Here is a 70302-nt window from a genome sequence, read left to right as displayed (position 1 = left end):
CACGTTTCAATATCATAGACCACATTCATGAACACGCAGGGGCGGATCCAGGAATTTTGTTAAGGGGGGGGGGGGGCGTGACTAATATTTCTGGTTGCCACTTCCGGGGTTTCATTTCATTGTTTTTCTTTTTATTTCTTTTGTTTTTACGAAAAATAAAGGGGGGGGGGGGGGGCTTGCGCCGGTTGCGCCCCCCTCTGGATCCGCCACTGACACGTGAGCAAACGACGCACTTAGATACTATAGTAAGAGAACATGGTGGCCGCCTGTGCCATCATAGATACCATAGCTGTTTAGAACTGACTGCTCATCTTTCCACGAAAATACCGCAATACCGCATTCGGAGGCTCTTCACAAAAATAATCGCTAACTCCATGGATATGCAGCAATTTGCATTCAGCACAATAGACCAGTTCGTCTCCATTTAGCGTATGAGCAGAAAAATGTCATTTGTACCAACATACATTGGGTTGTTAATTCACTGAAATAAGCATTAGTAATATATGAATATTCATGTGATTGTTATCTAGCATATGCTAGCTAGCACATCTACCCGACATCAAGCTTTAACTGGTATGGCAACATCAAAAGAAAATTGTTGATATTGCATTCAATACAAAACAATGAAATAGACGCCCGCTAAAATGTCAACTGACGGATTAATTCGGGTCATGTGGTCTCACACGCAAATTCATTCTTTGTTTGAGCAGGAATTCCATAAATTGTTACGTCGGGTAAACTGATATGCATTTTTTATGCCACCTTGAAAACGAGTGAAGTGCCTAACCAACTAAGAAAAAAAAAAGATCATTTAAAGTGCCAATGTGTACGCATGAACATCGCGGTTGGTACATTGCAAAGGTGCGCGATGTAAACAATGTCTTTACAGCAATTTTGTCCATCACAAACGATTAATTCTTGTCATAAGAATGTGATGTGATTGTACAGTATGAAGTCGTACAAGGGACGTGTTATGTAAAAGGAATATAAATTCTTCACATGCTCCATCAAACACAGCGGGCTCCATTTCAGCCGCTCTGATCTTGCAAAATAAAGTACTTCGTAAAAGCGTATTCCAGCGTGTTTTTTTCTTTTTTACTCTTTACTGTGAAAAGCGCAGTTTTACCCTGCATTCTGATTCGCTGCTCCTATTTAGGATAAAGCACACACATTCATAGATTGTTGCCAGCACGCTGAAATAGAAAGCGAACGGCAACAGGGGACGTCTTTTCCGATGCTCTAAGAGCGCTCATTTAGTTCTGATTACTGATGCTCTCGTTTGTCAGAGCACCTGGACAGCACTTGACTTACATAACTTCTCGGCGGTGTCAAGCAGAGCTTCAGATCAGAGCAATACGTCATTTTCCATTTAAAACACCTCTCTGATTTTGCGGTTTGCACTTTAGGAGTAAGGTCCTACACTGCTGTTAGGTTTATCCCCCCCCCCCCCCCCCCCCCCCCCCCCACACACACACACACGATATGAAAAAGACATAACTTTTTAATGTATACGATCGAGCAGACATATTATGCAGTGTATGATGGCAACCATTATTGTCAATATCCCAGATTAAAATAATCCATGAGTGACAGAGTATATTGTATCGTTTATAAAAAAATAACTAATGTGAAGCTGCATGGTAATATAGTGTAATATTATTATCGCTCAAGCAATTTCATAGGCGAACGCGCGTCCTTTCCGAGAGAAATCAGATATCAGCATAATAGCTGAATCCTGAATGTGATCTGTAATCTATTTTTTTTCTCATTTTCGCACATTGTTTCAGAGTAAACAAGGACAGTAACGGCAGACGACATGTGTCTTACATGTACAAAGCAAAATCACATGCGTTTCCAAAATGATTGTGTCCAGTAATTACTAATCTTGTGACACAAAATTTGCCTTGTTTTGAGGTTTGCAGCTGCCCCCCCCCCCCCCCCCCATCACTGGTGTTTATTCAAACATATCAGTTGAGTCTGAAAAGGATCATCAGCCAAATAAGACCGACGTGAAGACCGGAAACGGTTCTTTTGTCACTGCGATGCACGATTACACAATCCGTCTTTGATCGTCCAAACATCTCAATGTACTCATTTAAGATGTACATAATTGGGTATCAAGTGGCGCGGTGATGATGAATCAAAGAAAGACAGTTTCATGTGAAAAGATGATGCCGTCTTCAATTAAGACGCTGTGTTCTATGCCCATTCGATGTGCACCTATCACACCGAGCTGTATGGCAGTGGAAAGTAAAATACATCACTCTTTCCTTCAACGACGAGAACAATGCAGCTGTGTTGGTCTTTCGCTTTTCTTTCAAACCCTTCAATGAAAGGCCTAAACTTAAGAAAGACTGTAATGAAAGAATGAAATGAGAGATTAAAATGACTAGAATAGACGAAAATTAATAGCAAATATTTCACACTCGGTACATGTTCAATGGCAGTGGATTTGATGTTTGCCAATACAGTGCATTACATTTCATTTATTCATTTCATTTTTCTTTCTTATTCATGCATACATTGTGGTCAGCAGAGTGAAAATATGTACTTGCAAGAGACCACTGCTACATTATACGATTATGATCAGTCGCTTTTGTAGTATTCATGATTCCTTTCATGTTTTTTTTTTTCAGATTGGTACATGGAGTAACAACGCACATCAGTCATTATTTTATACCAAACCAAAGACGCCAGTTATAATGATAGAGAGGGCCTGAAAATAGTGCACGTAACGAGACCGCCACCCACGAGTCATACAGCCCACGAGTAATACAGCTCACAAGTCATACAGCCCATGAGTTATACAGCTCATGAGTAATACAGCCCACTTATAGTTCGACACTAAGCTAACATGGCCCACGAGACCGACACATTCAGCCCCGTGGTGTAGTATATCTGTCGAACTCGTGGGCTGTTTTTTACCTAGTGTCGAACTCATGGGCTGTATGACTCGTGGGTGTCGGTCTAGGGGATCAATGACCCCCTGAAATACGACTATACATGAAGCTACTTTGAGCATGAAAGGGCCTAACTTTGATACTATCACGGCCTGAATTCAGGCTTTTGTCTGAAGACTGGCATTTCTGCATAACATGTCTCTTTCTGGTGTCATAATAATCGTCTTCAGCATCATTCTCATCTTGTTTAACTCTCTCTTTCCTCTCGAAGTGTTGATAAGCCAGTTCGCAGTTCCATTTTGCACATAAGCAGAAAAAAGGCCTTTCATACCAACAGCCATGTTGGATTTTAAATTCACTGGGATAAGCATCTGTGATGTAATGATTATTCATGTAATCCTTATAAATGCTGCTTGCCAGCACATCAACCCTACAGCAAAAGCAGTATTTGGCAATATCAATAAAAAGAGACTGTTAATACATTCAATGCAAAATAATGAAATGGATACTTTCCTGAGTGTTAATTGACATATCACTCTGGTCATAGTCTACGCAAGCTCATTCTTTGTTCGAATAGGATTGATGAATCCCATAAATTCTTTAAAGCCTATGCATTATGCTGCTCTAAAAACGAGTGAAGTGCCCCTAACTGACTGGCTTAAAAAGAAAGGTCATTTGTGCCCAATGTGCCCATGAGCTAACTCCGAACTGGCTTAATTAAACTCAAGAACTCACTCCAACAGTACAGAAGTACAGTTTTGTACTAGAAAAACACTTGCAAGAAAGCTTGACACCGTAGTACGTTTTGAGTCTGTATACATTCTTGCCTTTTATTTATACATTTTACATGAGTTAACCATAAATTTTGTCATCAATATCATGTACAACCGAACAAATATTATATCCAGTAGCAATACATCGTCTTCAATGGCTCATCAAACATGCTTTAAGTGACCCATTCCAGTTGGCAAGGAGAGGGGAAAAAAGTGAAAAAAAAAACACCCTAGACATGTCAGCCCTGCATTCCTATCCAGAACTGTGTTTCATATTCACAAAGGGCTACATAAAAATGTAGTATGCTGCCTCAAAGTGGGTCATACGGTGTGTTATTCTTTTATATCATATTATTCCCAGAATTCCATTTAGACGAGAAGTATACAAAAATCGCAGGCATTACACATGTAAGTACAAAATATTAGATGATATGTATTGTATGAAGCATACAAGCCAATACATTGAAAGTCTACATAAAAGTATAATGCATACAAGCAAATAAAAAGCACTATTTCGAGTGCACTCCACCTTGGATAGGAACCCCTCCAACAAAATCTTCATCAGACAACGATGATGTCACAATCTGTTTCCATGGTGATTCCTCACAAGAAGAAAGCATACTGAACTCTTAAGAAAAAGTGCTAATTCACAGAGCATTCACTTGTCTGTGTATTACATATCATCATTGACCATAGCTGATATTTGTCTATGTAATTAATATTAATTACATAGATGAGATATATTTATATTAATTACATTCTAATCAATTAATATTAATAAATTGCTTGAGTTTTCAAATAACATTATTCGAAACTTTAAGATAATATTGAATGGAAGAGACGGATGGTACAATGGAAGGAACATGGAAAAAAAATGACTGACAAATGAACAAATCATAAGTATACTTTTCACTCAATACTTGAATATGACAACGACAAATGAAGCTAAAATTTCCCACAGATAAAACAAAGCATTTCAGAACAGAAGAAAGAGTATACAGAAACACAGCGAAAACAATACAAATGCTACGAACTTCCATTTCAGTGGGGGACTGTATATGGTTTTGATATTGACCATGAAGAAAGAAATTTGAATTGGCAAAAACCGATTATTAGCAAGCATCAAATTTGTTGTGCAACCATGTCCTCTGTAATGCAGTACAGACTGCATGCCAGCTCCATGACAGGACTCAATATTTTCATGTAACTGCCTATTAGAAGAGAACTACAAATAATTGAGTTTTCATCTTCAGTTTCATGGAGTAATTCCACTTATCTCATCAATGGACAATTTTCAATTGATAAAAACAAGCATTGTTCCTGTCATTTGCATCTCTTGTTTTTTTATTTTGATGCACTATTGAAACTAGAACATGTATTCTGTCCATGCATGTGCAAGATATCAATGATTATAATTGCAAAGATAATACAGTTTAAGGATTTTACCTCCAAAAGTCCAAAATTAAGAGTCACAGGTCACTATGCAGGAATCATATACCAAATACAAAGTAAAATCTGCTTATACAGCTACTACCAGAGTAAAAAGAAAAAAAAACTGTCATGGGACATACAGAGATTTTTCGCTTTCCATGTCTTTTCTGCTACATTATTCATGACACAAATTTAACAGAAATACAGAGACAGAAAGAGAGAGAGAGAGAGAATGATAGAGAAAAAGGAAGAGAGGGAAAGAGAATGAGATAGAAACAGAGGGAGAGGGTTGTAAGAGAGCTCCTTTTAATAAGTGGTATATTAGCGGCTATGTCACATTCATAATACACCAATACAGAACATTTTGGCACATCAGCTGAATGCATTGACTTGGGAGTATCGATGACATGACTATTGTTATTCTTCCCACATGACAAAGAGAAAAGCTTAAGTAATTGTCTGCATTGGACAAATATACGTTTTCCGATAAGACTGAAAGACGTAATATTGTTTTCACTATAAAAACAAACAAACAAAACAAAACACAATACATCTGTAAGAGTGGTGGAAGGCTGTCTAAAAAAAACCACATTGATTTATCACGTCTCTTTCAACGGTTCAATCATAGCTTTATGAACATAACAGTCATGATAACTCTGTCCATTGTAAAAAGGTAATATGCAAAATATCTTCACCTAAACCATTGGTTGAGAATCACTTTATTATACAAAAGGTGCCAGGAATAGGACATAGCAGTACTATTCCTCTTTACTGCCCATTGATAAAGCTACGTTTCACCATGTTCCTGGCAGCCACTATTTGCCCGAAACAGTGCGCCGTGGGTAGATGAGACATTCTCCTGTTTTCCCCCTTTCGCATTCTAATCTTGTTCTTTCCAGTCCTCGCGCCAGTGAACATACACCTATCAAATGCTGATCTCAAGACGTCTGGTCAGGCAAGACTATCAATGTTTTCAGTTGTGTCCGGCTACGGACAGCCTCCACGTTTGTTACAGCCTATTACATGCCGCCTCGTTTTGTTGCGTTCATCCCGTTTTGATCACTGCATACAAGATTCCTCATTAGCACCGGGACTGCCGTGGCAAATTTTTTGACAGTCTAAAGATCTGACACGGCATCCACAGCAGTCATGGCCTGTCACGTTTGCCTATCCCGTCTCACCGCGTTGTTCCAAGTCCATCCCGTTTTGTCAATGTTGGCCTGAAACGTGGCTGCTGTGGTTGCCGGGAATATGGTGTAAGCGCAGCTTAACTCTCTCCCGTTTAATGAGAATGTTACAGCACAGTTTGCATGCATTGCAAACACCCTCAAGAAAATTGCACAAAAATGAATTCAAGCTCTGTCACTTGCATATATACATCAAGAGCTTTTCAGGGACCTTATTGCTCTGGTCTTGAAATTAAGCAAAAGCATCACAAATAAAACATAAAAAGGAGGAAAAATAACAAATCTATGACATGGACATGTTAACATGATAAAGACTTGAGAAATCAACTGTTGAGTGGTTAATGGCTAGCACAGGTTGATATACAGTCAGCTCTGCGTAAGTCGATCTTGGCAGGCCTCACGAAAACACATTGACTTAGGCACTACAATGTATTTGACTTCTGTGTGTAGAGAGGAATAAAACATGTAAGGCTATAAATGTAAATTGGGACTTGTTTTCATCATCTTACACCGAATATTGGACACATGCGCCAGCGACTTATGCAGAGTTGCCTGTAAGTTGAAACTGTCTGCTACTTGGCACAAACACTGCTTCATAAAAATTAACCCACTACATCCCAGAACCTGGTTGGTCCTGTACAAACCCTATGAGGGTCAGAATCTTGTAGGTAAAGGGGTTAACACAGCAGCAGGTGTGCCGGTGCACAGAATTATGCTACTTTGTGCAGCTATACATCCTAAGCTTTTGCTGAATACACCTTCGTGTCTGTAGTTTCCAATACTGGCAAGTTTTCCTCTATTGAAAATACTAATGACTAAATACTATCCTAGCAGTAAAATTCATCTGCCTTGGATATATAACAATGATATTGTCCTGCTAAAGTGGGATTCCTGAACATCCGTGTCCTGATTAAATGGTGCCGACTGTAGTCTTGGAAAGTCTCGATGCAAATTGGCAACGACACTTTGATGAGAGCCATCTTCTCTCGACCAGATGAGCTAGAATTAACATCATAGTATGCATGACAGGGCAGTACATATACTTTTTTATACTTCTACCATTCTTCTCTTTATTTTGACCATGACATGTCAGACAAACTTTCATTTTTATAGTATCTATCATATCATAATTTTATCACTTACATAACCACAGGAATTTTTTTTTGGGGGGGGAGAAATCTTTATGCTAAGTATGAAACACAATAAACAAACACATCCACTGGCTACAGCACAAGCATACATCTACAGGGGAACCATGTTAAAGGACAAGTTCACCTTCATAAACATAAGGATTGAGAGAATGTAGCAATATTAGTAGAACACATCATTGAAAGTTTGAGGAAAATCAGACAATCCGTTCAAAAGTTATGAATTATTGAAGTTTCTTTGCAGTACCCGCTGGATGAGAAGACTACTGCAGTGTATGAATAACTTAAATGTCACATGCGTACAAAAATATAAGGAAAATATAAAGAGAATTTCACAAAATTCCATCTTTTGAAAAAAGTACACACTCCCCTGACTCGTTACCGATAAATGTTATGGGTAATATTATTCCCCCCTGCCTTTAGAAAGAGGCAAGTCAATTGCTCTTTTATTATGCGAAAAAAGTGAAAATATGTTGAATTTTCTTTTATATTTTCTTTATACTGTTGTACGCATGACTCACAAGCTGTAGTAGTCTCCTCATCCAGCGGTTCCAACACAAAAATTTAAAAAATTCATAACTTTTGCATCGATTGTCCAATTTTCCTCAAACTTTCACTGATGTGTTCTACTAATATTGTTCCATTTTCTCAATCCTTATGTTTATGAAGGTGAACTTGTCCTTTAAAAACAAGGTCCTAAAAACCATGGCAACTGCCTTGCTGTGCCATATTTCTCATTATATCAGGGTGCAAAAATGGTGAAATATGTAGAGTTGGGATCTGCACAATTTATATGTTATAATAAGATGGTTTTGTTATATCAGGGCCCCATTTTATCAAAAGATATAATCAATTGTATATTCCCTTACCACACAGGCTGCCATAGACTTATGATAGAAATCAGCTATATAATTAATTATAACTCTTCATAAAACAGGGCCCAGGGCCTTGTTTTATCAAAAGATATAATCGATTATAAATTTCCTTACCACACAGACTGCCATAGACTTACCATAGAAATCAACTAGACAATCAATTGTAACTCTACATAAAACAGGGCCCTGATCTCTCTATAAAACAATTATGAGGTTCTACTATATCAGGTTTTTCCCCTTACAGGATTCTTCAGTACATTGTTTCACTTTAGTCTCCTTCAGCAATGTGGCAGCTAACTCTGGTATATATGATGCCAACTGACCAGTCTTAGTTTTTCATGTCACATCATGTCTGGGATGTGCACGGCACACAAACTCTTTTGCAATTGCAAGTGAAATTTTTAGCAGACACAATGCAAATTTTTCATCAAACAACCACAGAAATTTAATTGCAAGGCAAAAATGCCCACTGAAGTCCATTGTAGACCTCTGATACACACAAAAGAATCTCCCAGTTACCATACAGTTGTTACACCTTAACTTGCATAATTTCATGCTTTCTCCTCCCCAAAATGTGACCATCAGATTACCATTTTATAAACTCCACTACACTAATGATAAGAGCAACCTTTCTGTACGTGCAGCAGTAAAACACTGCATATGTCGTTAATAGAATAATTCAATCATGCAGAACAAAATCCCTTTACCAGATCTTCCACCACTGGGCCATACTTATGCATTATGATGACATAAACACACATGGAAATTATCACCCCCGGCAGCAGGGGAAACAGCATTGGAAACCCTTTCACACTGCAACACAATCCATGTCATAACTGCACATGGTCACATGTTACTGTAGTATATGAAACTTGCTGTCAATGGCTCTCTTCGGTCTACTGGAGGTGGTACGGTACATAAATGGCACCAGTCTGAAATGGGGTGGGCCAGACACTGTGGACAGATGACTCTACTCGATAGCAAAAAGTCTACATCTTGTCTCCTGGGAAAGTGAGCCAAAATGTCCATGACAGACCAGTTTGCAGTTTAAAGGCATACGATCGTCATCCCTTATGGTACGTAAACTCCGAACGACTGAAGTTTGTGCATGCAATTGCGCAATGCCAGACTCGGTGCTATATCCATAAACGTGTGGGACAATGCTGCCACTGAGACACGTGTGTGTGTGCGTGTGTGTGTACGCATCATACACAAACATTGTCACCGCGAGCTGCGATGATTGGAGGAGAGAGGCCAGAAGACGCATGGCTCTTTTGGCCTCTCTTATGCGCATGCGCACTGAGAGTGTGCGTCCATTCGGAAGCTCTCGTGGCTCGCTTGGACAGCCATTTTGGGTTAGGAGATTTGTAGTACAGAGCTCTTGTAGTCTAGAGTGTCGTTCGCTGACCCATTGAGCCAGTGCTATTCTCATTCGGGGTCACTACATTTGATACAGAATGGGGGAGGCAGCGTGTTGCGTTCGTCTCCGTGCCGCACAAACCACTCGCCATGATTGTATGCCTTTAATAGCTATGGTTCATATGACCCCAAATTTAGCCATTGAAACAAGTTGCAAATCTAGATAATATCACCCACTTACGTAATTCATTCTTCTATGTCACCAAGCTCCCTTTTATGTTCTGAAATGTTCTTTCACTGAAACAAAAAGAAACTGTTCAGGCACTGTCCATGACATTCCTCATAAAAACTCCATGTCACATATTGTTGTTGGTTTTTTTAATCAACCTTTATCTGTTCATGTGCAGAATACAACTTTGAACTGGCTTATTTGTAAGCAAACAGTTTGTATCTGCTACTATCACAAAAACACTGATCAAGATCGATCTCCTGCAACCTCTACAATCTGGTTGAATAAATCAAGCCACATGTCCATCATGATCTGCAATGAGGCAAAAATACAACCCTCACTGATAAATGCATTGAAGTCCACATCATACGATTTGAACACGTTCTTCTAAATGCTCTCACCAAAAAATGAGGGAAACTGAATGCAAAACTCAAAGTAACGTCACAAGTAACACTTAAAACACAATTACGCTGGAAAGACAGATGCTGCATTCTTTAGGTGTAAGATTACATGATACACAGATAGTTGGGCAGATACTGACAAATTTTGGAAAGTTCCAGATTGGGATTACTTTTCTGACAGTGTGACAAAATATGATGCAATAAATTATCACTTCTTCTCACACAGTGAGCCTATCCCCTTTTCTTCTGTATGCAACAAGAACCAATTTGACTGGAATTGTGATGTTTCAATTTCACGTCTGTATCCAAAACAGCACACATCATCAGAGTTTCCACCACATCACAGAAATAAACACTGATGATGCCTTTTAATTGCATGGTAAAATTTTCATGGAGTTTCATTTGCCTAGCAATTTGGGATGCGCTAGGTTTAGCGTAACCAGAAAGTTCTGCAAACATTGGTCTTAGAATCAGATCTGATCAACAGCAAAAAATTTGGTGGTTGGTCTCAAATTGCTTTTATGCCATCAAGCAAAATGACCTTAATAACCCTCTGCCTCAAGTTATTCATCATTCGATTTACTTTGTTATAAGAAACATAACAATTACTATCAAAGCTAGATATGTATTGTCAGAGAATACTGTACGACATGCTCCCAAGCAAGAAAGAAGGAAACTACAGGCGGTTGCGTTACCAATCAATTTACAGACACATGATATTATATTATAGTCCTTCAAGATTCTGCTGACTACATCATAAGGCTTAGGGGTCCATCATCCGATGTCAACACGGACAGGACTTCTTGGGCTGCTGCTCTGTTAACCGTAACGTGTGTTCTGACTGATCTCCTGCACAGCATGTGGAAAACGGAAAGAAAAAATGATGGAAGAGGTAAAATCAGTAAATAATGTTAACATTTAAAGGGGATGGCTAGTAACTGATCAGTGGGAATCAGTGGGAATGCTGGAGGATGATTGTTCCAATCCTTGTGGGATTCATTTTAGAGTACACTATATATCTATTGTTGTGTGAAAATCATTTGCTCCAGAATGGTCTCATATTCAAGTAATGTGAAATTTAATGTTTCCAGGTTAGCCTGCCTGGTCAGTGACGGGGCATAACTCTGCACATTACTTGAATATGAGACCGTTCTAAAGCAAATAATTTTCACACAACAGTAGATATATAATGTACTCTTAAATGAATCCCACAAGGATTGGAACAATCATCCCTCAGCATTCCCACTGATTCCCACTGATCGGTTACTAGCCACCCCCTTTAACCCTAAATAGACTGGGCTATTTTGGTAGCTCGAAAGACTGGGGGGGCCTAAAGGGCCCCCCCTTAAGATCTCGGCCGTGGATCGCGCGATCGCCGCGGAAATTTGCACAATGGTAGTGTGCGATGTAATCTACAAGATCGTACATTTAAATTTTCCAAAATAGTCTTTTTTTCTTTCATTTTGATTAATTATGCTAATTTATGCAAGAAATCAGACTCTTTGACCTAAATCAGTAAATAAAGCTCCAAAAGTGCTCATTTTTGGTCTAATTATTCTTTGTGGCATTCTTAGCAAATGTACTTGAAAAAAAATTTGGTATCAAAATCAATTTCTTATCTATTTTATTGTTTTATGAATTTCTTATGTATTTCTTTGTTTTTCGACCTTTTATTTTTGTTGTTTATTTTAACAAAATTTGTGGCAGACACTTTTTGAAGCATAATACTCCTAAAACAAATTAATTTTAGCCATTGAGAGTAAAAATAAGCATATTTATATGAACCATGTGAAAAAACTCAATTTGCATTGACTTTGTACACAAAATCACATTTTTGAGCCATTTTCGGCCTCACGTGCATGTACAAAAAGTTATGTAACTTCAGAACCGTACCCCCGGGCGTCACAAATTAGGTGTCAAAATGTGCGGGAAACTCGAAAGAAAAAAGTCATAGAGCATCGCGGCGAGAGCATTGCGTGTTGCAGAGTAATCGCGCGAAATGTCGAGGGGGGGGCCGTTTAGGCCCCCCCCCAGTCTTTTTAGGGTTAACCCTAAAAAGAAGACTGGGGTATTTTGGTAGCTGGAAAGACTGGCCTAAAGGGCCCCCCCCCCCCCCCCTTGAGATCTCGGCTGTGGATCGCGCAATCACCGTGAAAATTTGCACAATGGTAGTGTGCAATGTAATCTACAAAATCACATAATTAGATTTTTCAAAATAGTCTTCTTTTATTTTCTATCAATTAATTATGCTAATTTATGCAAAAATCAGACTTTTTGCTATAAATCAGTAAATAAAGTTCCAAAAGTCCAATTTTTTGGTCCAAATACTCTTTATGGCATTCTTAGCAAATGTGCTTGAGAAAAAATTTGGTATCAAAATTAATTTCTTATGTATTCTATTGTTTTATGAACTTCTTATGTATTTCCTTGTTTTCTGACCTTTTGTTTTTGTCTTTTTTTAAGCAAAATTTTATGTCAGACATTTTTGAAGAACAATACTGCTAAAACAAATTGATTTCAGCCATTGAGAGTAAAAATAAGCATATTAATATGAACCATGTGAAAAATATCAATTTGCATTCACTTTGTACACAAAATCACATTTTGGAGCCATTTTCAGTCCGATGTGCACATACAAATAGTTAAATAACATCAGAACCATACCCCCGGGCGTCACAAATTAGGTGTCAAAATGTGCGGGAAACTCAAAAGAAAAAAGTCATAGAGTGTCGCGGTGAAAGCAATGCGCGTTGCCGAGTAATCACACAAAATGTCGAGGGGGGGCCTTTTAGCCCCCCCCCCCCCCCCCAGTCTTTTTAGGGTTAAATACACATTCAAGATACAGTGGACTCCCACTATAACGAATCCTCGGAACCGGCAGTTTTCTTTCATTATGTCGAAATTTCGTTATATCCAAACGAATAAGTAATAAAATTACAAAATGTGGATAATGTTGCGGCCTGAATTTTTACTTTGTTGTAATTGGAATTTTGTTATAACCGTGTTCATTATAACGGAAGTGCACTGTATCCTCTCACCTATGTATTCATCAGAGCTTTGTCAATTTTTCCCCTACAAATACAACTTTTCATCATTTCATATATGCATGTAGGAAATCGAGTGTTAATGATTGAACAAGTTGTGAAGGTAAGCAGTCTGCTCAACTATACTACATATAGTCCAGTCCTAGAATATTTTGAATGATTTATATTCACAGTCATTACAACACACACAAAAAAGAAATTCAAATTCATGCACTATGGATCGAAAGCGCAAGATACATTGGCCAGACTGGTACAGTCTTTGTCCATAGTTTAAACCATGGACAAAGACTGTAGTTTTGTATGGGGCGCCAAGTGTTGCATGGCCTATTTCGTTATGAAACCAGTCATTTCCTTGACAAAATGTTCGCTTTGTCGAAATGACTGATTTCGTAACGAAATAGGCCATTCGACACTTGGCACCCCATACAAAACTACAGTCTTTGCCCATAGTTTAAACCATGGTTTCAATTGTACCACCATCGTGAATTCGGGCCCTTAAAGGGGCATAGTCCCGGTAGTGTAGAGGGCGCTAGAGATAATACTGCCGATCACCGTTAGCATTGATACAAAGATTACCGAAGTTGAGCTGTCATCAAGAGTAAACTGCGTAGCTGTTGCTAAGTAACGTTGCCTTCGTTGTCTTCTCTGCGCATCGCGCAGTCTGTAGTAATGCCAGGGTGCGTGCATATGTGCTTCTTATTATGACATCACAAAAGAAGTTTGCTAAAGCTCTCATCCCCCTCAGCCGAATCATGAGCCGAACTGTGATCCGACCACTGACTACAATGAATCGGACTTATTTGGACTCGGGGAAGTGGGCCAAAGCGTAAGCGTTAAAGAGGAGTCAATAGCGTAGGTCTCTACAGGAAACTTGCGCCATGCGCCCGCGTACGCATTTGACTAAAACACCAGGACCATGCACCTTTAAGTCCAGACAGACAAGCAGCTCTCTGTGCTGCAGGTAGAGTATTGCTGGTTATAATGATTTGGGTCTAAATTCCTACGAGTTTACGAGGCAGCTAAATGACTTCAAGTCTTTCCAAGACTGCATCAAGTGCTGCATGACATCTATTAAATTACCTATTAGAGAGATACTTCAGAGAACATCTCAAAACTGCTCTACCACACAACCACTTGATTCTCACAGTTTCTCACACTTTCTCGAAACTACGCAGACACTCAAGGTTTTTGAAAATCAATTGAACATACCGCATGATCATGAATGTGCTTCATCGGGAGACTACAGACATGCTCCTCTTTAGCTTTGACGACCACGTCTAGTACTCTCACGTTTCAGAGATAAAGACTGCTGTAAAGAACTTATTCATTTATCTCAGGAGTTTTACATGACTTGATTGGTTGATTGATTGATACTCTCGCCCATCACATGTAGCAGCAAACTACTGACAACTACACTGCTGTATTCTCTGTATGGTTACGGGTCAGATACTATATATGATTGTCTTATTACTTACCATTTTCATTGTTCTTGGGGTCATCTACGAAGTCTTTTGCAATCTTGAAGAATAGCTCCTCTGCAAGTAATGAATAAATGATAAGGATAAAATATGAGAGCCCAAACAAAAATTCGAAAAACTTAAATCATCTGCTGATATTTGTTAACCTCATAAAAATGTGTTCAACTATCATCCTCTTTCTCATATTCATGATTACTGGTTTACCATATAAGCATCACACTTTGTCAAAAATCAAACAAACAAACAAACAAACAAACAAACTAGAAATGCCTCTGCCATATTGCATTGTTCTCCTAATGGTCTACAGTATATCTTGACAATGTATGTAAGATGATAGTTTCACATGATGGGCAAAAAAATATGTTGGAAAGTTTGGCTCAACCATAAATGTATTGAGTGTTTACATTTATTGAATCAGGTTTCATTCGGACGGCTAACTTGTTTCAGAAAGCAAGACTTTGGGACTTTGAGCATTTTCACTGGGCCTTCACCCCTTGCCCTTTGACCCCATGGTGCATAACTTTCTTCCAAAAATCAAAACTGGTAATATCCGATTTTCATGACTATTCTTTGAGCTTTTTTTCAAAATGTGGGGAAAAGCTGTGACATTTCAACATTCTCATTTGACCTTTAATCAAATGGCCAAAATCTTTCCCTACAGAATCATTGTGTATTAATGCATGCATACACCTACCTGGTAAGTATTTTGTTAGAATGTATTGTTGCTGCATTAATTTTACGTGATGATAATTCATAAACCACTTGAAGCTTGAATATACAGTTCAATGTCAAATGATTAAACATCACACTGAAGTCATGGCAGAAAAACAAAAAAAAATATGATTTACTCACTTATGTTGTATCCAGTTTTACTTGATGTTTCAAAGACTTTGGCATGAATCTCTGCAAAGAGAGAGAGAAAAAAAATGTGAATGGAATAACATGATATTTTCACACTCCATTTGCTTCCCACACTATTGAGAAATAAACATTTTCATTGTCTATCATTCATATACATACACACGTACACCTTAAGAGGATATTGGACTGAACATAGACTATGTTTTCAAACTCCATGATACCAACATCCACTTATGTTCTGTTGTAATCACAGCCTCAGACTGTATCATACACCATACATTTCAGTGAGTCCATGGATAACATCAAGTTTGGTGCTAGTGCTGGCATTGGTTTAAAGGACAAGTTCACCTTCATAGACATGTGGGTTGAGTGAATGCAGCAATATTAGTAGAACACAACAGTGAGGGGTTGAGCAAAATCGGACAATCCGTTAAAAAGTTATGAATTTTTTAAGTTTATGCTCAGTCACGGCTGGATGAAAAGACTACTATAGCTTGTGATGTCACATGAGTACAACCATACAAAGAAAGAATAAAGAAAATTCAACATATTTTCACTTTTCTCACATAACAAAAGAACACTAGACTTCTTTCTTTCAGAAGGCAGGGGGAATAATCATTACCCTTAACATATGTCAGTAACAAGTCAGAGAATGTGCACTTTATTCAAAAAGTAAAGTTTTGTGAAATTCTCTTTTTATTTTCTTTCTATGGTTGTATGCATATGACATCATACACTGTAGTAGTCTTCTCATCCAGCAGTGACTACGCAGATACTTAAAAAATGTGTAACTTTTGAACGGATTGTCTGATTTTCCCCAAACTTTCATGGATGTGTTCTACTAATATTGCTGCATTCACGAAATCCACATGTCTATGAAGGTGGACTTGTCCTTTAATTTCCAAAACACCTGCATTAGATTGAAATCCAAGACCACTGGTCAGGTTAACAGAGACAAGTAATACTGATCATAACTATTGATCCCTGACATTAGTGTTATCTTCACACCCACCACTTATAAAGCCTTCTGGATCACAGGGGCATTAATTTGCACAATGATGAAAGGTGATTGCACTTGATACAAATCAAAAAAAACTTGTAATCCCTAATTTTTGCATGAGGATTCAAAATAGGTGAAATGGGTGAACCTAGTTAATCTTCAGTTTTTTTATATCTTCTGAAAGAGAGATTCTTCTTTTGAAAGTTTGGGTTTACAAACTAAACAGCAAATTGTGTTTTAGCATCTTTTATTGACCAGTGTTTTGTTTTGTTTTGTTTTGTTTTGTTTTTAAAGGGGATGACTAGTAACTGATCAGTGGGAATGCTGGGGGATGATTGTTCCTATCTTTGTGGGATACATTTAAGAGTAAATAATATATCTATTGTTGTGTGAAAATTATTTGCTTCAGAATGGTCTCATATTCAAGTAATGTGCAGATCAATGCTAACGATCGCCCCGTCACTGTACAGGCATGCTATCCTGGAAGCATTAAACTTTACATTACTTGAATATGAGACCATTCTGAAGCACATAATTTTCACCCAACAATAGATATGTAATGTACTCTTAAATGAATCCCACAAGGATTGGAACAATCATCCTCCAGCATTCCCACTGATTCCCACTGATCAGTTACTAGCCATCCCCTTTTGAAAGGAAGAACAGTGTAATCAGGTGTTTAATAGAGGCCCCTTTTCATTTCATAAAGACCTGCTACATACTGTTCTTCACTTTCAACTCTGATAACTTCTGAAAGGATAGTGCTACTGCATTTCAAGATGGTATCAGTCACAAACAGAATGTGCTTAATGGGTGCTGAAATTTTCAGCTTAATCTCATAATCTCTTCATTGTGACTACTTACAGAGTAATACATCCTGCTTTTTGTCCCATTCATTGCACAGAGCACAGCTTGGTGAGATTAAGCACTTGAAAAAACTGTGAACTTCAAAGCTTTTTTTCTCAGTAAACACTTTTCCAGAGTGTGTACTTTCTTTCCATTACTTAGACAGGTTAGGTAGGTCCAGTTCTCTTGAGTTATTACATTATTTTAAAGCTAGGAGTCTGCTCTTTCAGAATCTAGTCTTAACTAAAAGTCTATGTCTGACGTCTCTTTGTTTGTTTTGTGACACAGGGTCACATATGAAAAGATGCAGCCATGACTGCTTAATTCTAGATGGGTGATGAGGAAGCCAGATTCAAATGTCACTAAATTTCATCACTTCTCCACACTGCAACAATCTCAAGTTTACTCCCAGGCTCAGATTTCTGCAAAGCTCTCAGAGACTCCAACTCTCCCGTTTTCGACGGGAGATCTCCCGATGAAAACCCATTTTTTGCAAAATCTCCCATTCTCCAGCCCTTGCTCTGTGTCTCCCGTTGGAAAGGATTTCTTACTTACTGCTATTGTATGTTAAAAAAATAAGCCTTAGATAGCACCAGAGAGCATCTAGAACCCTACGAACTTCGTGCTTCGCACACATCAACTTGGAGTCTCCCGTTTGCTAGGGGTTTCAGGCGGGAGAATCTCCAGATCAGAAGGTGCTTTGGGTTGGAGTCTCTGAGCTCTACATATCTAGAATGTCAGCATCAGCATAATTAAGCATGTACACTGTACTTGATGTGAGTGGAGATGACATCTAATATGTATAGTCGTCACTCACACTAACACTGAACTTTAAATGATGTAGATTTGATAATCCTTCGGGGCTGGTGTTCACCAATGGAGGTATACAGCATGTGAATTATCAACAAAAATGGTAGAGCTTGTTTCAGCACAGTATGATATTCTACACCAAACCCAATACAGTGTACTAGCTTGATGTCAACTTGCTATCACTGACTGATTTCAAGTTCTAGATTACTGCTGGTGCTGGTGCTGAGATAGCATGTACACCAGCAGTAGCACTGAACTTGATTCACCCTATGTACACGATGTACATATAACACATGCACATATCTTATTGCAGGTTCATGAAATAATTAGTCCCACCTCCTACTTTTTGGCACCCAAGCCACTCGCAGTGATAAATATGTACCACATTCATTGTTCAATAAATGCTAATTTGGGGGGTATCCCTTTCCACCTATGAAAAATGAAACACATGAATAGTATTGGGCACTTCTAAAGATCAGAATAATGGAGCCACATACAGAGTCACACACACACAAACACACACAGATCAGAACACATAAGAGCTGATGGATACTGCATTTGGCTTCCATCCAGCATCTTTGACCAGACCATTGTGATGTCACAAGCAGGAAATAGGGCCAACAGTCTACCAAGGATAAGCTACTTATATATTTTGTGTGTGTGTGTGTGTGTGCAATTTAAATACAATCCCATTATTATACCAGGAAAAGCGCACAATCAGAAAATTAATCATACATTGTAGTTATTGATATCATGGTTGTCAAACTCATAATTTCTTATTCCATCGGTAATATTTACTGTACAGCTAATTAATCACTCTGACGCCAAAATGACAACCTTTTGCATTTATTTTATCTCTACACAAAGTATCTTGTCATCATCTTCAGGTATCATTTTTAATTGTCATGCAGTACTTGCATACGTATAGGTCAATGGTAAACCACAGCAATGTTCTCAAAGTAGTGAAAAGGCACTTTCTTATCAAAGGGATGGTATAGTTTTGGGTGAAATAGGGGATTCAGATTTTTTTGTATCAGTGCAAGATAATGATAATGAAAATGATAATGAATAACATTTATATAGCGCTTAATACTGATGTTTCTAAGCGCATCAAATCGGGGAAAAAATAATATGTATACAGTGTAACGTAAAAACAAAATACAGCATTATGTACATATTATGATAACGACAGCAACAACAACAGCAGCAAAATTAAGCTAATTAACAAAACTAAGATAATTAGAAACTGCTCATGAAATATGAAAAAGCATAGTTCTAAGGGGCATTCAAAGTTTATTTGATGACAATGGGTTTTGACATGGCTGAGATATAAAAAAAAGTAAAACAAAGTGGTCCTAATAAAGGGGGGGGGGGGTACCCCACCTTCAATTAAGACCTCTTCGTTTCTGAAAATCTCAGCCATTACAAAACTAATCATCATCAAATAAACTTTGAATTCCTCTTAGAAATGTATGCTCTTTCATATTTCATTAGAGGTTTCTTATTTATCTCACAAAAGTGTTGGAAACCTGAAGCCCCATCTCAACCAAAACTATACCATCCCTTTAAAGGAAGCAGAAATGAGAAATGAAGTTCAGACAGCAAGAACAGAAAGAATAGAGAGAACTCTCTGTTTCATAAGGTCAATAAAGTCTGCTACTGACGTTCATTATCTGATCCAGACTAAGAACTGATATGTGCCAAAATTACATCCACACAAGCACAGAAGTATTAAGTGCTGCCTTCTGTCACTCCTGAAAGTCTTTGTCACATTTTCTATTGTACAGCACTGATTCAATTGATCGATACAAGAACTAAAGTATTCACAAATACCAATCCAGTACTTGAATACTATCACCACACAGACAAAATAATGGTTTTCACTTGATTTTAAAAGACTCAACAGCGACTAGAATGAAAATGCTGGCGGTGATGAAAACAATGGGGTAATTAGCTTGGCAGTCCACTGCTTGCAACTAACATGAAAACAGCCTGACAAGCCACCTGCACATTTTGCATACCGGTACATAGCCATGGAGGGCAATCTTAATGTCAAGTGGAATTCAAGACAAATATCAAGAGTTTTCAGCAGTGAAGTGTTCACACTGCATATCATGATAGATGATAAAAAATCTTGTACGCAACTGAAAATATCACACGCCAGTGAACAGTCAATCACAAGCCAGTGAACAGTCAATCTGACTATGTTTTGGAGTGGCTTATGGCACATTTGGCACATTTGGCGATAAACTTTACAGTTAAGGTCACCATTCGTCAGGGCCAGTGTGAATGGTCCTTGATGGTATTGATAGGCAACACACACGATCCCTTCCCTGTTGATTACTTTCAACGTTCACACTGACCCACAGACCCACAAATGTATTATGCGGCGCATGGTCATTCTTAACACAATCATTTTGACTCAATATGAGAAACAAATCAAGCAAGTTTTTCTGATGTGAAAGGATCCTGCCTACAGTTTTTCTGATGTGAAAGGATCCTGCCTACTCACCATCAGCATAATCTGTCGTGGCGTGGTAGTCAACTCTTCTTGATTTCCTGTCTTCCTCCACAAGATCAATTTTGGTCCCACATAAATAGATTTTGCAGTGCTGCACAAGACAAGAAACAAATATAGAATATTAAAAACAAAAGCAAACTGTATATATACACCATGCATTTAGCGAGTCCTATTTTTCGTGCATTGGGACTCCCAATAATTTTGCGAGTGGTTTAATTCGCGATCGTGGAGTCCAGCACCAAACAGAGAAATGTATAATGTATGCTTGCAGGTCATATTCAAGTTGAGATCAGAATTAATATTTTCGCACACTTTTATATTCCTGAATAGCACCCATGTATCAAAACTCGCGAAATTCATAAAAATAAAAACCTCTAGAATTTTTTGTCGCATACAATATACAGGGAATGATATTGAGAGCAATTTGACTATGTACAGCAGACACAGCTGGCTTGAAAGTCTCTGCCTTCTCATGCAAATCATTCAATTTTTCGGTAAATGTACAAACTGTACATGGCTCTTCATTTACATTTTGTGAGATTTTCTACCATTACCACTGACCAAAGGGACTGACCTTGAACAATCTTTGGACAAAGCAAATATTTCAAAAATTATTTATATCCAGTATAGTATACTAAAAACATTATCACCTTCCTCGTGGAATTTAGTTGGAAAGTCGCATTGTCAGCTTGACTCTGACATTCAACCCCCTGTCGCTTTTGGCAATTGATTATTGATTCATTTCTTTAAAACTGTGAGTGTTATTGCTAGCTAACTTAAATCTTTATTCTATTTGATCATAACCTGTGACCTTTCATACCCTGTTACTTCTGGCAATTAATCATTCGTTTCTTTAAAGCCGTGATAGACTGCAAGTCAGGAGATTGAATGTAACTTGGCTGTCAGCCAGTCAGATATGTGCAACTAGAATATTGATAATTGCTGTGCTCAATTGTGATTAACCTTCTACAATCCTTGACAATGGAAAGCAAAGCTACTGGAAAGACGCTATACCTGGGAAGAGGGTAAGGGTGTGATTTCACGGAGCACGCGAACGATTTGCGACGGACGCGAATGACAATGAAACCGAAAACTATTCTTGCGCAATTTGTGCGAAGTTCCCACGACGTATGTGCGAATGTCGTGTGTATCATTGCTTAAGTACAGCTTGTTACGTACACGAAGAACACGCGACGGAAATGCGAACAAACAAAAATTTCTATAATCAAGGGAGAAAATGTACCCAAGGAGAGGTGGAAGCTCTCTTGAGTTGAAGTTTTTTTCCTTTCCTGTATTTCTCCTTTCTCTTTCTCTCATTTCACTATTGTGTGTGTGCCACTAGTTTTCTCTAAGGACCTTTCTCCACTAGTAAAGTATTTGATTTTTTTTAGTTTCTTCAACACATAATCTCTAGTGTCAAATATAATTTTGGCATACTTCAGATTCTGCGATTTTTTTAAAATCAAACATTTCTTTATCTTTGCTACTCTTTAATTTCTTTTTTACTATATAGTTGTTAATGATTGTTTGATGTTAAGATGTATGCTACGATTTTGATTTGTAGAAAACGTAGGTCATACATCCCCCAAACATTCGCTAAACATTCGCAAGAATGTCTAAAAAGGTACGCTAACAGTTTGCGATTATGTCGTAAAATGATGGGAAAAACTTCCAAGATTTCGCGTAACATACGCGAGACATTCTCCAAAGTTTCGGAGTCTGTTTGGGGTTTCACGAACATTTTGCGAACATCGCACGTGTCTTGCGAAGGTCTTGCGCATATGACGAGGCTTTAAAGACACTTTCGAGAACAATTCATGAGCAAATCACGACCAAGTGTGCGGAAAAGGTTCGCAAAAAATTTCAAACTTTTTTGAAATTCTCGCCGAAGTAAAAACGACGTTCGCGAACAATTGACGATGCTTCCGAACCCTCACGTTTGTTTGGCGATCTTTTGCAGCCTAAAGTACGAATGCTGGATTTTGCCATTCGCGTCCTTCGCAAATCATTCGCGTGCTCCGTGAAATCCCACCCTAATAGAGGAGTTCTGAATACACTGCAGAACTTGTTTGGAAGGTCTGAGATGCACATCTTGTACATCACGTCACTTAACTAGATCTCTCATGACTTCCACATTTGTCAATCTCTCATCAGCAGAATACCATGCTACAAAAAAATATTGCTCCACAGAATACATGAATGCATTTTGAATACATACAGTATGAAACTCAGGTGTTAAAGTTACAGCTATTTCCTTGTGTCTATAAACTAGATTTGCATAAATGCAAGGCTCACTAGATAGCATCAACATATAAGGCCCTCTCATAAATAGTTCTAATCGAATGGCATGTTGAAGAGTGAAATTTAACAAGCTATGATTTTACGCAATGCCTGCTTTCTTGGCAAAACTGAACTTACAGAACCTGTAGCATGGGGATACCATACCTCATGTTGTCTCCATTCATTTCATTTTCATTTTAAAGTGTAACTTGTACAGTACAGTGTATTCCTTTGTAAAGTTCATTCTGGTTTTTGTTTCATGTTTGTAATGTTATGATATGTATCCAATATTCTTTACCTGGTCAAATAAATAAATAAATAAACAATGATAATAAAAATAATAATAAAAATAATAATAATAATAATAATAATAATAATAATAATAATAACAATGATAATAATAACAACAATAATAATAATAACAATGATAATAATAGTAATAATAATAACAAATGGAAGGCAGGCCCAATTCAAATATATTTGAAAATCCCCATAACGAATTGTGTACAACTTTATTGCTGATCTCTATGCATAAAGTACTCACACAGCCGAAGAATCTCGCTAGAGTCGAACACTACCAAAGAGCGTCAATACACATATTTGCTGATGATGGGCAATTCTATTCTATAGCAAGCCAGTGGTAATCATGGTTTTCAAATGTACCCCAGTGGGCGCTACCAGATCTTTAAAGGGATTTGTGTCTTTTCTAGTGTAGAAATTTCAACATCACACACATTATCAATTTATCTCTTCCACAGAAGGAAGGCAGATCAGCAGTGTGGTCCACAACATAAAAATTTGAGCATGTTGAAAGCTCTAAATGTGAGAATATTGCAGAAATTGTATGTGCATAGAGTGCAATCACGAGCGCGTAGCGCGCAATTATTCACGATTCATTTCCTGTTGTGCTGTTTACGTTCGATGTTCTGTGTCATGTTTTGCGCACAAACTTTCTACATGGTTTGATGTTTTTCAAATTTTGCACATGTTTTTCACATGTTTCATTACATGTTATTGTGAGCATGTCGCCAATTCTTGAGGATGTTGCATAGCATGTTGCTGGCTATTGGGGATGTTACACAAGAATTCCGAGCATGTTGCAGCAACATGCTCAAATCCTTTGTGGACCATCCTGATTAGCCTTGCACAAGTCTATCCCCAGACAACTAATCAATTCCTGTTACCATGTTTTTATTGACTATATATAACAAATTTGATCCAATTTTACAATCTTGATTATGTGTCATTCTCCCACTCTCAAATACATCAATGGGCCATAACATCTCAATCTTACCAGTCGACTTGGAAAAATAGCAATACGTGGCAAAAAGCCAAATTAATGTGGCAAAACAAAGCATTTGGGAAATCATAATCAACTCTAATCCCATCGCAGGATGGCAATAGTATTGTTGTTGGGATATCCTGTACAGACAAAGATAACAGTTTCATTGCTGTGATATCCTGTACAGACGCACACAATTTCACTGACATGTTGATTAGAGAATACGCACCCTGAGAGCGAAACCTAATTGAAGGAAGTGAAACAAAATGGATAGAAGCGCGCCAAGATTTGGAGTACATGAGACAATTGATTAATTGTTTTATCCCTATCTGAATGTTACTGTATCATATACCCCAGAAACTGAAATGCGGAATATTCAATAGCTTTTCGGGTTGCACTGCAGTAAAAACTGCATCAGAGCATTCCTAATTAGGTTTACACAAACAAACGGCCAATACATCCATTGTTCTCCAATTGTTAAGAAGGATCCTCAACTAACCAACTTCCTCACATCTTGGCTGATGATTGACACAACTATCTATGTGGTACTCTGAGCACAATCATAAAAAGTCTAAAAAATCTAAAGAAAACTGTGAAATTTCATGTCTACATTTGAGAGGTTATGACTTTGAAGGGTGGTATTACTGTCACATTGTCAAATTGATTTGTTTTCTTTTGCTACAAGATAACATATTTGACAGACAACTGACAAGAAAATCAACAAAACTTCCCTCCTAAAGTCACTTGGAGTTTGCCATGTTACTATCCAACAAAATTAACTAACATTCTATATTCTTCTCTAATTTGCTGTACATCTTTCCCACAAATTCCTGTAAAATTGCCCACCCCTTAAAAAAACAACAACAACAAAGGATTGCAAGAGGTCATATTGAGCCTTTGGCTCAGGTGAGCTAAAAAGTCAGATGGAAGTTCACAGACTGCACAAGAATGACAAACTGAATATTTTTCTTTGTTCAAATGTGGGGGTGGGGGTTGGGGAAGATGGAACATAAAAACACTGTACAAGATTAAACAGCCTCTTACCTCTTCATTTCTCAAGAGTTCCTCGACCCAGAATTTTGCTTTCCCAAAGCTCTGCTCGTCTGTCAAATCTGTGTTCCAGAAAAAGACATACAGTAATACAGTGTGACTGATTCTGTTAAAGGTATGGTGGATACATCACGGCTGTATTTTTTCTACATACTGGTTTGACCTGTCTCTGTCAGACTAGTAGATACCCAGATTTGTTTGTTTGTTTGTTTGTTTGTTTGTTTGTTTGTTTGTTTGTTTGTTTGTTTGTTTGTTTGTTTGTTTGTTTGTTTGTTTGTTTTTGCATTTTGCCACTAAATTTGTCAATTCCTAAGAAATTGCTGGCCAGCAGTCATTTTTACCAGTCTGGGACTGTTGGACCAGTGCCAGCGTTAAACATTGGTTACATGTAAAATCAATATTTATAGCTATAAACATTCTCTTTGAACCTATAATGTGAAATTAATGTTCAATATACACATGTGCTTAAGTATCAGTTTCTGTATCAACTTCATCTTAGAATTACTGCCAAAAAAGAAAAAAGAACCCCATAAAATAAGAGGTACATCATCATTACAAATCAATATCAACTAACATACCTAAGAATAGCAAGGTGCATATCACCCTGGTAAAATGTGTATCTACGGTTAAAAACCGCAATGGCTGTCAATACATGTTTTCTGAAACATGATTGGTCAATGGCAGAAAGCATTTGCTGATATGAAATCACATTAATATCTACTACACAACACTGCAAAAGGTGGCTGAATTAGTCCTTGAGGGGCAAATTTTGTGAAATGACTATGACATTTGACACTAATCTTACATTCTACCCAAACAGTAACTTTGAATTTCATTACATTAAATAGTTCATCTGTACAATGCAATGAACCAAGGTATAACTTTCCAAGTTTCAATGCCCCAAATTTTTGTGGATTCATACTCCCTTTAACTATCCATTGACCATATGGCTGTGATATAAAAATAGCAAAAACAGGATGGACGCAAATTCAAGTATGTACACCATACAGCATAATACACATATGATCCATTTTTTTTTTTTTTACTCTTCTGGAAAGAACAATAATCCAGTATTTTTGAATATATATAAAGCTCATGATAATGCATCTTTTTTCTTCTTCCTTTTTTCAGAGCACTGGATGCACAGGTAGTGGTATAACATCTCACACTATAATAAAAGGTTAAGGAAATAAATAAATAAATGAATAGATACAAAACCACAGGTCACATGTACATATAGAATATGAAAAAAGACACAAAACAAAACACACACCAAAAAAGGTCAGAGATATATTACTCACAATGGCAAACACGTATGGGATCACTGATTTTCCTATTATCACTCATTTAAGGATGAGTGCCCAAAATTACAGACTAGAAAAGTTCAGATATGAATTCAATAACATGGCAGTTAAACTGCAGAACCTGTTTATTTCAGAAATAGCAAAGCTACAAACTTTTCACTCAAGGGCAACACAGGATGCTTATCAGATGGACTTTGTATCTGCACTAAGAGCAAGAGCACTGCTAACTGCAATTCAGGCTTTGGAAAAACACTGCCAGATAATGATTGTATGTGAACAGTATGCGGTGATTACAGTTTGTGTTACAGATGACGTCAAGGTATTGGATTACTCAGTGATGTCATTTTCCGTTTAATTTCAAATTGCCTATTAAAAGAAGACACCCGGGGCTGCAGGCCAAGTTTCATTGTTGATGCTGAAGTTTTAGGGAAGTTAGAATGGCAAACTCAGCTTTCTGTCCCCGAGCTTTGCCTTACATTTTATGCTCACAAAGACTATCAAACGATCTTTCAAAAAAGAAGTCCTGCCACCTTAAAGGGGATGGCAAGTAACCGATCAGTGGGAATCAGTGGGAATGCTGAGGGATGATTGTTCCAATCCTTGTGGGATTCATTTAAGATTACATTGTATATCTATTGTTGTGTGAAAATTGTTTGCTTCAGAACGGTCTCATATTCAAGTAATGTGCAGATTAATGCCCCGTCACTGACCAGGGATGCTTACCTGGAAGCATTAAACTGCACATTACTTGAATATGAGACCGTTCTGAAGCAAATAATTTTCACACAAGAATAGATATATAATGTACTCTTAAATGAATCCCACAAGGATTGGAACAATCATCCCTCAGTATTCCCACTGATTCCCACTGATCAGTTACTAGCCATCCCCTTTAACTCAGTATGTATTTCAACATCATTCAGCGTAGACCTGTTCATCTGAGATTGTCAAGGCTCGTATGGATGGTGATGCAACATTTGCTCCTGCAACAACTGCTCCAGTCTGTTTCTCCAAGGAATTGTAGTTAGGGTTAGGGTTGTGATAGGGTTTTAGGTATAGTTTGATGTGAGGATTAGGGGTAGGGTTTGGGTTATGTATGTGGGTAAGTTTTATGCTTGGCTTTGATACCTTGCAGATACCTGAGCAATTGTCCCAGGAGCAAATGTCATGGAACCATATATGTATAGGGCCTTAACCCCTTCCTACATGTATGCTTTATTCCCCTCTCAGCATGAACACTGGAGTGCTTTCTACACCAGTTGGCACAGTTGTCTGGAAACAAATTGTCCATGAATAGAGATTATCTAATCCTCCTAATCTCTCCTGTATGAACACTGGAGTGCTTTCCACACCAATTTGCACAGTTGTCTGGAAACAATCGTCAATGAATAGAGATTATCTAATCCCCCTAATCCCTATTGTATCTAAGCATGGAATATCTGGTGCACTGAGCCACACTGCTACACCTGAGTGGGCTTGCTAACTTCATGACTGGTCAAGTTTGTATGGATCACTGAATAGTGATGAAAAAAGCTTGCCAAGTTTAGCCAAACGCTTGGGCACATGATAGGCATTAAGGGTCAATGTACATGGTCTTATTCCACCAATCATTTGGTATACATGTTTTTGGGAGGCGAACACATCTGATCTTTGAACCTCTGAAGCAGCCCTTTTGATGTGTATGTGTGGCACAAACGGAAGCTACCATTCACACTCTGGTTATTCTATCTGGTTAGCAGCTACAGTGGACATCACAGACGTGATTAGGAAAAAAATAAGGACAATGAATTGTAGTGTGTGTGTGTGTTTTTTTTTACACATACACACAACCAACCAGTTGCTGAAATGTTTTAGTGCCACAATGCATCTTGCACAAGCTGGCCAACAATATTTGACGATGAAAATGAAAAAGACACACACATAATTTGAAAAGAAACTCAAAGAGCTATTAGTGCTTTCCATGCTTTACATCAAAAGGAAAACTGACTTTCAAGGACAATAGTTTCACAAACCAGAATGAAAATGCAAACCCTGTATGTCAAAGAATGGGTGTTATTAAACACGAGTGATTCTTCCAAACAAAGAATCATCATCAATACTGAAGCTCTTTCAAATGGAAATATTTTAGCCAACCACCTCCCCCCCCCTTCTCACTATTAAAAATCTTATATTGTGTACCAATGAAGAATTTGTAAGTATTTGTACTACAGAGACATGCTTCCCCTTACCCTAAAAATATGTGTACATTACCATCCACACATAATAACAGTGAATTATATGGATATATATAAACTTAACATGGAATTATGTGATTATGTTTGCTTAGTTTTCTAATGACATTTACCCCTTATTCTATAAAAAGTTAAATTAAATGCATTCCTCTTGGTTTCAATCAATAACTCATATTTTCAGGCTTCTCTTTCACTATGCATTGTAATCATCCAAAATCAATTGGTAAACTCCTAAGTTCATGCTTCCTCACCGTAACAGACAATGGCAGCCTTGGCCCCTCTGTAGTATATTCGGCTCATGGCTTCATACCTTTCGGAGCCAGCAGTGTCCTGTAAGAAGAAACCCAGTTTGTTAGTGCCAACATCACAAAACATTGAACCAATACAGAGGCTCATTTTTATTAAAGGAAACTAGTAATGTTACTACACTTCAGAAAAATATGTAAGATTTGGTCACCGTAAAGAGCTCGCACAATTGGCTTAGCAATGTACTACTATATCGAACTGCAGATGTTACATTTTATTTAAGCAATAACTTTGGCAAGTTAGCTGGAATTGACACATTTTCTTCTTCTTTGAAGCAGTACTAAACTATGACTAATCCTTTGTGTCAATCATCACTGCTAAAGAACTATGGTGTATTATTTTAATCACTGTGAGGATGTGATTATTTGTTTCATTGGTGCTTTAAAAATACATCAAAAGAACACTTGTAACTAATTCTTCCACAATATGGTTAAAGGGTGTGTACAGTTCTGGTCGAGGTGAGGATTTAGCTTTTAACGTTTTGCGAGATATTCAGAAACCACTCTATGAGATGTCAAAGAGCATGCAATTCTAAGAGGTATCAAAAGTTAATTCGATGTAAATCGGTTTTGAAATGGCTAAGATATCCAAAAACAAGGTGAAACAAAGAGATCCTAATAAAGTTGTGGCATGTCGCCTTTTATTATTAGCACTTTTTTGGATATCTCAGCCTTTTGAAAACCAATTTTCATCAAATAAACATTGAATCCTTCTTAAAATTACATGCTCTTTCATATTTCATAAGAGGCTTTTCATTATCTCACTTAGGAATGTTCAAAACATGAATCTCCACCTCAACCAGTACTGTACAGTCCCTTTAACAATTGTAAAATTGTTGTAGAGCACTAGAATTCACATGATCATGGTACAGATCAGCATACACAGTGTACAGGGGTGAATGCTCAATGTTTGAAGAAAAAAATGTTCACACACATAGACACATTTATGCTGTCAGTATTTGCCGCTGGTCTATATTCACCTGTAGAAGGGAGATTTGAGGTAAACAATGCATTCATACAAGCTAGCAATGGACAAGTGGTTGCTAGGGTAACATTAGTTGTTCTGTCTCGCTTCAATAGCTCAGCATATAATAATTCCTTCCATATTAAGTACCAGTACTACGAATTCTACACGACAGTCTCAGGCCACCTTTGTCCTCAAAGTTCACACCTCAGTGTTCTCTGTAGTCATAATAGATCTCTGAATGATCTTACATGCTGCATTTTACACAAACTTTGAACAGTTTAACCATATACTTTGTACAAATATTACTGCCACTGCACGTAAGATGTAAAATTGTCCAGAATACTACATTTACATCGTCCTCCCTGTCTACTTAAACGACATCTTTACTTTACTTTTACTTTTCTGGAATGATGGTGTAGGTTAGAGTCTATTAATTAATCAGAATTGTATCCTCGGCTGCTCTTGATCATTAAGATATATAGCCTGGGCTAATCTCATTCAAATATGTATCTTCAGGTGATATTCTGAACGCACTAAATCATTTTTACCTCATTCGATCCAAGAAGGGACAGATACACTGAACAGTGTCTCAAATATGATGCCACATGGACATCAGTTTTCTTTCTTTGTAAAATTGCTCAATTAAAATCATACTTATTAAACTCGTTATCACATGTCAGCGCAATCATCTGCATCGATTGGACACTGGTTCTGAGACAAGCATGAAAGTCAACATCCACAGTCTGCTGGGGACTTCTTGTGTTACAGGTTCACTGAGACTTAAAACCAATAGGAAGGGCATGTCTAAAGGGATTGGTTTGTCATATACATATCACAACTGCATTTATTAGCATCAAGCATTATCAAAGCAAGCATCACACAAATGTGGTTGTGAATATACTGAATTAATGATACATTAAATGATACATTAAAACATAAAACAAATCTACTGATGTTGATTGAAAAAAATGATAATTTTTACCCATATTCCCATGGTGACTGTCCTGTCATACACTTCCACCTTCTTGGCTCCAAAGGCAGCACCAATGGTCTGAAAGAAAAAAAAAAAAGCAAAAAACAAAAAGCAAACATAATACATACTAATGAAACTCCTACTGCAATTAAATTTTGTTTGAGACACAAAGAACTGGCACAGTTCTGAAGAAATTTAGATAAAGAAAAATGGCAGGATGGAAAAATGCAGATCACAACAATGAGACAATAAATTATACGAGATAAAATGAGAATGCATAAAATATTGTCAAGCTGTTTAATTTACCATTTTCTCACATATCTTTTCCAGACAATCTATTATTTTGAATTAATATGAAAAATGCAGGGAAACAACCCTCTATCGATGGATTAAAAAAAAAATACTGATGCACACACACACACAAAATCACACACACTTCACTGTTAAAATGGAAATTGTGTCTACTTACGCGTAGCATGCTATCCTGCAAATTTGGGAGAATTTTTTTTTTCATTTGAAAACCTGATTTCCTTACTTTTGACTTTAAAAAAACGAAAGGTTCCAAGGGTTTCAGAGGTATACCTGATACTAACTGGCAGCTCTGTAAACAGATGTATAAATTTTAATACAGAACATACATTGTACGTTTCTAATTTCTGTTTTGTTTTGTTTCTTACAGTATACAGTAATTGAATGCAGATTTGGAAAATAGCTTGCCAGGCAGTATATTGATGTATATAATGTAGTTTTAGTTGCAAAACTACAGTGTACATCATATGTGGAATCTATCTGACTACAATAAATTACAATATTTCATGAAGACCAGTTAATTTCTCCTCTCAATAATGCATTATGCATAAGTGACCAAACTTTAGACTACTAAATCAAGACAGTTTGTTTAAGGCCAGTTAATTTTTCCTTTCAATAATGCATATCTTGTAAGAAAGCCAACACATTTCTCTTCAATGAAAATGTATACCTGGTACTATGAAGACATCATATTTACCTTTTTTTTTAGGCTTTTAGCTTAAATCTCTATTTCTTTTTTAATCATGGACTAAGCTTTTAACTTGCCTTTTTATATCAGGTTGACTAACATTAACTGTAATTTGAAAGTAATCCTTTTCAAGAATCCTCCCTAAAATTTGATAAAAAATGATAAGTTGCTTGCAATGAGCAAATAATATCCAATGGGCTATAACCCATCTGGATCATCATCTGTAATCATATCCAACATATCATGGAATATTGTTTCCTACAGTCACTGAAACAGTACATTTGCAAATACAATATGTAGTGTCCTACTCACATTGGTACCTTGCATCTTTATCAAATACCACACTGGTTTTTCACATGTAGGGCCTACAGTGTGTTTCAGGAAGGAAATGCTGTTCTGGCCATAAGACTTAATCACGAGAGCTTTATATTTCCTGCTGATTGCGGACAAGAGTTTATATTTTCTATCATACCACCTTCCCCTTTAACAGAATCATGATGTACCATAATCTATTCAGTAACAGATCAGCTCAGACAAGTCTGAATTTTCTTGTTAAAAACTCTCAGCTACTAGTCAGACATATAAATCACTGAAAAATAAGCTACTGTACTGAGATGTTGAATGTACCTGTACATACAATGGTGGTATAGTATTTCTGTCTCATAAATTGTATGACAATTCACCTCTTTGTCATAAAACATGTACAGGACCCCATTAAACCTTGGACTTTGTCTCCAGTTAATGTTCTTCTCTTCAATACAATATAATTCTATTACCATAACTTTCTGTCAAATGATATCACCAAATGTGACTGATAAGAAATAATTTGTGAATTCAGTTGAGTTTGCCCCTTTCTCACTTGACATGACCCTGTCATCACTGCTAGTAGTGTTAGATGGTCATTCACAGAACTAGGCATTACTTTGCCAGTGCAGTCATTTCACATCATGCCTGTACATGGTATGTAATATCATGGCAAATTCCTTGCTGTTCCATATTTGGCATATAGAAAAGTTATACACTTTATCTAAATATAAAAAAAGACAAAGAAAAAAGTAAAAAGGCAGTTAATCAATCAAAAGAGAAGAGTAAACTTGTGCAAGCAGAAAGAAATTTATGATGAATTGCATGTGTATACTATATCCAGTAGGTTGTATTTTTGAGCATATGACCCAAAAATGTGACTTTTCTTGAGTGTGCATCAAGGAACTGCCTCATATTTTGAAAAATCCAGTAGAAAACATCACACGCCATCTTCAGAAGCCATGCAGAAATGTTTAGCTTTCTAAAAGTGCAGAGCAAGCAAAAGAAATGATTGTGCTGCAAATGAAATCACTTTTCATGTGATACAATGTAATAGTAAATGTTGGATGATTTTTTTTTTTTTTTTTTTTTGCAGTTAGAAAGCAAGCATATTGCTCAGCAAAGCCTGACTTTAAAAGTAAACACCCACTTTTAGTACAACTAACTTTATTGTCAAGAAGAGCAATAAATAAACATGTTTGTAAAGGTCACCTGGCCATAAAGACCACCTTTTCTGTCTCCTCTGGATATTCATTATCAACAGGTTTTACCAATTGCACTCATATATTCCCATTGTAGCATTCATTTCACTGTTTCAGTACAGGTCAGACGACTTTTTGCTGAATACTGGTATGTATTTAAATATTTATTCATTTTTTATTACCATTATCATTTCTTCTTTTTTTTTTTTTTTGGGGGGGGGGGGGGCAATTCTTGACTCATTGTTGTTGAATACAAATCTGTGACCTAAACATTTACTATTAAGTGTTACAAAATGCCAGGCATTTTGAATGGCACCTGGGGTAATTGCTGGCCATCTGTTGTACGCCTGTAGTTCCACATCTTAGTTACTTTTTTTTTAATTATTCTTTTCTCCTCCAACGAATATGGAATGCATGCATTAGCTCACAAGAAACTGCCCATTGGCAAGCAAGTGTCCGTGCCTTTCACACCTCCGCAGTGCTATCCCCTTGCTACCAGCAGTGCACAAGCTTACTGCTTTCTTTGCAGAGCAGAGAGGGATGAAAAGAGATGTGTAACTCACACTCACGTTTTGGTACGGCACATCACCATGAAATCTATCGTGAAGGTAGCGCTCCACTAAGCTCGTCTTTCCTCCGTACTCTCTACCAAGGAGTACAACCTTCAGGTCCACTCGACTTCCGCTCATCTTGAGTTTGAACTGTGTTTAAGAGCGAGATGCTCACACAAGTGTGTATCAGATAAGCTGCCCACTGTCCAAATTCTCACCGCTAGTGCAGACATGCAAGCTGCTCCATGCAATGCTCTACAACAATTTAGTTCTTCACTTGGCAGTTCTATAATCACAGTTTATGCTCCCTTTCATCATTGCTTTCGTCTGCGTAATGTAACCTCCAAGTCTGAAAATGGGAAAGCTAGCTGTGCATATACCGATCACATGAATTCCTGAGCGATTTGACCCCTAAGTGCTCACACAGACGCCACCATCTATTGTAACATGACAGCGTACTCACTCAAGCACAGTGCAGAGTATATTAGTAACCCCACAGCGCTGTAACCAGCTGTACCAGTAACACAACAGCGAACGTGATGGGGTCACTGGTGCGATATGGTGCAGTTAAGTGTAGACTCCCAGAGGGTCACAGAGTCCAGAAAATTTTATCAAAGTCTGTATTATTGTCTGCATAGTCCATCAGGCGAGTACGTACCCAAACTCTACATTTGATAGCCCAATGGAATGCATAGCCACCACTTTGGATATGAATTCAGAATTGCTAACTGTTCGATGGAGCTAGTTTTCTATGCAGTAATGATCCAGAAAGTATAACCAAAGTCAACTTGTATGAGCAACACTGTTTGAGTTTTACTTGGCACTGCACTGTGTGAGAGCTGAATTTGGATCTAACATGAGAGGTATCTACATTCATTTACAAGTCAAATCAGATTAGAATAGAGATACTTTTTTGTCCAGTACAATTCCTAATTTTTTTATCATAAACAGGGAGGCAAGCGCAAACTGCTTTCATGGGAGATCGAAACACTAAACGCGTGAATAGCGTTGTAAAATAAGAACGAAGTAAATGGCTGTAGTACAAGTGCTGGCTAAACGTCGCATCGATGTAAGCAAGGTAACGACAACGACTCTCGTTTCATGCCATGCCAAAGGCCAAAGTTCCACTCGGGTCGGGATCAGGCGGAGCCGCATACGGAAAGCAGCGGGCACGTCATCCTCTCACTGCCTGTGTCGGTCCCCGCAGTGTCCGGCATACGAGAAGTGTATGTTCCGCTTCACAAACAAGTCACGGCGCAGCAACGTTTTTACTTCTTGGGTGTGGTTATGGTGTCTGTGCCTCGTCCATTTACAGCTGCATCATCATGTTTCCTCATCAGCAACCAACCATGTCATATTACTCCAAAATATGAGACAAACTGAATTAAGAATTTTCTCGGATTTTGTTGCTCCTTTTCATAACAGAACTTCCAGTGTGTCGTGGAACCACCCACCACTCACTCATCATTTTTCAGCACGCACGCGCAAAATTGCTGTATCATACTGTACAAGGCTACGTATGTCATGCGCGCGCGGCGAGTCCATAAGAGTCAAAGGTCAACAGATGCGCTTACAGGCGCAGCCTGTCGGGTTTGTCATCCCGAGCCGAGCCAAGTGGGCCTGTCTTATAAAGACTTGTGATAGAAATCAATCACAAGTTTCATGTGAGCTTCAATGCAAGTTGCGATTGATTTGGGGACTTGTGATTGATTTGAAGGCTTTATAAGACGGGGCCAAGTTCTCTCTTTTTATCCCCTTTCTTCTCGCTTTTCATTATTTTTGTTTTTAGACTAAGGGCTATAGGCCTATAGGTTAGGTTGTGAATGAATTGTATGTGTGTGTTTGCGTCCTGTGCAGGAAACGTGATAACCATGTAAGAGAAAATACAGCTACCTGTGTATAGCGGCCACACAATGTGTCAAGGGAGATGGAAAAAAGTGACCGCTATAGACAGGTTGCCGCTGAGGCAGGTGTGACTGTATTTCATTTACTTCCGCACATTGTAAAAGTTTTCTTCTTCGAATCTTGTTTTTTTCTGCTTGATCTTCATTTCCTTTTCTTTTCTCATCCCCTCTTCCTTCTCCTTTTCCTGCTCCTCCACTTTTATCTCTTTCTAATGGTAAATATGGTTTACGGAGTAATCATTGGGGTGAAGGATGTTGACCAATATGTGTGAATTGTTAAGTGATCTTTTTTTTCATTTCCATTTATAATCAAATTTCCACGAATTACATTTCAGAATTTTATAGAGTGGTGCATGGTGGATTAAATTAAGGGCTAAAACAGATTAATGTTACATATCTGCATCAAAGCATAAAACTTGTTTTTATATGGGCCGTTTGGTATGCTATTTTTACTTTTAATTAAGACATGTATACTTAGAATATTCACAGGCAGTTTGTCTATTGAGCTGAACATAAGTTCAGATTTTCACAATGAAATTGGGCCACAATTAAAAAAAAAAGAGATTTATCAGACGTGGGTCTCCTTATACCACATCAGTTTTGACAAACACAAAAAGCTTTTATCAGCAAAAGAAAATGTTTTCACCAGCATAAAAGGCAATATCATGACCTGCATCAACAGAGAATTTTCTTCTAAAATTTTGAAGGAAGAGGCAAATTTAACTTGTAGTAGATGTTGTTGTGAGTTTGTACAATTATGTTTTCTTTTTCTTTTTTTAAGAGCAAAAGGTGTGGGGTGCAGCCACCCCTCTTCAGCATTCAGAGTATACTTTTGCTGACTTTCTGGATAGATTAAGTTAAATAAGAAGTCAATATACATTTATGAAAAGGACAGTTGATAAAGCAGTGGTCGTTCTTTTACAAAGAGACCGGCAGTTTGATTTTTTTTATTTTTTTTTATTTATTTATTTATTTATTTTTTTTTTTTTTGGGGGGGGGGGGGAAGGGGGGGGGATAATTGCTTACTTTGCCAAACATGCATGCCCATCAAATTCAACACATCACTGATGCTTACGATAAATATTTTTGTGCATTATTTAGGTATTTATAGACATCAATCAAGAAATTATTCTTCTTTGGTATTCTTTGCCTACCTCACTCCATCTGTATATGCTCCCATGGATCTCTCTCTGTTTCTGCTTCCCTCCCTCGCTAAATCTCTATTGTCTGCTTCATCCACATAGATGCAATTATCCTAGCTGCTACTGTTTTGATAGTACAATGTTATGTAGTTTCTAGAAAGAGAATATTAGCAAGCCTCCGGAATTATTGAATGGCACTGGCGAGGAAAAATTCAATAGCCTCAAAAGCACATTCTCATCAATGCACTTGTTTCTCCTTTATTTTGTCTGTCTACCACGAGCTCTCCCTCCACCCCTCTCTCTCTCTCCCTCCCTCTCTCTCTCTATTCATGTATCCATCCTTCTTTCCATCTATGTCTATCTTTTAAATAAAATCCTTCTCAATGCATATATCCATCTCTTCGCCTCCTTCTCTCAAGTCATGCATCTATCCACCTCCGTTTCTCTATCTCTTTGTCTTCCTCTATCTCTCAATAACGTATTATTCATATATCCATCTCTCTCTCTCTCTCTCAATTCATAATACAAGTATCTATCTATCCCGCTCTCTCTTAATCTCTGTCTTCCTATGTCTCTCAATTCTTACATCCATCTCTCTTTCTCTCTCCCTCTTTCTCTCAATTCATAATATATGTATTTATCCCCCTGTCTCTTTATCTCTTTGTCTCCCTCTGCCTCTCAATCCATATATTCATCTCTCTCCGTCTCTCTCTTTCTCTCAAATCATATACATGTATCTATCCTCCTCGGTCTCTTTATTTCTTTGTCTCCCTCTGCCTCTCAATTCTATGTCCATCTCTATCCATCTCTCCCTCTCTTTGTCCCAATTCATAATACATGGATCTATCCCCCTCTCTGCCTCTCTATCTTTGTCTTCCTGTCTCTAAATTCATATATCAATCTCTCTCCGTCTCTCTCTCTCTCAATTTGATACATGTATCTATCCTCATCTCTATCTTTGTCTTCCTGTGTCTCTCAATTCATATATCCATCTCTCTCCCTCTCTTTCTCTCAAATCATTTACATGTATCTATCCCCATCTCTTTATCTCTTTGTCTTCCTGTCTCTCAATCCATAAAATATTCATCACTCTCCATCTGTCTGTCTTTCTCTCTCTCTCTTTCTCTCAAATCATATACATGTATCTATCGTCCCCCCTCTCTCTCTCTCTCTGTATCTATCCCCCTCTTGCTCTGCTTTCCTCTGTCTCCATATTGATGTATCCATCTGTCTCTGTCTGTTTCTCTCTCTCTCTCTCTCTCTCTTTCTCCCAATTTATATACAATACATGTACTTGTATCTATCCCCACTCTCTCTCTCTGTTGCTAAATTCCTATGTTCACCCTCTATTTCTCTCTTTCTCCTTTATTGGTTTATTACTGAAGAACTCAAATCCTCTGCCTTTAATTTCTACATTCCCCTATTCCACTCATTCTGACCCACATGATAAGCTCACTACACGTACAGTATCACTGATAAAGCAAGAACAGTGTGTCACAATACGTAGATGAGGCCTTTGATTTTTAAAAAGTTCCTGGATTCAAATATTATGGCACATGTACAGTATGTCCCCCCCCCCCCCAAAAAAAAAAAAATACAATCGAATTTGTGCATTAATAACTTCCAAAATGATTAAACAATCTGAATGATATTTCAGGGAATGAAACTATAACTTCTTCCCGACATTTTGCAGAAAACCCCATTCAATTTGGTTAAGTGGTCACAGAAATGGGTCTGTTTTTTCCAAGGATGCTCTTGGAACTGTGAACACAATGGACATAACTCGGAGGAAAGGGATTCCTGACATGCTCTACTAAGACCCTCATTTCTCTTTTACCACTGAAGCAAATCGGATGGGTTTTTTGTAAGATGTGGGTAATAAGTTACAGTTTCATACCTTGAAATTGTATTTGGATTGATTCACTATTTTTAAAGTTATTGTTGCGGAGGGTCCCGTTGTCATTTTTTTTTTTTTTTGGGGGGGGGGGGTAGGACTTACGGTATGTACTGTCACTCATGGAACACTAGCTCAACCAAAACTGCCCCTCTGACAACAGCTCTTGACACAGGTGGTATAAATTGGCACCTAGCGAAGGTGGGGTACTAACAAAGTAATAGCAGTGTTATAATAGAAAAATCACACTTTGTGATAGATTTTGTACATGTGAATATGTAGACTGAGGAGCTTCAAAACAAACATAAAAGGAAAACATACTTGCATATTGCAGAAACACTAATGCCACGCATATTAACAGGACAGAATTGTGGATGCATCTTTTGTTTTTTAATGCATAAAAGGTTAGTTGGTGACAAGTGAACATAAATATATCAAACAGACATGTACTTGGTACATTGCATATGAATAAACTGTCTCTTCAAATACCTCTGAAGAATAAAAAACTACAAGAAGAGTGAATATAAATTTTACATGCTAAATTCTAGGTTGTTTTTAGCCAAATTTTGTGTTATTTTAGAGTTTGGCTAGACTTGCTCTCCTCTTCTTTATCCATAATGACAACAACAACAATAATGATAATAATAACAACAACAACAACAATAATAATAATAATAATAATAATAATAATAATAATAATAATAATAATAATAATAATAATAAAAATAATAATGATAATAATAATTATTATTATTGTTGTTATCATTATTATTATCATTATTACCATTATCATCATCATCATCATTATTAAAATCTCAATAATTATAATTATATTTATTTCATATGCTGTTTACATGTGGTTCTACAAATATCATGGTGCCAAAATCACTATTAATCATCCTAGACACTGGATAAAGCCTGCCACTGCAGTGCTATAGGAGAGAAATGCACACAACATGTGGGGAATACTGTAATAGATATTTATCTTGTTCCCCAGTGCTTGTCCTATGACATGCATTAGTAACCCAATTTCTTTGAAGTTCAATGTTTTGACATGACAGTGATGTGGTGCACTTTACCTTAAACTTACCTGTGCATCAAACTGTTATGATACAGACTAAAGACTATACTTTGTGACTTTGGTCGTTTAAGTATGTTTGCATGCCTTTTTCTTTTAGACAAGAGGAGTACAGAAATATTCTTTCAAACCATTACAAAAAGTGATGATATACACTTTGCAAAGAAACAAAGAAAGAGGAAAATCTAATTAGAGCCTGAACAAAATCAAGCCAGCAATCAAAACCAACAAAGCTATGATTCAATGTTGGTATTTATACTTTGAAAAGTAAATTGATCAAAATCACAAAAATGTGGAGTCAAGCATAGCATTATTGAAATAGTGCAGCCTTTGTCAGATAATAATACTTGCAATATTAGTAGCTTAAGCCAATAAACTTCTAAGTACAGTGATACTCTTACACTTGACTAGTGCTAGTACTTGTGAGACATAATAAATAGAATGTGACTTCCATCATAGAAAAAGTTTCTACTCAAAAAGTAACACACACATTTTGATAGAATACATGCTATTAGTTAGAGTAGAAGCTCATCTGAAAATGGTGATAAACATTTGATCTCAATACAAAATATTTACCTCCAAAACTTTCAGCTGTCAACGCTATAGCCTTCGTCAGCGAAATGACCCGTCTTCACCTTGATCATGTGACAGTCATTCTGCTGATAAATGTTATTAACTTATAGCATTGACAGCTGAAAATTTGGAAGGTAATATCTTATACTGAGATCAAAAGTTTCCCACCAATTTCAAATACTATACACGAAAAGTATTTTCACGTCAAAAAACAAAGGCACATGTGAGATTAAAGCCATGAAAATGAAATAGCCTACTGGACATTCACCAGACACTCTAGCAAAATGTTTGAAAAAACACAAATCTCCTATCTAGAAATGAATCTTCCAGTCGAACTGTTTGTCACTTCTGCACTGTCTATCATCAAAATATAAAGGTGAAAGAAATTCTCCTGTTAGTACTGTTTTGTGCTTTTAAGAAACAAAACGCTTGTGTAGTACATATATTTGAATTACACATACAATGATGACATGAAAAAATAGAGTATTACAACAAAAGGTAGGGTTTCAAAAAAATACTCTGTGAAGAATACCTGAATGCACGTGATAGGTAGAAAGCACAATTTCGACTGGACATCTATGATCACAGAAGACTATTCAAAGTGTCGAAGTAATGCAGACTATGAGCTCTTTCAGACGATAGAAAAATCTCTCTAATAATTATCTTTGTGAAGAATGATTGTGATCTTCATTTGAGTTAAAAAACATTCAGAAGGGTGGTCTGTGGGCTGTTCAAAGTAGATGTAGGATTGCGTCAAGCTCTGCCTCCTCAATCATGTTGTAAAGGTCAGGCCTGTTAGACAGAAAGTGCGCTCCACAAACCGAGCAAATAAACATTTGAAACACCTCAGGACCTTGATGAGCAAATCTAGACTCTACAATAGTGATTACAGTGATATGCTTGAAGATGCAACCCGATTATCCTGATTACAATCATGATTAAAAGACAAATTTTTCTTACGTCTACAAAAAGTTTGGGTTGCTGCCGAACCTTTAACTGGAAGTGTAGCAGATACAATTTGTAGAATAATGCTTTGTCTCGACTAGTTCAACATACAACACAAATGATTTGTAATCAAAGCATTTTTAATCATCCCACCCTTCAAAAAAAAAAACATGGTAATGTGAGAGATGTCATCTCATGGTGTTGCACTGGTTCATTTTTATTTCTTTCTAAATACCACATATACTAACGCTACCAATAATGATGTTAGATATTTACATCTGTGGCTGCTAAACTAATCAATACAAACATTAATCATCCTTAGAGATCAAGAAAAATGGAACAAAAAACTATATAATTAATAGAACTTTCAATGACAACTAAATTAATTAAGAGAGGAGCAATAATTTAAATTATTGAGCAGCTGTGATTTTCTATTCAGCTCTAGTGCAAACCCTCTTTCCTTTGTGTGCCTGAAATTGTTGAGTACTCATTAAGAAATTTGATATGAAGTACATGTATTTTCAGTGACAGTGAGAGACAATAAAGATGCAAGGAAACCTTTGGACCTTGTGTGAAAATTTCAGTCATGTGTAAACACTGAGTGGAGTAAGGAACTTCATTGTTTGTTTGTTTGTTTTTTTTTTTTTCTTGTGGCTGCATTACAAACATTAACCTGTTGAGGACGAGTCCTGAGTATACTCAGGCAAGTGTCCATGGGAAATGTGTGTTGTAGCAAAATCAATCCGTCCTCAACAGGTTAAAGTCATTCATAGTCATACAGTCAACTAGTCATGCACGCTCATCAACTGGACAGTTGCTGTGCATAATGTAGGATCTCGTATTGATCTGCATTATGCACTAGATGTATTGCATGGCTTGGAATCATTAAGGTTCATACAACACATTGTACTACAATTAGAACTGTGGATTCATGGTATCAGAGACCCAAAATGCAACCGACATCATACATTAAGCATTTGAGCAAATCTCATGGCAGTCAATAACATGACTGTAAATGGATAATCTTGGCAAAGATTTGCGGGAGTGTTTGGCAAATAACATTTTGGGTTGCGAGAATAAATTACATTGTACACATGTACACAGCATAAGTTCCAGCAAGACTCTGGTGTACATGTGTACATGCTCTAAACGGGGTTAGAGCTAACATCTACCCTGTGCAGACTTAACCTACATACATATACCATAAAATCAAAACTTAATAAGAACGAAGACAAACATCTCAGAACATTGTTCTTTAAAGGCATAATTTATCGCTTGCAGATGAAACAAAAACCCATTACAATGTAGTTCTAAAATGTGAGTTAGGGATAGACACATCCACTGTAAAAATTTGAATCCATATCATCGATGTTACAATTGTTAAGTACACAAAATGTGAAAAATAGTTATAATAAAAAATGTTTCCAGACTAAACCATCTACAGTTATGGTTTATTAAGAAAAATACTGATATCTCCTTATATTTTAATTTTTATGCTTTATTGCAAAAATTTTATGTGGTGGGATGTTTTGTGATACAACAGATGTACACATATGCATCAAATGTGATACCTTGAAAATCTCTTAAATCACTGCTCCCAAAGGTAATCTGGGCCTTTAACTTGACAGACTCAAGAATCAGTGGTCTCAAATCTCATGCAAGTGTTGATGATAATTAAGCGATAATTGGTTTGTCTTTCATATCATATGACAGAGAACCTGAATGGTGATGGGATAAGGGTTTTTTTTTTCCAAGTAAAAGAAACATTTGAGTGCTTAATTCCAAACATTTTAAGGAATGAGAGGAAGATAAGTAACTCATACACAGTCAATACAACATAGCATCACTCACATGTATCTGATTAAGTTAAAAATTACATAGGCTTTATGCATCTGTGATGAAAAATAAGTGCACACGATACAGACTTGTAGCCTATATCGCCATACATATTCAAACCCTCAAGTTCGGCTGTGTAATAGATTAGCTACGGCAAGCACCATTTGAAACAGCACACACCATCGTGCAGTGACATGACTTACAAAGTGTCAAAGTACGTCTCCTCTTCCCAGGAGTCATTGCCAGCATTACTGGCCTTCTTCCCAAGCTCACACTCATGAGTTTTTGCTGCTACATAAAAGTCAATGAAGTCTTTCCCCAGAGCATCTGTTATCACAGCATCTGACTTCAGCACACTCAGGGCCTGTTCAAGACTTGTGGGCAACTCTGGAAACTCCATTGAGAAGTCCATTTGCTCGTACGCATCACCAGCAGAGCCTGCCTGCAGCGGTATGTTGCTGGTTAGCCCATCCAGCCCTGCAGCAACAGTCGCCGCCAGAACTATGTAGGGATTGCTACCACTCGATGGAATGCGATTTTCAATGAGGGAACCCTTGGGACCTTTTACCTTCACACGGATGGCACAGGTGCAATTTTCAATTCCCCATGAGACATTGATTGGTGCTAGGGAGCTGGGAATGAAGCGACTGTAGCAGTTGACTGTTGGAGCCATCAGTGCAGTGATGGCTTGGGCATGGGAAAGAATTCCAGCGATCCACTTCTCACACACCCCAGAGAGGTTGGATTCTGATGTAGAGTCGTAGATCACATTCCTGTGTTCTTTGAGACTCCAGAGGGAGTGACAGAAATACGAAGCACTCCCTCGCTGGTCAGGCCATGGCTTGCTCATGAAGGTTGCTACATAGCCGTTCCTCCTCGCAATTTCCTTCACCATTGTTTTGAATGTGTGGGCATTGTCGGCTGACCCAACTCCAAAGGCCGGCTTGTAGGTGACCTTGATTTGACCGGGAGCACGCTCGGAATCTATGCATTCCACATCTACCCCTGCCCTGGGCAGACAAGCTAGGAGTAGGTTCACAAAGGCCTCGAGTTTACATATCCTGGACGTGGCGGCATAGTTGTAGCTCTTGTCCACCACTTCCTTGGTCTTCTCCTCAACCAGATAGAACTCATATACATGGGATGAGAAGAGGGAATACCCAAATTCAGCCAGCCTCTCCAGCTGCTTGCGAGCAACATACCTCGGAAATTGCGGCATCAAGTTGCCGTCGATGGTGGGCTCCACCAGGATTCTGGCAGTGCTCTGGCACCACACAAGCACCTGAAAAGTCTCGAACACAGGGTACGTGATGCAATCATCATCTTCTAGGAAGCCACTGCCCTGGAACGTGTCACCCTTGGGATCGCAGACCAAGGCCCTCAGACAGAAACTGGCCCCGTCTACTGCTTTGTCGCGGAAGTGTCGGGACGCAACAAGTCTGCAATGGCTGATGCCATGGATGTCCACCACCTCAAAACGAATCGCTGCGATGCTGTTCTGCACGATCAAGGCCTGCACAGTCTCAAGGCTTGACATTTTCTGTGGAGTGCTGGTAAACCTTGCGCAATTCTAAGATCACAAGAGAAAAAGTAAAAAAAAATCATTAAAGAACATGGACGGTTTAAAAAATTTTGACTTGCTAGTAACATTCTAGCACCAGTAGTAGTACCATTTGTGGTGTGCTCATACACAAGGAATAACCTCTTGATAATGTCTGATACATAATAATGGAAAACAATGTTAATTTAATACATAGTTTACTGAATTATTGTTTTCCATATGTGGGCAATGCAACTCCCCCGGTCCTGTAAGCCATGCTTGCAAAATGAGTTAAATGGACGATAATGCAATACCATTTATAGTTTAAACCAAGCAAGAAGGCCTGAATGAAGGGACCCCACTCCACATGCATTTGATAGAATATATCCATAAGTCACAAGTTCACCATAACCACCACATACCCTTGCCTTGACCTTGTTCAACACCAGCACCACATTCTTTCTATTCCATGTACCCTAACTGCGACCAGCAGCCCCAACGTACAACGTACAGTGTTGGGGCTGCGCCGTTTTGGCATCGATATTTTAATGTTGTACCAAACGGGTGCCGTTCCGGCGCTGTATTTCCTTAATTTTTCAACAAAAACTACTGGGAATACTTACATGGGTCGACTAAACCTAAATGATTCACATCGGCGACTGTTTGATGCATTTCATTGCTTATGATGCAGAAAATGCTGTCTTATAAGGCAAATATCTTCAGCTCACCGATGCTCACTAAAACTCACAATCACTTGCACATGCGCACACAATGCATTCAGTGCAGTGCATTGACGTATGACAGCTGTATTACTCGCTACATGATGCATATTCACCGTGCGATGATGCATTATTCATATCCTAATTCTGCGTCCGTAACGTTGACGTCATTGTTTACGCATGCGTAGATGCGTACTGATGGCTATACACGTTCAAAATAGCAGCAAAGCTCTCCACTAGGGCAGACCGCCTACTCCTAAAAAATGTGGAAAATTATGCAGTTTCCAGATAAATTGGTGAGAAGGACCAAGGCAATGGGGTAGTGTATATTTCATTTTATATTGTCACTGTGTTTATGATGGACATTTAGCCATGGTTTATTTGTGAAGTTGCCGTATATGTGGCAATAGGGAGTTGTTCGTGATTCTCACTTGAACGAAACTGCGGGGTAGCCGCCAGGACCCCGCCGCAGAGCGGCGGGTCTCCGGGGCTGCATTTTTTTTTAAGACGGCACAGATTGGGGCATGGCGCGTGTTAAACCTATAAGATGGGAAAAACGTTGGGTTAGGGTTTTTGGTTATGGTTATGGTTAGGGTTAGGGTTAGGGTTGGGGTTAGGGTTAGGGTTAGGGTTAGGGTTAGGGTTAGGGTTGATGGTTAGGGTTAGGATTAGGATTAGGGTTAGGTTTAGGGATAGGGTCCCCGATAGATTTTTAGTTTCCCCAATCTGTGCCGTCTAAAAAAAACACGCCTCCGGGGCTACATGTACCCCTGCCGTTACATGTATTTGGGACAACATTGTTTTACTCCAGATTTGATAACCTCACGACCGAAAAGCACTCCATTTCATACTACCGGTATGCCCCAGCAATACCATTGAATTACGAGTTCAGTCAGATCATCAGCTACGTCAGCTCAATTCAACCTCATGGTTATTCCCCGACATCAAATGCAGCACGAGGGACTGAGTATCTACCAGCACTATCATCAATGCACGTATGCGTATCACTGCGGCCAATGCGGTTTCACAGGCAATTCTCTAATTTTACTGCCACATCAAGCCACACTTTATTCACACGTAGCCCAATTTGTGATTCATAGATTCCGGAATCAACGTAGAAAAATAAAATAAAATCTGAACATACCTTATTTCGGTACATTTTCTGATCAGAGCAAGCCGAAGTTTCCTGCTGCTGACGCTAGTCTCCGTGCGTTACGTTCGCGTGTGTGGCGACATCGACCATCCCTCATCATCGATCATCCAACAGGAAAACTTCTCCAAGCCCCCGTACATGTACAATGATGTAAAAGCGGTGCCTGGGCTTCCACCTCCCTGCCTGGCCAGACCAAGGAGGTGCTCGCCTGGTACATACATCCGATAAAGGCTCTGACATACAATGTACAAAAGTTAATGTACCTCCTTGGTCAGACCGCGCTGACGATCTCATGGCCCATTTTGATCTCCAGCCCTCTTAGTCTACCTGTACCTGAATGGGGCTCGGCGACCCCAAATGGGCGTGGTCGGTCTGAGAAAACTGAGTACATGTGTGTCAATTGCAACCCGTAAAGTACTTCCCCAGGAGTACTTCGCTTTGTAAATTTATCAGTTTTCCGATAATCCGATAATAGCCGATGAGTAAATTAATGTTCTACTTTTTCTTTCTCACTTCCTTTCTCTGCTAACTCCCTTTTTATGTTCTCTGATTGTGTTATGTCAATCACACAAATCATTTGTAAATAGTGTGATTCTTTATGATTGTTCCAATTAAAAAAAAAAAAAAAAAAAAACTCGTGTGTCTAACAGCAACGACAAAATTATTCCCCATAATTTTTGATTACATATGTGATAACATCAAATTCAAATTCAAATTCATTTAGGGCCTATTTCCACAGGGTAAATAAAAAGACATATAAGCATTACAATGAGCGCAACTTACATCATGCAAGATGCAATGTTACGTGGGGAATCAACCTTTATCATTCATTATTCATTGTTGCTATTCATTGCATTCATTATTGCCATGCATCCATACACGATCGAGTTTAATCTCATTGTAAGTGCAACTGTATGAGATTTGAATAAAGAAATATGAATCGGTGATGCGTATTTACATCATTCTCGTTTTAAATGTACTTGATATTTAATCAATCTCGAACACTTTCTCCTAACCCACAGCACGTACCCACACTGCCGATTGGCCGTGTCACACCATAACGCGGGCTTGTGGCGAGGTGGTAGTTTCCAGCACGTAGAAGATTTTCAGCGGGCGAACAAGAATGTTTGCAATTTTCATTCATGCCTTGTCATACCGTACGGGGGAACTTCTGCGGCTTGACTTGCAGGGAAACAAATTTACTCCCCGGAGCTCTCCGCAGTTGGTTCGCACCTGACAGTATCTAGCGCGTAGTTACCCGGAGGTGCTCACACAAGTCCGATTTAACCGCAGCCAAGTTTTGAGCATGACCAAAACTTTTTCCGGGTGAGTCGCGGGAATGCCCGTAGAGGTCCACGCAGAACGCCAGTAGGAGACCCTTAGCGGCAGTACTTCCCAGGCAATTCCCACGCAGGTACTTCGCAGTCCCGTATGCAGCCAAGATAATGAAATTCTGTGAGATTTCAGCCATTCCATTAGAGGAATTCCTTCACTAAGTTGTCAGCCCCCACGCGACTGGTATAGGTCACACAGTATACTCGCAAGTATAACGCGTCCAGCAAGTAAGACACATGCGCTGACTCGCACAAATCCTTTTCCGCCCTCAGGAATGTCCGGTATGCTAGAAAATCCCTACACGTAACAAGCCCGAGTAGCTTGCCCGGAAAGGTGTGACAGGGCCTAAACACGGTTGCGGGTAAAAAAATATGCGTTCCCACCTCCGGGCGACTACTTTTGAGATACATGCTAGGTACTGTCATGTGCGGATATCTACGGGGACCTCCGGGTAGTCAAAATTGTTCTTTGCAAGTCGCACGCAAGGCTGATGTGACACGGCCTTTTCCAAGATATTCTCTTGTTTCACCACTGTCAAGTCAAATAACATGATTCATACTCCAGAATCAACGTAGGAAAATAAAGTGGGATGTAGGCCTATATACTTGTACCGACAAACAAAACAAATAAAACAATACAGCATTTAGACTTAAACTGCAGGGTCAACCGAACAGTTGCAGATAGTGTTGTTGTGGTGGTGGTGGTGACATGTGGTGTTGCTGTTTGCAAATTATGGGGCAAATTATCATAAATAACCATTACACTGTGATAAAAGTCGCCTGGATCCAGTCGGTTATTGATATAAGTCGTAAATTCCACATAAAAGGCGTTAACAAGACGACAAGGCTTTAATGCAATTTCTCCGAATTTCATTACAGTGTTGAAAAAAAAAGGACCGGAGGGACATCTCAGTGTGCAGTGATGATTTGACAGATAATCTTTGTTTGTCATGACAAAAGCAAAGTAAGGGGTCAATCTGCTCCCACCCCTTCTAAGCAAATTAAAACAGACTTACTTAATCAATGTTAATTATATAAGTTTTATTTGAGTGCCCGTGAGTCTTTGGTATGGTACATTTAGGTCCCTATTATGTTAGCTCCCTCAATCTAACAAAATGAAAGGTAGCAAAAAACGGTAACATTGTTGGCAATTTTAAATCCTATCAGAACTTGTCATCTTTTCCAAAATATTTGAGTCATGCTTTTGCTGATTACAATGTAAAAAGAAAAAAAATCGCAAATACTGTGCAAGAGTCTGAAGGTCACAACCAAAGAGATGATAACAACTTTTGTGTTCGTTAAAGTTGTTTCAATAGTATTATACGAAAAAGTAAGCACCACTGGCATATTGATTGATACACTGTGAAATATTTCTATTATGTTGATTTCTGTTCCGGGTGTATATTATGCCATATGAACAAAAGCAATAAACCATGCCTAGTTCAATAGTTCAGTTCAGTTTGATTTTATTTCTGCATTTTCCATGAAAATCACAACGGTGCATGTATCCTATACATGCGCGAAAATAGCAATGTCATATAGTATAATGAACACACCCACAACGGTATATACTTTGAAGTATTTGAACAAATACGATGAAATCAAAGAAGCCAATCGCTTGTTTCCACTTTAAGAGAGAGAAAAAAAATGTAGGATTGTGCCGTCTGTGTGATCATGAAAGTGGTGTTTAGAGTTTACTTAATTGTAATGTGAAGTAAGCTAATGCTAGCAGGCACGAAACGCCTAATTTTCACAGCTGTTACAATCGTCAACGTCTCAAATTGACTAAGAACAATAATTTCATGACAATGGCTATTAGCGCACAGGTCCACCTTCGGTGCTCATGACGCTTAAAGAGATATACATGTACAAAGCATGAGACAGGGACGAAAATAATAAACAAACCAATAGGCAAACACATACCGAGTGTACCTGAAAAGGAACACATTTTTCCTGAACATTGTGAATTGCAGTTATGTAAACCTCAATATGAGCGGAACAAATATGTTTTCGGTTTTGATTTCAATGTTTCTGCTGATGACAGTTGACGTAATTGAATAGGTAGTTGATTCCACAGTTTTGGTCCTTTACTTAAAAAGCACTACCCCTCATCCCTCCCTCTCCATGTTTTTTTATGGGTGTTTCAAGTAACAGTGCATCTGGTGACGAACGTAGACTTCGTGACGGGTTGTATTTGGAAGTAGAGTCACGCAACTATGCGGGTGAAAGAGAGTGAACTGAATGATGAACCAATAACAAAATCTTTAAAATAGTCTTTTTTTTTTCAACGGCAGCCAATGAAAGAACGGATGATTGGTGATATGGAATCAGACTCTTTCAGGAAAGTTAGCTAACAGGCGGCAGAATTTCATAATTCATTAATCCGGTCATTCATTTCTTTATTCACTCATCCTACATAAATCATTCTATTCGTTTCATAGCCTCCAGAACCAGCTGGTCAGCTTGTACTCGGAGATGGCAACCTTCCTTCTATTTATTTCATCTATAACATCTACGATAATCGGGGCAAATCAGGGCGGCGTATTTTTACAAACATGCCTATACAGCACGTTTGATTCTGTGGAGTTGTATAATGCGATCTCTTCAATCTTGTGATCTATAATGTAAATAAAACTCCGCATATATATATATATATATATATATATATATATATATATAAATCTATTTTCACTGATAGCATAATGTAAGGACCTGAAGTTTTCTTTGCGAGCTTTAATCAGAGCAACATATTGAAATGCAAATTTCGGAATGACAGCGTCGGAAACGTTGATAATGATTACATTACTGTTGGCTGTTGAACTTGGCTCATAATTCATTTGTTGACATAAATCTTACATTTCTCTTTCCAGAAAAATGAATGTTTAAATATCTAAGTGAAATACTATGCATGCTATAGACAAGATCCACTAACTCATAAAAAGGCATACCACAATGTTCTACATATTGGCCAATGTGAACAAGACGAACAATCAGCCATTACAGACTTGCTCAACAAGCCTATGGCTTCTGTACGAATATGGAAACGAAGTCGCGTATGAAGGCGATACAGTTCTCATGTTCAATGCACTCTTGTGATGCAGCATCATTGTCCACCTTTTTTGGACTTTGAGGTGAAGGACATATACTCCGGAGAAAGGATAATACATCTTCCTGCAGCTGCGCAGGCGCTGTGTCCCGGAAGTGAATTGTGTGCGTGATGAAATCCAGGATTTTGTTGCCAGTATCCGAGGATGGGTCAAGGCAAGAAGACATGTCCGGTCGCCACTCGCGCGTGAAACAGGAGTAAGGGATATTCAACTTACTCAAAACTTCGATGACGTCACTGGACTTCCAATTATTGAGTTTAGGCCCATTGGCTTGTTCGCTTCCGATGAAAGGAAATCGTTTCCACAAACGACGGAGTGTGTGATCATCTGTCGCGGTAAAATATGTAAAAGTAAAAAAAAAAAGGAGGACAAGAAGACAAATATCAGTTAAGTGAAACTGTAAGTAAAATTTCGCTCAGAACCCTACAAAGTCTGACAGTGATCAAGGTGGAGGTAAAATTGGAAAAGGAAGACCCCCTCCCTGCTAAAAACAAAAACAAACAAAAACAAAAACAAAGACAAGAGAGACGAAGAGAGAGAGGAAGAGGGAGAGGTAACGCAACTGAACACTGAAATGAGGCGGAGAAAGCGTGTACGCGGCACTCATGGTAATGACTATTGTTTTGGTTTTGTCCAAAGCCGAATGGTTCATTGAAGTATTGTAATGATCCTCTTTTCTCCAACTCTGGAATATAAAACACACAGTCAGACACTCCGTATAACCAAAAGAGGGCTTCAAGAAATCCGCTACCCTTCCGTTATCTACGAAGATATTGATGAGCAGAGGTCTCTCTGATATGAATAAACTTAATAATGAGATCGATACTAGTGTATTCTTCTATTTTTTTTCGGGGGAGGGGGGGGGGGAGTGATGGCAACAATGAGACAACTTAATAACAACTCTGTACTTTTTCACAAATCACGCGATGTCAGAATTGTTTTGTGTTGTCCTAATTGCATTTCACAAAGTACACAATTTTTTTTGGACATCATTTTATAAACAGTGTATTAAAAAATGTCATGTTCTACGACACTGGTCTTAGTTCAGGACAGACAAAGATTTTCACACGAACAGACGACGTTGGTGTTTCTGTATATAAGGTATTACATCTTTGATTTAAAGGTACTGTTTTCCATTGGAAGCAGTGATTTAAAAATGTTCGAGTTCTCACATTTAATGCATAATATTATGTGTAGGCCAGTGGTATTACAAAACATCCTACCTTGTAAAAAGTTTGCAGGGTGTAAAGCCTAAAATATAAGGAGATGTGACTATTTTTCTCAATAAACCATAACCATGATAACTGGAGACGGTTTATTTAAGAAGCAATTTTATTCTAACAATTGTTCACGTGTTGTATATCTAACAATACTTAACATTGATTATACTGATTAACAGTTTTACAATTTGGTTGTTTCTATCCCTGACTCACAATTTACAACTATTTTGAAGTACTAAAGCTGGGGGTTTTCATCTGCAAATGGTAGATTAGGCTTTTAAAAACAAAATATCCTCTACTGGTTAAAAGAGCTTCAAGTGATTTATGTATTTTCAATCACACTTTTGGATAAAAATGTAATCGTCTTATGATTGGATGATAGAGTGTTACTTATGTATTGTCATCTATTTGAGAATGTTAGCCTGTTTGAGACTCCATCGTATACCATATATGGAAAATGACGCCACTGTTTGAGACGACATTTTCGGATCAATCCACTATTTGTAAAATGATATCACAAAGCAATTTTTGTAATATCTCAAAGCAATTCTGACATCGCGCACTGCGTGGTATGGTAACAGTCCAATTGTGACATCACACAGAAATTCTGACACTACGCACGCTGCTCAAGACAGTCGATCATTCTGTGAAATGTAACGAAGCAATTGTGACATCACAAAGCAATTCTGACTACATCGCGCGCTGATAAGTGTAACAGACCAATTGTGACATCACACAGAAAGTCTGACAACGCGCTACGGCGTACAGTCACTCTGTGAAATGTAACGAAGCAATTGTGACATCACAAAGCAATTTTGACATCGCGCGCTGCTAGTGTAACAGACCAATTGTGACATCACACAGAAATTTTGACAACGCGCGCTACTCCGTATATAACGTAGCCTACAATGCAATCCTTACATCTGCTTTGTACGGTCACTACTTAGTATGTGGGATGTCTTTTCACAACATCGCATCCATCCCACAAATTCGCGTCTCACGTTCCCTTCTTTTGTTCAAATCTTTCATCTCAAATATAAGAATAAAAAAAAATAGAATGAAAATTATGAAATTGATTAAACTTAATAGTTAAAATAATAGGTACAGGAGTATACGTGACTCCACGATATTACTTTTGGAGACACCGAGGGAAAATATACATGTATTTATATACTAACTGTAGCATTAGATTTCAAAGGGTCCTTATGACCGTGCAGTTAACCCCAATGGGATTTTGAACAGTGGTAGTCTTGAGCGTGTGAAAGGTATTGTTTACCATTGGAAGTAATGATTAAAAGAATGTTCGAGTGATCACATCTGATGAATATGTGTGGGTCAATTGTAACCCAAAACATCCTACCATGGATTACAAACTTTTTTCCATAAAGCATAAAATACAACTTCATAATGAGATAACCCTATTTTTCTCAACGAGCCATAACTTTAAATCGTTTAGTCTAGAAACAATTTTACAATAACTATTGTTCACATTTTGCATATTTAATGATACTCAACATTGAATTTACTGATTAACATTTTACATTGGTTGTTTCTATCCCTGACTCACATTTAAGAACTATTCTGAAGCACTAAAACAGGGTTTTTGGTTATCTGCAAATGGTAAATAATGGCTTTAATGTTCTCGTACCTGGCATAACGGATATAAGCATGATGCCTCCCTCTTCGAGGACCCAGTACAACTCTGAAATGGCGCGCTCTAAGTCGTCCATGTGGTAGAGGGAGTGGATGGCATGTATGAAATGGAACCGCGTCCTCGATTGCCCGCCAGTTTCCGACGCCCCCAGCTCCGCGAGGAAGTCCTGCACGAGAGCATTAACGAAGGAGCAGCGGACCCCGGAGAGAGAAGACCTTTTCTGCTCAACCAGGTCGTTATATCTGGACGTCATCTCAGACGAAGGGTCGACGACGGTGTTTAAAATGACAGGAAACGACAGGGCCAACCGCTGCAGTAGACAACAGTCCACCTCACCTGTAAAGATTGTCAATGACAACTGACACAGCATCATTATTGAAGTTATAATCTAATCATATTTTTTTTTCGTAATATAAAGAGAAGGGGGTGACGAGTGGCGTCGATATTTTTTTTTTCTATTAAGAATCCATCGCTTTTCGAGTTTTGCATTCTTATGCTGCGACCATCAGCAGAGTTGTCTTCATTTTAGCCAACGTTGCCCTGCAGTCATTTAATGCAAAATAATCAAGATCATAATCATAATATGCAATCTCGCAATGTAATGGCGCTTACAAAAATCATTATGGATCATGCCTGAATAATTGAATGAATATACGGCTTTTGTACTGCCATTGATGTATACCGGGCTCACAACATTTTGATATCAAATGGAATTATCAGATTATGATTTGGTTGCAGAAGTATGAGTTTGTGAAATTTGACATCGTGATGAACCTAGACCAGATCGTTTGGTCTCACCGGCTCCGCTGCCGACTCCAAGAATTTTCAGCTCCTCAACATCCGGGAAGGCCTGGTGCAGGAGATCAACCCCTTTCTTGGAGAAGACACCATCAGCCCAAGAGTTGTACATGTCCATCTTGGCACGCCAAGAGCCGCAGAAGGCTTCGTAGGCCACCGGGTAATATTCGTGGGTGACTCGAAGGGATTCCATTTCGGGCGTTCGGCTAGCTTCGGGACTTGTCGACATTGTTGCAGTATGTTACACTTGCCTCCAAAACCTAAGCTACAAACAATGATAAAAATCATTTAAATGCATGTTCATTCACTTGCACGTGTCTGTTGAATTAAAAAATGTTAAAAGACCGCTAAAAATGAGCAACGACCCTTGGTCTATTGGAAATTGTTTGATGGTCAGAAGTGTTCCAAGTAAAAGGAGATGCACTATACACGTACATTTTGTAAACCCCCCCCCCAAAAAAAAAACAACAACAACAACAACCAAAAAAAAAAAAAACGAAACAAAAAACCCACTTTTTTCAAGCCATGATCAATGCTTCTTCGGTAATCATATGGAATGAGACTTTAACCAAAGACAGTGTTATTTAAAAACGATGCGTTTTGGTTTGTGTGTGTGTGCGTGTTTTGCTCGTTTGTTATAACGTTTCTTTAAAATCCAGCAGAAGTTGAGAGCTAATAAACTCTTCTATGCGCTGGCATACAGCATTATGATGGATGAATGTTGTGCTTGTTCGTCATACATAACGGCAATATGAAGGGTTGTATTTCTATTCATCTGAAACCATGTTAAATCTGGACATATTTCATTGATATTCGGAGATCTAACCGTGCAACCACATATTTGGTTATCCGTGTTCGGACGAAAAGGCGATTTCTCGAAATCGGCGATGCATTCGGAAACGGCGACTTGAGATTCTCCATATAGGCGCCTGGAGATTTTCCATATTGTGTGTGGGTGCCTTGTTTACGACAAAAAGAGGCGACCTGGTACAACGAAGACGCCAATTAATGTGCCTTCTTGTGCAAAACAACGCTCATTTAGGAAGAGTTTCGAGAATTACACTGCAGGATTTCTCTTCTTCGACTGTAGGCGCCAACGTCGGACATAAAATGGAGGTCCCGTGTATGAGAGAGTCACAGCTCATGCACGTAAAAGATCCCGCTTCATTCATTCATCGCAAAGAGCAGGGTGTCTAACCCGGTGAAGTGGTCCCACCCCACATCCAACTGGACCCCATGGAAGACCAGCTTAGTGTAGCTGAATATGGGCTATCCAGCCATCTTCACAGATGGAAAATGAACAACAACAACAACAACAACAACAACGTGAGAATTAGCAGGTGTAATATAAAATTTCTTTTCAGACAACGCCCCTTTTCCTGATCGCGAAAGAGGTTGGCCCAGATTGCTTTCTTTACACCACTGGCGTTTGACCCACTTACATTGAGCCTGAGGTCAATATAAGCAACAATGTGCAATCTCGATATAACTTCTATCTGGCCTTTTCAGTTCCACAGTCAATATTCTCTGCTCCGAAGTTGGCTATTTTCCTCCACTTATGCGTGTGTGTCAGTTTCAAACACAATATGATCAATAAATTTGAGAATTTTCACCAAGAAAAGGCTGAGACATCGTCCACAGTTCAGATATGAATAATAAGCGTTGGGTTATTTGTCATAAAATCTTTTCTCCAGTAAATTGCAGTCTGTTATGTTGTCCCCTTTATAGAGAGACATTATTGACAAACCACAGGCCCTGTGCGTGTAAAGTCCATGGATCCAGCACTTCGCTCAGTGCAAAGGGCGTGCATTGTTCTAAAGGGCTGCACGAAACTGCAGCCATTTGCTTCATAACAATAGTTGCGATCACATCGACGAGTTACCTTGTATACTTTGGCGCTGGTTATTATGCAACAAATTTAGTCAATCACGTGCAGCGTCATGCGGACAGTATTACTAGTATTCAAAATGTTGAAGGAATATTCCGTATAATAGTTCGCACATCAAAATGTTCTCCATGAGACATGAGAGAATGACTGTTAATCAAAAGGAATACTTCTATCTTACCTCACATCCACATGTGAGTCAACATGCCGAGAACACCTCCCTGGAATAACGAACAATAACCATTGACAAGGCGGGGTGGGGTGGGGAGTGGCGGCAAGTGAGTCGTGAAATTAACAGCGCGTTTATAGCTGGATCGAAATTTGTCAACGGCACACGACGAATGATGACGGCACTCATATCAAACTGTACACACCGCCATCTGTAGTCGAGGCACCACTTTCTTGGACGATGATTCATAATGTGATTTCGTTGAATAATACTAGTTCCGAACACGTCATGTTTTGGACTCTAGCCTGTGGCGACGGGTTGGACCAGTTGCTCGATCTCTGCCATGCAACTTTGCCTGTAGATTTTGGAAATGATGAATGTGCAGAGTTTTGGTTGGTTATACATTGACATAAGTGATCTGTGTCTGAAAAGTGTGTGCATGTGCGTGTTTGTGTGTGTAAATGTGACATTTTAACTTTGTGCTATGGGGATAGGATGGGAAGTTGTATTTTTATATAAAAGATTTCATTCACACTTGTTTAGTGTACTCATTGACAGGAGTTATTATGTTTTATATATTTATTTTGTATATCTGAATAATATTTATATAATTGAACAATTATTTTGTTTACCTGAACATGAAAGTAACAATTCAAGTGTACTCCGTCACAGGAGATAATGACATGTTTCGTATATATATTCATTTCGTATATTTGGACATTCAAGTGGAACATAGCAACGAATGATATCAAAATCAAAATACACATTTGCATAAACTGTGTGTGTGTGTATGTATGTGTGTGTGTGTGTGTGTGTGTGTGTGAAGTGTGCATGTAGAAAGGAATCGTCACCGTCCCAAACATGGCATTGTTCAACTTCAAACGGATCCATTTCCCGGTCTCTGTTACGTCAGATTTAATGAGTCACATAGCAAGAATTACATATCACATCATTGATCTTATCTTTTGATAATATGACGAGTGCATGAGAAAAGAATACAGAATCATTACGAGCCTAATTCACTGTTTTCGTGATGAAATATGCATATATAAGGATTCATATAATATAATATTTTTCCCCGGTCAAATACATTGTTTTGTCATTAAATTTCATATTAGAAGCATTCATTTTCGTCAAATCTGCCCAGGCATAAAATCGCATTTGCGCGTTCCAATTCATTGAATACGAATACATTCTCGGCAATGTAGTTATTTAACTTCGTCTTCACCTGTCGCCAGCTCTTTCTGCATATTCAAATTGAGATATGGTTAAACAAGTTCATAAAAGGAACATTCAAATTCGACCTGTAATACAATGTCCATTTAAAAGTACATTGTATATTACTTGTAAAGCGTTTTGAATTGAATGAAACGTCTACATGTGGATCATACATGATAATGCAAATAGATGAAGATCGGAAAGCTGTATGATGATCAATAGATGTCAAATGAAGATTGTAAACACAATATGATGATCTTATGAAAAATATGTAAATTAGAGATAAAGACAACCGATGACATGACGAAACTGATTTTATATCTAAGTTTACATATGTAACTTGTTTAGTAAAAGAAAACAATCTGGATGTTCAAATAAATAAATGCTGATCATGATGAAAATATCAAGATAAAAAGTGAAAGTCACTTTCAATGACTAGCTGGACACCTATTCATAAGTACACTTGCATTACGAAATTGAATGCTCAGTTGTGAAAATCGCTTGCTTAAAAATGAAATTGAAAGTGCTTTTAAGTGCTTATCGAGCCCATCGCATACAATTTGAATGCATAAACTTGGAAATCCGTACCCAAACACGAAATTGAATGCTCACATCCGAATTAAAACTTGGGACCATTTGATATCTAAGTGTCTAGAAACGAATATGAAAGCATTATGTGAAATCGTTTGACCAACGTCACTGCACCACTTCAAATATAAATTGAAAATAAATGACATTTTAACGAAATTGGCAGAAAAAACCTATATGTTTTGTAGACCTAAATGAACAAACAATGACGTATATACACAAAAGTGCTTTGAAACGTCAGATACTTCCGTGATCTGCTGTATCAGCATGTTTTTAGAGGGGGTATCGAATATAACATAGGGTAGGCCGTATAATTTCCTTGTTTTTCTTTTTTCAGGTAAGACGTGCACTTCCGTCACTATCATCTCTGTTGTTACGTCATAATATCTCTATTCCGAATTAGTACTGCCTCCATGTCTCTTTTTCAAGCAGTGTTTTACAACATTTAAAACCAAAATTTCTATAAAGTTAAGGTTCGCAATTGCCTTAATGAACTTGCCACCTGATAATAATGATAATGATAATAATAATATCATTTATATGACCATTTATACGAGTGGTTGGAAAGCCCCCTGGTGCTTTATTCATACAAAAAACTAGCAAACTCAATAAACAAAGGACAATGCAAAACAAAATACAGTATCGAAAAAAAGACACAATTATAAGATACAATCGCAACTAACCGAGTGCACCTCCGGAAAAAAAATACAATTGATTAACAGGATAAGTTTTTGAAAAGAATTTTAATTAATTCAACAGATGAGACATTCTGAATATAAAAAGAGAGTTATTCCAAAGGGGGAAGCAATGAAATAGAAGGCTAATAAAAAAATGATACAGTGATGATCATGATTTATCTTTGATATAATATACCATACCATATTCGATTGCGTTATAACATGAATTGACAAGGAAACAACGCCAAACCCCATTCAACTAACTTATGCTGTAACATCAGGGGAAAACATGGGAACTTTGATTAGTTCAGTGTATTGTTCTGGTATCATTATGCACCCCTGGTTCACATGGGGTAAAACAAAATAACCCTGATCATCTGACGTGGACTGTATGTATGTATTTATCTATCAATTATTTGATGACAAAGTGTCATGGTAGGAGAGTAATATCAGGTTCATGTGTACTCGAATGAATTGATTACTTTTTTTCTTGTCCGGTAAGTAAGGACGTACGTTTTGGGCAGCATTTGAACTCAGAAATTAAATGAAATGAAACTAAACGAATTGAATTGAACTGAACTGAACTGAACTGAACTGAACTGAAATGAAATTAAATGAAGTGAAACGAAACGAAATGGAATGGAATGAAGTGAAGCGAAATGAAAGAAAATGAAATGATTTGAACTGAACTGAACTGAAACGAACTGAAACGAAATGAAATTAAATGGATTGAAATTAAATGAAATGAAGCGAAATGCAATTTACCAAATACTAACATAACGAACATTGTCAATATAGTAAAAAAAATAGTCAGTAGTAGTTAAAGAACACTGTTTGTAAAAGAAGAATCGTCATTAGCGTGCAGGCTAGTCGAGGCCAGTCCTTTCGACAATACAAATTATATTCCGTATTTGCAATATTTGTAGAAGCAATTCTCTGTGCACATATTTACAGGTTTTCATTGGGGATCGTTTAAACATTATTCGATAATAGATATGTTTGAAGGTCAAGAGTCTTCGTATCCTCCAGACTTGTACAAACAATTTGATACGATTATCGACAGCGCAATTATTTTCAAAATTAAGCAAAATGAGGGAATACGTAATTAGGTTATTATGGTCAACATTTTTTTCTTTCTCTCTTTCCCGATGATTGTTCTTATTTACATGTTCATGTATCTATTGATTTGTTTTTTATTCCAACAAAACACATAAAAAACAAACAAACAAACAAACAAACAGCAAATATGAACTAAGTAATTTATTCTACGGGTGGAACTTCTTCTTCTTCTGATTAAGTCTGCCTCCTTCAATAGACTGAAGATTCTTGCAGACTGGTGCTATTTACTTTATGATACAATTTATTTACAGATATTTACAAGCACATAGAAAATTTGACGAAAATAACTAGCCACTGTGATCAACCGTTAGACGGTTTCGAAATGATGCCACAGATGGCGCTGAAACAATTTCTGACGACATGGAATTCCACTTCCTTACAGTTCTTGGGAAGAACGAATGGCGATGTGATTCAGTTCTCGAACTTTGGAACAATAATCCCCAAACATTCACACAATAAAGTTTGCCGTTTAGTTGAAAGATCAGAAATGTATATGCCTACGACTGGAATCAAATAGCTGTCATTGAAAGGTCATTGCACATTCGGGTTCAGCAATACCCAATTATGACTTGGTCATAAATGCATCACAATTAATCTGTTCTTATCAAAAAGACAGTAAGAACATGATTTATGTTGTGGCTATACTGTTCAAACACAGAATAATCGTTTATTTACCTCGATGAAGTGCAATTTGTCAATCAGTTTACACAATAAAAGCTAGTCGACGCAAGAATTACTAATCTTACATTTGGATGAAAAAGAACAACTCATCTCAAAGTAGCATTCGTGTGAGGAATCTTGACAGTGTTTAATTTCTTTCTGGCACAGAGGCGTTTTCGCCCAAAATATCACAGAGGACTGCAGGTCACGTTCCACCCTTCTTATCCCCTCCTCGTATCGACCCCGCCCAAAAGGGCGTTACTCTCCGTGGGCAAGTTGCTCTGGTTACAATTATTGGATTCTTATTGTCCCATAATGCAATACGAAGGGAGCCGAGTTTTGTTGTGAACAGCAAAGAGGTCAAAGTCTTTGTGTCGTCCGACGGCCGCACGCGCGGATTCTCGTGATTGGTATCCAAAATATGATTGCAGGTACCATTGTACTGGGTAGGTTCAGAGGGCGTACGTACGCGTACGCATATCAAACGTGCGGTTACGGGTATGCGTTTTTCACAGAATGTTGTAGGATGCTGTTGTGAGGCAAGGTACGTACGCACACATACACTGTAATGTATGGTGTGTCTATCGACGTGCGATTGATAACGTTGGGGAACCATAACGTTAGATCCGAGACTCGGGTACACCACCGTGGACTGTGTATATGTACTGTGTTATATGTGATCCAATGATACGTACATTACACATAGCTGTGCAGTAATCATATTCCAGGAAAAGCGGCGAAGTACTTTTTGTTGTTAACCGATTTTGTTGATTTATCAACAAGTACAATGACTGTGCTTTCAAACGATATTTTATTGGTAGGATAGAAATGTAGTGTGATGTTTATCCGCAATGAAACCGGGTGAAACACCGTCAAAATTGTGCTTTTCATTTCAGTATTCCTGTAGATAAAGGTAGAGTCTCAGTTGCATAGATAGGCGCAATCTTAGGGAGAAAACATGTCGGCTGCGCCTTCAGCTGCAGGTTTGCATGCAGGAGCATGCCAATCGTCTGGACGTGAATTCTTAGTTGGTAGCGACAAATATAAGTACCGTCTTGTGAGGAAAATAGGAAGTGGGTCGTTTGGCGACATCTACTTGGGGATCAACACTCAAAATGGAGAGGTAAGCGTCACTCTTGAATGAATGCTTGCTGACTAAACTTGTGTCGAGCAGTGTTCAATTCAGACTGTTCAGTGTCCATGGTCAAACTGATTTTCATTGTAAAGATTACTAATACTGTTGCAATGGAATTCACGAACATATGTATTATTAATTGTACTTTGTATTCTTCATTAAAATTCACAAACTCCATGATCCGTCTTAGTAAATCTATTCTTGGATTATCATTAAGCGTTCTATTTTAAGCGAAGACGCAATGAACAATGAGATTACGAAATCTTTTGTTTGTGCAACATTGATTAGTGTCACTTAAAGTTTCAGATTCCAATAGATATGATATAAATTTCTACTAATGTTAGTATGGTTGGACCTACTACTCATCGACCGCCTAATGTTTATTTGCTTGATAAGAATATTTAACACTGAAATTCACGTAAAAAACTTGACCTACGTGATAGAGAGAATCCAGCTCTATCAAATGCCATTGTTCCCTTTTCGATTCGAAGTTTCAGTGCAAAAATATCGCCGTCAAACTTGCGTGGCCTCGTTTCAGCTCCCCGCGGTAACACTCCTTATTGAGATCGACCGCTGTTTTTGCATTGACAATGCACACAAACCGAGTTGTATTGAATACCGTGTTGCAGCCGAAGCTTTTTAGAAACTTCCATAGACATTACATTACGATTCAGTGAAAATATTCATTCGAAATTTTGTCCTTGATTAAAACCATTAATGAACAGTGAATTTTCGCGTTTTCCCACACCATCCTCATCAACAGTCGAAGCCAATGCATTTTTACGTGCTTTGCGCGCAGTGAAGTGCGTACTATTAAGCGTTCAGTGCGCCAATTAATACGCGGTCAGTTTTAAAGAGGGTGGTCGATAGTAGTAGGGCTATCATACTACCTTCTAGATTCTCTGTAGCGGGCATAGGCCTACCCTTGGCCTTACCTATTTTGGGCATGGTCAAATTTGGGCAGAGGCTTGGTCAAATTTTGGTACAGAAGCCATACAACTGTACATTTGTAGTTTAAAGGAACACAAAAGGAATATTACTCAAAGAATAATGTTTGATTTTAGTAGTGTGGACATGTGTGCTGAGTCTGAGTGACTAATTTAATGATTCTGGAGTGGAATAGTGGTTTGAGTGGTTAAAGATTGTTAATGACAGCATCCTGCTGACGATACCCAGTTAATTTTCACTAAGTTTGCATTAATTTTTACAAAAAGGAAAATGGTGCACCTACATGTACGTGTACACGAAACACTTGTGTTAACTGTACATACGACAAACACAGATGAAGCATGGTGAGCTGAATTCACAACATCACTCCTTGAGCTGAAATTTCCAGGCTTACATTTTTAAATGTTTAAAGATCAGAATTTATGACACACAAGCAAGAGATATTCCATAGTAGTATAGTAGACATAGCAATTTCTTACAGGAACAACTTTATCCAGGATGAAAGTGCAATCCCACTACTCAACCATAAATCGAACCTTAAGTCCTCCCTCCCCACAGTACAATTACTGATTTGCACACAGAATTGTAACCAATATTCATAGGTGCTAGAACAATAGTGGGGCTAACTGCGACCAGCAGCCCCAACGTACAACGTACAGTGTTGGGGCTGCGCCGTTTTGGCATCGAAATTTTAATGTTGTACCAAACGGGTGCCGTTCCGGCGCTGTATTTCCTTAATTTTTCAACAAAAACTACCAGGAATACTTACATGGGTCGATTAAACCTAAATGATTCACATCGGCGACTGTTTGATGCATTTCATTGCTTATGATGCAGAAAATGCTGTCTTATAAGGCAAATATCTTCAGCTCACCGATGCTCACTAAAACTCACAATCACTTGCACATGCGCACAGCATGCATTCAGTCGGTCCATTGACAGCTGTATCGCTCGCTACATGATGCATATTCATTTCACCTTATATGCACTGTGCGATGATGCATTATTCATATCCTTGAGCATCCGTAACGGTGACGTCACTATTCACGCATGCGTAGATGCGTACAAATGGATATACACGTTCAAAATAGCAGCAAACCTCTCCACTAGGGTAGGCCGCTTACTCCTAAAAAAAGTGGAAAATTTTGCAGTTTCCAGATAAATTGGTGAGAAGAAACAAGGCAATGGGGTAGTGTATATTTCATTTTTTATTGTCACTGTGTTTATGATAGAAATTTAGCTATGGTTTATTTGTGAAGTTGCCGTATATGTGGCAATAGGGAGTTGTTCGTGATTCTCACTTGAACGAAACTGCGAGGTAGCCGCCAGGACCCCGCCGCAGAGCGGCGTGTCTCCGGGGCTATAGTGGGGCATACCGGCATGCGGCACATCACATACGGTATATCATGACCACTACAGTAGCTGTGGATGATAACTTGTGAAGTATTGACATTTTATTTTCAATTCCAAACAACCCCATCAATGTGTAGCTGGCTGGAGATAACGCTTGAGGTGTCAAAAGGAAAATTGGAAATCACAAACTTTATCAAAACATGTGCTTCTTTAAACCTGAAGAGTTTGCCTGTTTATTCATTATTCGTGTAATTGTAGTGAGCACTTTGAAACATTTTTTTTTTTTTTTGGGGGGGGGGGATGTGCTTAGAGTGTCCACTTCTTTAGTGCCCAAATGAGCAGAGTGTGCTGTATCTAACATCTTAGTTTTCTAAGTTGGCAGTTTGACAACAAGGCATTGATTCTATTCCACTGATTGATATTATTAAAGATATTTACATAAGCTACCAAGCAGATGTACACAAACTCATCAGTTTGCTTTAATTCTTTACAGGAAGTGGCTGTCAAATTGGAGGCAGAAAAGGCAAGACACCCGCAACTGCTGTATGAAAGCAAGTTGTACAAAATACTACATGGAGGTCCTGGTATTCCAACAATGAAGTAAGTGGATGGATATTACCATTGTACTCAGACACATGATACACCAGTACATTAGGCATCACAAAGCTGCATGTACATTTTCAAGTCAAGAGTCCTGTACTTTTTATCATGTTTGATAAAAGAAGCAATCTATTCATTCTGTCATCAGATTCATGTAGTGCTGCTTCTAGAATATGGATAATGAAAATAGTGAGATTGTGATGAGTATGATATTAAAAGCAGGAGCTGCTTTTGTGGATATTATGATTAACATGGTAAGTTGCATGAGTTTTTCCATGTATCCTTGATCAGCTGACTCATACCATTGTTCTCTCATGGAAAGGGATTTGTTCCAATTCATCCACTGCTGACAGTCAAAAAGCAAACTCACTGTTCTCCCATTAGAAAACTTATTCATGTTATTTGAATAAACACTTATTATAATGCAGTCACACTCATACTTAACTTCCAAGCTTACATGTATACACCCATAAGTACACACATAAACATTTAAACAAAATATACATGTAATTTACTGCCTCTTCTTCCACTGTAGGTTTTTCTTTTATGTATTGATTATATACACTTGTACATATGTATATTGTGTATATGTATATGTAGGGTTTTTTTTCTGTCTGTCTGGAAATCACATTATTTCTTCATAGGAACTTCAATTTTTTAATTCTTGATCAGCTCTTACAATGTAATAACTTCCTCTTATGATTCTCTCATGTTTTTTTTTATTTTCTTTCCTGTAATGTTTAAGTTGCATAGCACTGATAACATGTCTGAATTCTGCAAAATGTTGGTGTTGACTTGTTTGTTTATGTCAGACTTGGACTAACGTGCAAATGTTTGCACATATATACATAGGGCAGTCTATGTGCATGTATTTCAGTGATTACTCATCACACTTGTCACCATGGCATGTGTTTCAAGTGAATTCCAGTCAGTCTGCAGATGCATGACAGTGAAGATTTGATAGAAACCAGATAAGAATAATGAAGTTATGAAATTGCAAAATTTCACTAATTTCCATGAAACACTTCTTAAACAGTCTGTAAATTTTGCATAATTATGAGTGAGGTGATGTCATCTCCTTACAAATTGCCATGTAGTTTGTTCACAAAATCTTCACATCATATTCAGGTTTTTATGTTTTCAAAAACGCAATTATGCACCAGTCTCAAAACCTACATTGTACATGTAATACACGATGTATCTGAATGACTATTATTTTGAACAAATTCAGCCACGAATAACATGATATTTTACATTTTTATTACAGAAAAATTGCATTTATGTCATTATTTTGTTCGAGATCAATGTAGAATTGTGAGGTGATGACATCATAAGCTTATTCATTTGCACTGTTCAAGAACTGCAGAGACTCCAACTCTCCCGCTTTCAACGGGAGATCTCCCGCTTTCAACGGGAGATCTCCCGCCGAAAGCCCATTTTTGCAGAATCTCCCGTTCTCCCGCTTGAGATTTAATTTCTCCCGCTTGAAATGATTTCTTACTTAATTTCATTGTATGTTGAAAAAATTAATAAGTCTTAAATAGCGCGAGAGAGCATGAACCCTAGACCGCAAGGGACTTTGCGCTCGTGATGTGTGCTTCGCGCACATCAAGTTGGAGTCTCCCGTTTGCTAGGGGTTTCAGGTGGGAGAATCTCCAGATCAAAAGGTGCTTTGGGTTGGAGTCTCTGGAACTGTTTTGAAAAAATTAACATAGTTTCCCAAATTTATAACTGCCATAATTTTTATATGGTTTTAATCATATTTTGAGATAACTGATGTGCTCGTAAAATTTTACTAATTCCTTTCAGAGAAATTAATATTGCAATGAAGTTAAACAGGGATCTCGCCAGCGTATATCACCCTTGTCGGCCCCGACAAGCGTGCGGTTTGAAGAAGCAATTGCCGACAAGGGTAAAACTTGCCGACAAGGGTAACACCACGCGTGAACTTGCCGACAAGGGTAACTTGCTTGACGAGCTAAGTTCGGACCAATTTCTCGCCTTTTTCAGTCTTTATTATCTGGCTAGAAAAGAAGCTAGATGTTGAAAGCAGCAGCAGTTTACATACTTATACAAGTGCAAAAATTTACCCACGCAGTCATCGCACCTATCACAACAACGCGGCTCAACAGAGCGACGTACTAGCTGATACCAGGGAGGTCTCACCTCCCTGCTGATACACACCACATCACACACTTGCTCACTCACATGCGCTCTGATTTGGGATCCACACACACATGCACAAGCACCCAGCCGGCCACTTACAGCCGCCTGTGCGTGTACAACGGTACAGTGTATTGTGAGAGGGAGAGAGAGGACGGAAAGAGAGGGTTGGAGGCCGAAGGAGGCTGAGGAAGGCTGACACGTGCTCGCTTGTTGTCACGCTTGTTGTCGGGTTACGCAAAAACAAACGATATGAAATGCATGCCCCCCTCCGCCAAAGGTTGTATTTTTTTTTTTTTTTGGCTGCTTTGGTTTGTTTGTTAGTTTGTCTGCCTGTCTGTCTCTTTTTTCGCAAAATAAGTCAAAATTTGGGAACAGATTAGGATGAAATTTTCAGGAACAGTTGGTCGGTAAAATGGCGCAATGAACAGATGATTAAATTTTGATAGTGAGCAGGAATTATAATACCACCGAAATTCACCGCCAGGATCCAGGATCTTTAGACTTTGTTTCGTATATTTGAAAGGATTCGTATCAATTCTTTAGGAAGCTGGCCATCGGCAATGACGCAAAATTAGATGCGTTCAAAGCATTGCCGCAGAGAGAAAATTAACTCCATTTTTCGTTAAAAAAAGAAAAGAAAAAAGAACTTGCGATGGAGTAAGCAAATGCAAATTGTTATTTAGGTTTTGGTAGTTTCAGTGGGTTATTTTTTTTTTTTAATCTAAAAAGCCATGCGTTCCATTTTAGCCTTTTCAATTTCTATGGATTTGTAAACGTCATTCGTGAATATTCCATTTTCCTTCTCCGGGCCGAAATTTATAGTAATTCTGTCATGATGGTCTTTCAAGTTCAACGTATACGTAATGCTCCACGTGCTTCTGGCTTGGGTTTGTTAAAAGGTGGGTTAGGGGGCCTTCACGGGCAGAAAATAAATGATGATCATTCATCAATGTTCCCAGTTGGTTTACATGCTATGTACACGCTGTTTACGACCACTGAAGCAAGGTGGCAGTACGCGCGACATTCTTTATCTGACACCTGGCTTTCGTGGAAATTTCATGGAAATTTCCACAAGCCATGATATCAAGTTTCCCCACTGCTTGAGGTCGTGCTTTTTTTTATTCTTCATTACGAACATCAATTTGTTCAACTTGAAAAGTGTAGATAATTTGCTTTGAGGACGTGTTTCTTTCTTCTTCTTTTTTTTTTTCATTGCAGCATCGGTAACATTTTGTTTTGTTCATCGTCCCTGCATGGCAGGGGTTCATGGGAGGAGAACGATAGGAATGATTGGGGAGAAAATAAACTGAAAGAAGGAAGCATCTTTTGAGCGAGCTGTCTTTGTTTTTCTCTACACCAGCATCAGTTATCGCCACCAAGATTCATTTTTTTTTCGTTACTCCGACAGATTAATGATAAAATGATGCTAGATTCTTTATTCTGAAGGTTCGTTAATCCAAAAATGATTAAGAAAAAATGTCCGTTCATTTCACGACGAAATCAGTTTTGTTATTTCGAACGTTCTGCCAGTGAAATTTCGGAATAAAACGACGGCACAAAACAGCGTGTTTTCGTACTCTAAGGGTCTGTTATTCCGACAGAAGTAGTAATGATGAAATAATAATAGATTCTTTATTCTGAAGGTTCGTTAACCGAAAATTGAATAAAGAAAAATGTCCGTAAATTTCAAAACGAAATCAGTACCTCATTTCAAACGTTTTGCCAGTGAAATTTGGAATAAAACTGCCCAAAAAACAGTTGCACTTTTCTTACTCTTAGGGTTCGTTACTCCGACAGATAAATGAAAAAATAATGCTATATTCCTTATTCTGAAGGTTCGTTAATCCAAAAATGATTTTAAAAAATGTCCGTTCATTTCACAACGAAATCAGTTTTGTTATTTCGAACGTTTCCGTCAGTGAAATTTCAGAATAAAACGACGGCCCCAAAACGGTTACAGTTTTCTTTTACTCTGAAGGTTCGTTACTGCGAAAGAATAACGATATAATACTTTAGATTCTTAATTCTGAACGATCGTTAATCGGAAAACGATAAAGAAGAAATGAAAACGGTTTCAGTTTTCTTACCCTCAGGGTTCGTTACTCCGAAAGAATAATGGCAAAATAATACTCTACATTCTTAATTCTGAATGACCGTTAATAGAAACATTATAAAGGAGAAAATATTCGTTTATATCCAAACGAAATCAGTTTTGTTATTTCGAATGTTCTGCCAGTATAATTTCGGAATACAACAACGGCCCCAAAAGGGTGTTTTCTTATTCTGAAGCAATCACGATGATAGATGATAGATTCCTTTCTGAAGGTTCGTTGATCGGAAAATAAAAAATAAAAAATGTTTGTTAATCTTCGAACGAAAACAGTTTTATTTTGAACATTCATCTGTAGTACCGACCTTTGGTGTTGTTGTTGTTTTCGATTACAAACCTTCGAAGTACTCATGAATCGTTTCATTTTATGATTAAACAAACCTTCGGAATAATGACCATCATTACATTTTTGTATGATATCTCTTTGATGTCACGGCCAAACTACCGCAGTATACCCAGAAAGGAAAGT

The 70302-nt window shown here is 38.1% G+C and overlaps 4 protein-coding genes across 5 annotated transcripts in view; 1 reads left to right on the top strand and 3 right to left on the bottom strand.

The window, feature by feature from the left end:
• Positions 1–10700: 10700 nt before the first annotated feature.
• LOC139714161 (ras-related protein Rab-24-like) lies at positions 10701–35247 on the bottom strand. Of its 2 annotated transcripts, none has more exons than XM_071625879.1 (8): positions 34321–35247; positions 31265–31333; positions 29262–29340; positions 25470–25537; positions 20855–20954; positions 15678–15728; positions 14823–14882; positions 10701–11152 (listed from the first exon to the last, which is right to left on the bottom strand). In XM_071625879.1, exons 1-8 carry the CDS (start codon positions 34444–34446, stop codon positions 11088–11090), a joined length of 618 nt encoding a protein of 205 aa, XP_071481980.1. In that variant the 5' UTR covers positions 34447–35247; the 3' UTR covers positions 10701–11087. The 2 variants fall into 2 exon arrangements, with proteins under 2 accessions (XP_071481980.1, XP_071481981.1); XM_071625880.1 differs by having other exon boundaries at positions 34327–35247.
• Positions 35248–43731: 8484 nt separating this feature from the next.
• On the bottom strand, positions 43732–47137 carry LOC139714159 (lengsin-like). The gene is made up of 2 exons (XM_071625876.1): positions 47084–47137; positions 43732–45250 (listed from the first exon to the last, which is right to left on the bottom strand). Exons 1-2 carry the CDS (start codon positions 47096–47098, stop codon positions 43880–43882), a joined length of 1386 nt encoding a protein of 461 aa, XP_071481977.1. The 5' UTR covers positions 47099–47137; the 3' UTR covers positions 43732–43879.
• A 14-nt stretch (positions 47138–47151) lies between these two features.
• On the bottom strand, positions 47152–55434 carry LOC139714160 (histamine N-methyltransferase-like). Its single transcript, XM_071625877.1, has 3 exons — positions 55206–55434; positions 54402–54743; positions 47152–47300 (listed from the first exon to the last, which is right to left on the bottom strand). The coding sequence occupies exons 1-3, from the start codon at positions 55432–55434 to the stop codon at positions 47152–47154; spliced, it is 720 nt and encodes a 239-aa protein (XP_071481978.1).
• A 6656-nt stretch (positions 55435–62090) lies between these two features.
• The window catches only part of LOC139714158 (casein kinase I-like), a 9740-nt gene continuing 1528 nt past the window's right edge, over positions 62091–70302 (top strand). Inside the window, exons 1-2 of the mRNA XM_071625875.1 lie at positions 62091–62644; positions 65451–65557. Coding sequence (XP_071481976.1) covers positions 62480–62644; positions 65451–65557 — 272 coding nt within the window. The 5' untranslated portion in view covers positions 62091–62479. The remainder of the gene's footprint in view (positions 62645–65450; positions 65558–70302) is intronic.

This window comes from Diadema antillarum, unplaced genomic scaffold (genome assembly GCF_040938485.1).
Source record: "Diadema antillarum isolate AM-2024a unplaced genomic scaffold, OU_Dant_1.0 seq00002178_RagTag, whole genome shotgun sequence".
NCBI classification, from domain to species: domain Eukaryota; kingdom Metazoa; phylum Echinodermata; class Echinoidea; order Diadematoida; family Diadematidae; genus Diadema; species Diadema antillarum.
This window is presented reverse-complemented; position numbering and strand designations above follow the sequence as displayed.

Excerpts from the sequence above, each read along its gene's own strand:
- LOC139714161 (XM_071625879.1), bottom strand. The coding sequence starts at position 34,446 with ATGAGCGGAAGTCGAGTGGACCTGAAGGTTGTACTCCTTGGTAGAGAG. Across the intron at positions 31,334-34,320 it reads TGCCGTACCAAAACGTGAGT|ACCATTGGTGCTGCCTTTGG; the intron begins GTGAGTTACACA and ends TTTTTCTTTCAG. Across the intron at positions 25,538-29,261 it reads GGCTGCCATTGTCTGTTACG|ATTTGACAGACGAGCAGAGC; the intron begins GTGAGGAAGCAT and ends TCTGGAACACAG.
- LOC139714160 (XM_071625877.1), bottom strand. The coding sequence starts at position 55,434 with ATGTCGACAAGTCCCGAAGCTAGCCGAACGCCCGAAATGGAATCCCTT. Across the intron at positions 54,744-55,205 it reads TGGAGTCGGCAGCGGAGCCG|GTGAGGTGGACTGTTGTCTA; the intron begins GTGAGACCAAAC and ends CAATCTTTACAG. Across the intron at positions 47,301-54,401 it reads GCTTATATCCGTTATGCCAG|GCGAGCACCTCCTTGGTCTG; the intron begins GTACGAGAACAT and ends TGTATGTACCAG.